Source organism: Gopherus evgoodei, chromosome 1 (assembly GCF_007399415.2).
Source record: "Gopherus evgoodei ecotype Sinaloan lineage chromosome 1, rGopEvg1_v1.p, whole genome shotgun sequence".
In the NCBI taxonomy this organism is placed as follows: domain Eukaryota; kingdom Metazoa; phylum Chordata; order Testudines; family Testudinidae; genus Gopherus; species Gopherus evgoodei.
The window spans coordinates 127285833-127357921 of NC_044322.1; the positions used below are offsets into that span (position 1 = coordinate 127285833).

At 42.4% G+C, this 72089-nt stretch overlaps 1 long non-coding RNA gene and 2 pseudogenes across 1 annotated transcript; 1 reads left to right on the forward strand and 2 right to left on the reverse strand.

Moving 5' to 3' along the window:
• Nucleotides 1-11287: 11287 nt before the first annotated feature.
• LOC115646269 lies at nucleotides 11288-24343 on the reverse strand. Its single transcript, XR_003998979.1, has 3 exons — nucleotides 24332-24343; nucleotides 23661-23671; nucleotides 11288-11379 (listed from the first exon to the last, which is right to left on the reverse strand). It is a non-coding gene; the product is annotated as an uncharacterized LOC115646269 (long non-coding RNA).
• A 5415-nt stretch (nucleotides 24344-29758) lies between these two features.
• LOC115643247 lies at nucleotides 29759-39959 on the reverse strand (annotated as a pseudogene).
• A 6137-nt stretch (nucleotides 39960-46096) lies between these two features.
• LOC115643337 lies at nucleotides 46097-53335 on the forward strand (annotated as a pseudogene).
• The last annotated feature ends 18754 nt before the right edge of the window (nucleotides 53336-72089 follow it).

Here is a 72089-nt window from a genome sequence, read left to right on the forward strand (position 1 = left end):
TCTACAGCTTTATTTTAAAGTTTCTGAATTGACTTATTTAAAAAAAAAACTAAACAACTTGCCAGGCCTTATTTGAAACTGGGATAAAATGACCATGTTAGATCACAGATCTTTCTTTCTTTCTTTCTTTCTTTCTTTCTTTCTTTCTTTCTTTCTTTCTTTCTTTCTTTCTTTCTTTCTTTAACTTAAAAATCCACCAGAGAACATATCTAAGAACAAGAAGTGAAATGGCCTGATGTAACTGCCATTATTATTTGATGTCTCAAGTGTACTACTTTTCAAATATGATAAATAATAAGAAGATCCAGTGTACTAATATGGCACCATCTATCCAAAAGGGTATTTCCATCAGAGGGAGTTTGCTTTTTTTAAGGACCACAGTATTTGGGTCTCGGTGTTTTAAGAACAATCAATAACTGTCTGTAAAACCTAAATTGGGAGCAATTTTATAAAGTAATCTTGTACAAAGGCTGCAACAAAAGCACAGAGTGGTACAGTATGAACCACTTTATGGGACAAAGCCTGGACAAAAAATAAGAGAGAAAATTACTAAATCCTCTTGTTATATTGACATTCCAATTCAGTTATTCTGTGGTCTTCCTTGGATACCAATGAAAGGAATCTGTAGAGTTCTAATCCGTTGGCCTCAACCTTCAATATTCCAGGTTAAAAAGAAAATTATCCTCATACCTTATATTATATTGGTGGTATTTCTCAAAATGGTAGATAAATTTTCATGCTTTCTTTCACTCATGAGTAAGCGTCATTTTCTTTCTCTTCATTTTTATACTTCTTTTCTTATTCCCTTCACCCTTAAACTAAAGGTATTAATATACTATCTTTATCTATATATTAGCAAAATAACCTAGGGAGTAACCAGGGATGCTAGACTCCAGCATCCCTGGTTACTCTCTACATTATTTTGCTAATTATAGTACAAAATGCTATTATCAAGGATCAGAAACAATGTTTTTTTATTGTCAGCCTTGATAGTCTTAATAATAAGCAGCACTGCCAAAAAGTGGCTGCAGGATGAGAAAGTTCAAGTACTGAGAGATAATAGGTGATGATATAAACAGCCCCTCAGCTTAACAAGAATTTTATCAGCCTATAACAGTCTTTTTCATGCACGATTTCTCTTGTAATCAAAGTGCCCTTAAGGAAACACAGCATTAATAAAAAAAGCGATAATAAGAGTAAGAAGGAGCAAAATGCAGAGGGGTAGGGCCTATGCAATCTTTGATTGATATATTATGTAAGATACCATTGTTTCAGATAATCACCATTTAACTTTTGTCTGGGCGATGGAGACTTTTTTTTTAGTTTCTCAGGAAGCATATCTGGAGCTTCTGGGATTACTCTATCAGAAAGCAGTAAAACTTTGAGTGCATTGTTCCAGTTAGTAAACAACAAAAAATTACCTCTCTTCCACCAGTTCTTTGAAACAGGGGCAAATTATAATTTACCCATATTTTACTGTCTCCTTGAAGAATAATCAGCGCTCTGCTAGCACTGTGTGACTACCCCTTTAAGGGGGTTACTGAAATTTAGACATGCATCAGTTTTAGAGTTTTCATCATGAGAGCTCTTCTTTCACAATATCTTAGTCCCTTCTCTGTTTCACCTATTAAATGATACCATTCTGTTTTACCCTGTAGGGAGTGAGATGCAACTGAACCTGCCATTACATTATGGTTCATTTTGATGACCTAAAAGTACAGAATTTCTTGAAGATCTTTGTTTAATTTGTGAAGCTTTTGTGTAAACATTTTGTCCTCTTTTCCAGGTCACATATGAAATATATACCTGCAAGCAGTAAGAACTCTGCTTCATATAACTGTTACAAGCTAAAAATGTGAATCACTCTCTTTTTCTGAATGCCAATAAACTTTTGATATTACATATTACTTTCAGCTCTGTTTACCCATGTACCCACAATCTAGTCACAGACATCTCTGTAACATGGGTCAGTTTTATCCTGACTCTCAAAAAATTCATCTAAGATGACATGTTTTGTGCAGTGAATGTGCTAATGCTCTATTCTAAGTAAGACATTAATATATGTTCTATTTTGTCTATTGCTATTACAGCATGGTTAGGCATGAACGTCTCAAAAGAATGGAGCATATCTACACTTCAAACCAGAGATGTAAATACCACCTAGGGATGTACCTACCTTAACACTGGTGGGGATATCATGCTAAAAATTGTGTTACTTTGGCAGTGTGAGTGGCAGGAAGTGTTAGCTGCTTTATGTGTAATCCCGTTCAACATGGTAGGTATGTGAAGTTAGGCAGCTATACTCCATTTTTAGTGTGATAGCTTGATCAGAGCTAAGCCTTGTATGTCTCCTTGGGCTATAATTAACACCTCCAGCTTGAAGTATAGACGTACCCTGGAAGCAACATCTTTCAATGCCCACTGTGCAAAGGTCACTAGAAGTTTCATTACTAGTGAATGTCACAATGGACCACTTCTATAGCCACATTTAGAGTTATACATTTGCACAAAACTCATTAATGTATCTGTCAGTCTCTTCTTGTAACAATTACTGGTTCATTTATCAAAATAGCCATCAGTTGTTTTTAATGCTGGGGATGTCAAGAGAGCCTCATGACAACTATAGGACCTTCAGTATGTTATGGAATTCATCCACTGGTCAGTATAGGCTTTGCTTTTGAATTTATCTCGAGGTTATTAGACCTACTTTGGGACAGTGTCTTTATTGCAAAAGACTGCCAGTGTGCACCAGCACTGAGGATCCCCCACTAACAGCTGAAATCACTGAGCCCTGTGTAAAGAGTGGAGGCCATGAAGACATGTTGGTGAGCAGGTAGCTGGTAGAATGGCGCGGCCAGCAGTGTGTCTGGCAGAGCGGTGTGGCAAGCAGCCAGCAGAGAAGCTGGTGGAGAGGGCCAGAGGAGATCCCTTTAGAGGCGTGGCAATCAGCCGTTGGGGCAATGAGCGAGTGCCCAAGAAGTGCATGATCTAAGGTGCCTCCTTAACACCAGCTTCCACACTCTTCGGATGAACCTCTGAACTCTGGGACTGCACGGGCCAAGGACAGCAATTGTGAGTAGGGTACAGAGAAGGGATGGGTACTTAAAAGGGACTTTTGGGTTGCTGGACTTAAGACCCTGAGGGGAAAAGGACACCGCCCAGCTTACTTGGGGGTGGGTATATTGCTCAGGGTTTGCGTTTATGGACTCTAGTTGCAGTGTTTTTCCAAATTAATGCTGAGTTACTTCCCTCCTTTTATTAAAAGTTTTTGCTATACTCAGACTTTGTGCTTACAAGAGGAGAAGTATTGCCTCTTAGAGGAGCCCAGGGAGTGGTGTGTAATTGTCCCAGGTCACTGGGTGGGATCTCAAGCCAGTTTTGTGTTGTATTGTTGAAAAGGAATCCCTAGATACTGAACAAAGCCCTTGCTGCTGCTGGCTCCACCTGGCAGAAGGGTTACATAGAGATTAAGTGACTTGTCCCAAGTCAGCCAGAAAATTACTGGCAGAGTAAGGTGTTGCAAACCACATCTCATGGTTCTCAAGTCAGTTCCTTAAACAAAAGATCATCCTTCCTTTTTAAGGACAGCACATAAAACTTTCCAAAACATATGTGTGTGTGTCTCTCTCTCTTCCTAGTAACTTTGAACACATGAGTTTGCACTTTGTGTAAATGGAATCTGTTGCAACATATGAGGCAGGTCATTTCCATTTCAAACTGAATTTAGGATAATCTAGATAGTTACCTGTGAGTACAACTGTGAAAATAATCGATTTTTTTTGGTTTGGTGACTGCAAAAAAAAAAAAAGGTTACCCTACACTGAATTTTTTCAGTTTTTCTCATTAAAACAAAAAAGTGAAAAACAAAATTGTTTTCGGTCAAATGAAACATTTTGTTCCAGCCAAAACAATTTTTTTTTCAGTTTTTAAATTTGTGTCATTCCATTTTTGAGTGGTTTTACTTTTTAAAAATAATTTATTAAACAATCCAACTAAATTTCAAAATAAAATTTTAAAAATAAAAAGTCAAAACAAATTGTTTACATTTTTTCTATTTGCCATCTGACTGAAAAATGTTGCCTAGCTCTAACTATGAGTTCTTCCAGGGGCTGACAATGCACTTTCTTCTGACTGCTCATGTGGGTTCTTCACATTGTTGAATATTTCAAACATGTCTTTGTTTTTTAGAAAAAGAGGCAGGTGCACCAAATGGAATGGGGGAAGCTGGATTCCATATTTAGTCTCTCGACACCATCTTTAAGTGGTAAATTAAAAAGTGAAAACTGTATTCACTGGCCTGCTATGCTATTTTTAATCAGGTTTCCAAAGGCACTCTGCTAAATTTTATTAGATAGTTACTTTTTACATTGCCAGCAGTGGATAGTGTATGAAATATTACAATAAAATGTGTTTCTTCAAGAAGCAATAATGAAATAAAATGCATCACTAGTTTTTATTGCATTGATTTTATTGTAGGAATAAAAGTTCCTTTAGGGAGATGGGCTAGCTGTTCATAAGCAACAGAGAAAACTTTTTTTTTGCAGGGAAGTAAATGCATTAAAACTGTGGGAGCCATTAGGTTTATATAATAAAATCTTGTAAACACAGATAGTTTTATGGCTGGACTTTTCAACAGCTGTTTTATATAGGACACTATGGATGTTCTTAGCTAGTAATACTATTCAAAAGGAACATATTCGGTATTTATTAACTCAACTTATATTTTTCAGTCTCCTGGTTTAGACAGCATTGAATAAAGTGTTCCAGTTTCAATCAATCAATTTCAATAAAAAATTATTTTCAATTGTTGGTAATTTGAAATAATTTTTGGAGGGGTCATTAACTTTCAAGCATTGGTATTATTTTACAGTTAGGATCTACAGGCAGAGAGCTCTGCTGAAGGAAGTGATGTGTGAAAAATACTTAAACAATGGAACGGAAATTCAGCTTAGCAAGGAAGAGGTTGCTAGTGACTTTACAGAACTGTTCAAGACAAGGGGATTGGTTTGGATTTACATCAGTGTAATGGAGCTGAAAATCTGATTCAATGAGTTTGTAAAGTGCACCTGGGGATAGAAACTGAGGACAGAGGAATTGCCCAGATATTATTATGGGCAGGATGTCTCCTACAGATTGTTTATTATGATTCTGATCAACAAGCAGTTTGATTTTCAAATCCCAGGATGGCAGTTCAAAGACCACCACAAACAAAATCCTACTTTTCAATTGCACAGATGGGATGAAGAGTTAATGAGACAATAAACATGGAACCCCACTGTGAAGTATTTAGAATCACTCTTCACAGAAGCACCACATTTTTGAGCCTGGACCAACTCTGATTCAAGTCAATAGAATAGGATTGAATCCTTTAAGCAGATAAGTATGTTTCTTCCCTAAAAGACCACTAAAGGAGAGAAATGTATTTATTATTTTTCAATTTATTATTCTAAAAGATATTCTGACTAACAGGCATCCATCCTGTGCTCCCTGCACCTTGGCATAAATTAAAACAAGCAATATCAAACCAGTATTGCATAGAAAAATAGGCTGCCTGTTCCACCGAAAATAAATAAACAACTCATCTGTCACTGCTTCAGTGATGATTAAAAACATCCTCACTCAAACTATCTCATGCCCAAATACCTAGGAGAATGCATAAGTTTAGCATGATGACCAAAAAGTTAACAAATCCAGGCCCTGGTAAATCAAGGGGGAAGCAAGTTCAAGCATTGGCGAATACACTTATAGGACTTCTCCCATTCACTGATCTCATCTGTGATCATATGGTACAAGGAGAGAGGCGATCTCCCAGGGAACTATCCAAACTTCAAAGAGGGCAGTAGTAAGGGCTCTGAGATAGAATGACAAAGACACCACCACATTTAACATTGGGAAATGCCAGAAGAGCTTTACAAATAATTCAAGGTCTTTTATAAATCTCTTTGTACTTCCTTCTTTTTTCCCTCTATTCCATGTAAGTCAAGGATTCTAATAATCAAAGAGTTTCTTTTTATATGTACTTTTTTAAAAAAATCAGGAGATTAAATGAAAACACTTTGAGCATCTTTCGCTGATAAAGGAGGTTGGAAATCAAACAGAGAAGAAAAAAGACCTGGGGCATTTCTCTGTAGGCTGTGGTAGCAGTAACTCCTCCTTCATGTGAGAGAGTCTGTGACTGCAGTTCCATTGGAATCTCAAAAACTGCTGCTCACAGACACAGGGAGGAAAGAAAGCAGGGAAGAGGAGGAGAGTAACTAACTAAGATGTGAGCAGGTTCTCATGCGCCCATGGTGTAGTATTTTACCATCATTAGGTAAGAGTTATTTAAAATGTGACACATTATTACTTTTCAAATCATGGCTTTATTGGATTTTGTTTCAAGTAGTAAAAACAAAATAAATCTCAAAATCTGCCTCCTCACCCAAACCGGTTCCTTTAAGACTCTAGTAATTTATTCTCATTGAGCAGTGTATTTGTTTTTTTAATGTGGTCTCATTTTAAAGCTTTCATTTTTTCCTTGGGATTAATACCATCAAATAGATATGTCATGCAGTAAGGCCTACCATAATACATTCACTCTATTTGGTGGTATTCCAAGCATTAAATTAATATTCTTGGAGTAGATTCATCAAGTCTCTAACCTGTAATTGGGATTCAGGCCATGCTGCCGATTAGACACTGAAAAGGAATCAGCCTATGGAGAAAGACAGCTTTTCATTTTGAATCCAATCAGGGAGAGCAAACACAATCCAAACAGGGTTTCTGTGCCAAATAGATATGGTTATTCTAAAGGCAAAGGCAAATAAGAACCTGGGATATTAATGAACATGAAAACAGTGTGTTTTAGCTATGAGAACTCCCTCTGGCAGCATTACTTTCTTCAGTATCAATCCTATTGACCAAAACTTTGGCAAAAGGAAACAAAACTTTTTTTTTCATTTATTATTCAAACTGATCCATTATGTGCCAAGTTAAGAGTGTGTGAGTTTCCTTATTACAGATGCCAAACATATATAAAGAAAAGGTGATACAGTGCTTGCTTAGTTTGCATGCATCAGAAAGATTACCACAGACACCTAAGAAGGTTAACATTTTGTATTTTTATGGGGCTGAGGGATATCTTTAGACTAGCAACCACTTTCACCCTTGTAGCTCAACATTTTCATTGTAGAGTACAGAATGCTGACATTTTGCATTTGCTGCAGAGAATTCAAGGAAAACTGAACTGGAACCAAGTGGGCCAAATTTGCTCTCAGTTAACACCCAGGTGATGCTATGGACTTCACTGGAAGCTGCTTGCTACTCAACACTTTAGAAAATCAGATCACCTTAGATATCTAAATATGGATTTAGCAGCCTTACTTTAGGCATTTCCTTTTGGAAGTATTGGCCAGAATGTCATAGTAAGTAGTGGACAATTCTCAGCTGTTGTTACAGTTCTTCCACAAATTATATCTTTTTGAAAAGCACCAACTGTACAGGCATTATTACGTTTTGCCAGAAAACATTAGTGGAGAATTTTAACATCAGCAGCCGATGAGGGCCAAATCTTCAGGCTAATGTCCAGCCCAAGTGGCTGACTTTTGCCTGCTAAGCCATGAAGTAATTCAGAAGCCTCTCCATGAAGCTTCTTGATTTTACTGGCTCTTTGTGCACCTTGCACACTCCAAACGTAAAACTTGTGTGGTTCCGCTGAACAGAGTGGGGGAAGTTTTTGAGAACGGGCATAGGCCCCCATATATGGAACTTTGCCATGGAAGCACCCCATTGTGAGTATGTATGGAAAACGTAGAGAAAGAGTTTGTGTGACATGGTCAGGGGAATGCATTACAGCACCGAACCTTTGGTCCTCTGCTCTGTTTCATAGATTCATAGCTTATAAAGCCAGAAGGGATCATTGTGACCCAGACTGACTTCTTGTAGAACAAAGACCATAGGATTTCCCTAAATTAATTCTTGCTTGAATTAGAGCATATATTTTAGGGGGAAAAATCTTGATTTTTAAAATTACTAGTAATGGAGAATTATTCAAGGCTCTTGGTAGGCTGCTCAAATGATTAATGGGCCAGGCTTCATGAAGTATTCTTTTAATGGTATTAATTCTAAGAAAAAATGCAAGCTTTAAAATTAGGGCACATTAATATAACCAAATACATAGCTTAATCCTATGTGAGAATAAATTGGTAGAGACTTAAAGGAACAAGATTTAATGGGAGTTTTGCAACTGACTTCAACAGGACCAGGATTTCACCCATACATTTAAGGGCCAGAAGGGACCATTATGATCAGCTCTCTGGCCTTTTGTATAACATAAGGCATAGAATTCCATCCACTTTAGTAGGAACAGGCTTACCGTTGACGTTATGACATAACTTTTTCAAGTATCACACTTTAGAACAAGGAGTAGCAACCTTTTCCACGTGGCCCATCAGGGAAATCCACTGGTGGGCTGGGACGGTTTGTTTACCTGCAGCATCTGCAGGTTCAGCCAATCACAGCTCCTACTGGCTGCGGTTCACCGTTCCAGGCCCATGGGAGCTGTGGGAAGCAGTATGGGCAGAGGGATGTGCTGGCCGCTGCTTCCTGCAGCCCCCATTGTCCTGCAACGGTGAACCACAGCCAGTGGGAGCTGTGATTGACTGAACCTGCGGATGCTGCAGGTAAACAAACTGTCTCGGCCCTCCAGCGGATTTCACTGATGGGCCACATGCCAAAGGTTGCTGATTCCTGCTTTAGAGACTGTGCATGTGGTATGGTTGCAAAGAATTATTACGTGACAGTTGGATGCTCCCATCAGTATGAAGGAAATATAAGGAACCATGATGTTTCAATATCAGCTCATTTCTAGAAGTATTTCTCAAATGTGAGTTACCCAGAATTGTAGTAATAATCCATGTACATCTCTCTGCAAGAGTGGAGGTAATAATTTATTGGTATAAAGAATAGAGATTACATCTGAAGTAATAACAGTCATTTATTTAAATAAGCTTTTTAGGATTAAATAGAATTCAGATGTGCCATGCAGTAAGTTTGCATGGTGTATATTGTTTTAAATCCACAATTAGTATGGAACTGCAGGCTTTAACATTCAAATATCAGCTTTGAACACTGTGCAACATATCAGATTTGCACCATATATCTGATTCCACAGGTCTAGGGAGAAGAATACATTGGGCTAGAATGTTCTGGGATAATACAATACAATGATCTGATCCTGCATTTCCCCCAATTCCCAAAACTATGATAAGAATCAAGAGGAATTTTGGGTTTCAAATAATGAAGGAATAGGCTGTCAATATATGCCATTTTACTTAAGGCTGATAGCTAAAGAGCCTAGGGTCAGGAAAGAAGGAAGCAAATGTAAGGCATGATCCAAAGTTGTGCCTTGGGGGAGTGGACAGTGCATCAGGAGAGAGAAGGGCAAAGGAATTGAGAATGGAGGAGAGAATGGAGTTGAGGGAATCAATAACAGAGTTGATAGTGGTGAGGGCTTGGGAAGATTAGAAGTCACAAAAAGGATGGGAAGTAAGATAAGGAGCCGCAGGAGAGTAGGTGTCAGGGAGAATGAGTGTCATGGGGGTGGCAATCCCTTACTATAGCTTTGGTAAGGTCGCACCTAGAATTATAGTTGGTTCATGTAAGGTCAGATAGACTCAAGATTTGCCATTACAATGGAATGAATGGACCTAGCCTATCTGTCGAAAAGACATGGTTAAAAAAGCAAAAGCCTTTTAGACCAATGAACTGTGACCTAGAGTTTAAAGAGAGCCTCTTAGCCATAATGAAAGGCCTGTAATGTCAAGAAGGAACATGATGTATTCCTGAACTTTTGAGTATTGAGCTTTCAGACGTGTTCCAAACTGTGCACAAAGTTGCTTATGAACGAAGATCATTTGGACTAAAAAGGCTATTGGAAAGCTCTGGAAAAGAGCTGCCATATATAGCCTGGGTAATATTCTGTGGCCTGAGAAAGAATGAAACCTCAAGTAACCCAAATGGGAGACATAGTATACACTATTTATTGATTTTGTTTTTGAGTCTGCTCTCTTATATTATCTTGTGACCTCCAGGGGACCAAAGACTCTGCCTGTTTGAGGAAGTAGCCACAATGTTAGCATTGAGAAGATAACAGTCATCACTTACCACATTTCCCAGTCATAAAAGGGAGCATCTTTTAAATATATTTTTTTCTGTGTTTGTCAGTAACACAGGTAAACTGTAACAGGTAAAACTGACTTTAGACAATTAGCAACTCTGTGAGCAAGTCTGGAATGTTTTGGTTACAACCCTATTAATGTTTCCATCATTTCAGATATGACCTAAGGATATGTCTACACTATGAAATTAGGTTGAATTTATAGAAGATGATTTTTTAGGAAGCAATTTTATACAGTCAATTGTGTTTCTTCTCTAAGGTCAAGTCGGCGGAGTGCATCCACAGTACAATGGCTAGTGTTGATTTCTGGAGCGTTGCACTGTGGGTAGCTATCCCACAGTTCCCGCAGTCTCCACTGCCCATTGGAATTTTGGGTTGAGCTCCCAATGCCTGATGGGGCAAAAACATTGTCGCAGGTGGTTTTGGGTACATGTCATCCGTTGCCCTCTGCACATCAGAGAAGCTTTGAAAACCATTTTCATGACTGGCCAGGCTATGGTATGAAAGTTCTGTTTGTTTCTCCTTAATGAAAACCTGCCCCCTAGGTTCACTTTACTTCCCTGTAAAACAACCGCCCTCCCCTCCCCACCTTCGATCACTGCTTGCAGAGGCAATAATGTCATTGTTGTTTAAAATTCATGCATTCTTTATTAATTCATCACACAAATAGAGGGATAACTGCCAAGGTAGCCTGGGAGGGGTAGGAGCGGAGGGAAGCACCCATTGAGGTGGGAGAGGAGGGGAGGAGGAAAGGATAAGGTCACACTGCATTTCACAACTTATTGAATGCCAGACTTCTGTTGCTTTGCAGTCCTCTAGGGTGGAGTAGTTGGGTGCCTGGAGCCCCCTTCCCTTTGTTCTTGGGCATCTGGGGGAGGAGGCTATGGAACACTCACCAGAGGTCCCTTCTCCACATTCAAGGTCCAGGAGCCCACCTTGGGAGGGTTGGGAGGCTACTGGCTCCAGGGTGATAAACGGTTCCTGGCAGTTGGGGAGAATGGTTTCTTTGCTTGCTTGCTGTGTGCTATCTTCAACTTCCTCTTCCTCATCATCATCCTTGTCCCCAAAATCCTCATCCTTCTTGCTTGAGACTCCCCCCTTGCAGGAGTCCATGAACGGGAGTGAGGTAGTGGTGAGGGCACCCCCTAGAATTGCATGCAGTTCATCACAGAAGAGGCATGTCTGGGGGTCTGACCCGGAGAGGCCATTTGCCTCTTTGGTTTCTTGGTAGACTTGCCTCAGCTCCTTAAGTTTCATACGGCACTGCTGCATGTCCCTGTTATAGCCTCTGTCCTTCATGCCCTTGGAGATTTTTTCAAATATTCTGGCATTTTGGCTTTTGGAATGTAGTTCAGATAGCATGGATTCATCTCCCCATACAGCGATCAGATGCAGTACCCCCTGTTCAGTCCATGCAGGAGCTCTTTTGCGATTCTGGGACTCCATAGCCATTTCTGTTGGTGAGATCTGCATGGTAACCTATGCCGATCAGCATCAGGAAATTAAATTCAAGAGTTCTTGGAGCTTTTCCAGTGCATCTGAGTTGAAAGTGCTGTCCAAAGGGTTCACAATGGAGCACTCTGGGATAGCTCCTGGAGGCCAATACCATCAAATTGTGTCCGCATTACCCCAAATTCGACCAGGCAATGTCAATTTCAGCACTAATCTCCTTGTCTGGGAGATGTACAGAAATCAATTTTAAGCGTCCTTTAAGTCAACAAAAATGGCTTTATCATGTGGACGGGTGCAGGGTTAAATCGACCTAAGACTGCTAAATTCGACCTAAACTCATAGTGGACCAGGGCTAAGAAAGAAAAGCTGCTGTTTTAACTTGAAATGTTCCCCATATGTGTAAAGCTAGAGGGCTAACTGGTGTAAATTGGTGTCGCTCCATTGCAAGTTAAAAAACCAATGTTCACTTTTCTTAATTAAGACACTGGAGCTATACCAGTTTATACCAAATGAAGATTTTAGGAATTGTTTGTAGTTATTGTGTGTAGTTATTAAGGAGCAAAAACCTTAGACCATGAGAAAGAACCCAGAATGTCAGCACTCACCATGAGTTGCATTAAGTGATAACTAATCCATAAACAATAGGTTGCCTAAATATTTCCATTTTTAAGGAACTTTTTTCCCCTCAAACTTTCAGTTTTGGTGCTGGAATTTTCAAGGTCTGGTGTCTGCTTCATGTTGACTTTTTTTTCTGGAACGTAGACAGCAGACTACATGAAAGGAGAAATGGTTCTGCTGCTCTTGGTAATGAAAGATGTGAAAAAAATACACTTTTGCTTTTAGACAAAAGTGTTGTGAGCTGCTCTAGTATCTCATCAGGAGAGGTTAGAAAGCTAGTTGGCAGAGGGATGCAGTGTCCTAGGCCACATATGTGTCTTTTGGTGTTCTAGTGAAAATCTGTTTTGAGTGAAGTGAGCTGGAAGAGTTTGAAAATTGTACTTTTTATGCTGAGTTTTTTTAGTTGGTTCGAGATTGATTATATATTAATTAGAAGCCCTTAATTTAACATTCTGTGGTTTGGCAGGGTCTTGCCTCAGGATCAGACCCAGAGTTGTGAGAATTATTATTAGGATTAGAACCCAGATGTGAATGGTAGAGACGCTCACACTTAGGACATGCCTTAAGGCTTTTTAATATCTTTATTAGCACAATTAGCAAAGTCACAAATACTCCAACCCAGGAAAGAAGGTAGAAATAATATAAAATTAATATCTAATCATTCATATACTCACACCATACCTTGTGGGAAAACCTGATGTGTTAGTCATCATCCTCATTATCATCCTCACCAGTGGCTGTCATCCTGACATCTCCTCTGGCGCACAGGGCGGAATACAGCTTTTAGAATGCATTATGCTGATACTCACTATGCCTAATGCATATTCCATAGAGATTTGAGCCCCTTTTCCTTATCTGCATTTCCTCACCCTGCTAATGTCACGGTGGCCACCTCCTTCATGTTACGAGGCCTTTTACCTCAAGCTTAATAGCATATACATCAATTAGTTATCCTGGCATTCTTGTGATGGAACATCTGCTGATGTCCCTAACTTAAAATGTCTAAAGCTGGTATAAACTGGTCACCACTGATCGTGTGGTGACCTGTCAGCAGTTTAGCAACACTTATTTACAACATCACTCCATCTTGTGATATAGAGTCATTTATGGGTTAGTTACAAATGTCAAGTAATTGGAACTTGGGCTTTAGTTAGTTTGGATAAGCTATTTTCTTAACAGTCTTGAGACCTGTAAGCTTTTGAATTATTGTTTTAAGCCATATCTATATCTTTCCTACCTATACCTATAGGCTACCTAGAACTCATGATGGAACTTATGAGAATAATGATCTTCCAGTGTTCTAATGGCACATTGCATGCATGCTTAAGTAATGTGTGTGGAATTTTGTAATATAGAACAAATGTTTAAAATCCCAACTAATTCAATTAGGCAGGTCTCTGTAGGAAAAGCACTGGTAAATCTGCAAGAGCCTCTGCAGACCATCAAAAGTCTATAGGAATTAGTTTAGCATGCATATCTTTACTGTTTGAAGATGGGATTTCCAAAGGTATCTAAGAGATTTAGCCACTAAGATCTCTTTGAAATTCAGTGGGATTTGTGGACCATAAACCTTGAAAACCTCATCCAATAGCATGTAAAATTTTAAATCCTTGAGCATTGCAACTAGAACAGATATCATCCAGTTGCCTGTAAGAACTTAGCAGATCTGCAGGACACTGGAAAATGGACTACACCACCTCTTCACAACTCCTGAAAACTTTGGGAACTTGAAAGAATTTGGAGAGTAGATGAGCCAGTTTTTCAACTTCCCCCAAATTTTAACAAAATGCAAAAAGTTGATTGAATGAGGCAGAGTTCCAGTGAGATTTGCCTTATTCCTTATGATTTTTTTAAAGGTTTAGGTTAAATGAAGCCTTGTCACATTCAGTGATCACTATGGTACACTGATGACAAGTCTTGGAGCAGTTCTGTAAAGTCTTTGCCTTTTTGAATGCACTTCTTATAGTGACAGAGAATCAAGTACAAGAAGAGCACTGGAAAACTGGAGAAAGTTCAGAGAAAAACAACAACAAAATTATGAGAGTCTGGAGAAATCAATATGTGAGTAAATATTCAAAGGGAACCTAATATGTTGAAATTTCCTAAATGATGCCAAAGTGAAAGGGATAGATGGTAACAACCTAATAATATTAGAAGAATGTAAACATTAAGATACGAGAATAATTATTTAAAGTTTGAAAAAAGGTAAGTAACTCAGAGAAATGGTATGCAATTACAGAAGGGCAAAGTGAAATTGGATATCAGAAATAACTTTTAAATTTCCTCCCAAGGAGAGTGGCAGAAAACCCATTATTTGGGACATATAAAACTAGACTTGATGAAGTCCTAGGAAATAGCTGGTAGTCTGCCCAGACTAAGGGGGATAGACTGGGTGGGACCTAACAGGTCTCTCCCATCTCCAGTTTCTAGGAATCGGTTATTCAATTGACCAGTTTCCTCTGTAGTTTAATTCCATTCCCATCTCATATGGGAAGAGGGAATTTAAATCTCCATATTAAAGGCACAACTGCAAACTATTCCAATGCAAAGGAAAGATAGGACGAAGAGTAAGATGCCAATATATCTCCATCTGAAGGTCTTTAATGACATGAAAATCAAAAAGGAATTCTATAAAAAGTGAAAGCATGGTCAAATTGATAAGGAGGACTACAAAAGAACAGAACAAGTATGTAGGGACAAAATCAGACAGGCTAAGACAAAATGAGTTACACCTGGCAAGGGACAAAGAAACCAGTAAGAAGAGGTTCTTTTAATACATTAGGAGCAAAAGAAAGATGAAGGAAAGTGTAGGTCCTCTACTTAGTGGGGAGGAAGAGCTAATAACTGATGACATCAAGAAAGCTGAGATGCTTAATGCCTATTTTGCTTCAATCTTCATTAAATAGTTTAACGATGACCAGATACACAACCTAATTAATGTTGACAACTAGGAGGAAGGAATGCAATAAAAATATGGAAAGAACTGGTTAAAGAATATTTAGATAAGTTAGATGTATTCAAGTCAGCAGAGTCTAATGAAATTCATCCTAGGGTACTTAAAGAACTAGCTGAAGCAATCCCGGATCAATTAGCAATTATCTTTGAGAACCTCCAGAAGATAGTAAAGGGCCCAGAAGACTGGAGAAGGGCAAACATATTACCTATCTTTAAAATGGGTACCAAGGAAGACCAGGGGAATTACAGACCACTTAGCATAACTTCAATACCTGGACAGATACTGGAGCAAATGATTATTATTAATAGGGTTATAAGGAATAGTCAGCATGGATTTGTCAAGAAAAATGATGCCAAATCAACTTAATTTCTTTCTTTGATAGCATTATTGACCTAGTGTCTGGGGGGGGGGGGAAGTAGTAGACATCATATTCCTTCATTTTAGTAAGGCTTTTGACACAGTTCTGCATGACATTCTCATAAGTAAACTAGGGAAATGTGGCACAGATGAATTTACTATAATGTGGGTGCACAACTGGTTGAAAGAATAGTTATCGATGGTTTACTGTCAAATTGGGAAGGCATATCTAGAGGGGTCCTGCAGGCATCAGTATTGGATGTATTCAATATTTTTGTTAATGACTTGGATAATGGAGTAAAGAGTTTGCTTATAAAATCTGCAGATAGCATCAAGCTAGAAGGGGTTGTGAGCATTTTAGAGGACATATTTAAAATTCAAAATGACCTTGACAAATTGGAGAATTGGTCTGAACTCAATGAGATGAAATTCAATAAAGACAAGTGCAAAGTCCTTCACTGAGGAAGGAAAAATTAAATGCACAACTACAAAATGGGGAGTAACTGTCTAGATAGTAATACTGCTAAAAAGGATCTGGGGATTATAGTGGACCACAAACTGAATATGACTTGTCAATGTGATGCAGCTGCAAAAGAAGGCTAAGATGATTCTGGGGGGTATTAACAGGAGTGTTGTATGAAAGACACAGGAGGTAACTGTCCTACTCCACTTGGCACCAGTGAGGTCCCAGCTGATGTACTGTGTTCAATTCTGGGCATAACAATTTAGGAAGGAAGTGGACAAATCCAAAGGAGAGCAACAAAAATGATAAAGGGTTTAGAATACCTAACCAATGTGGAAAGATTGAACTGGGCATGGTTAGTCTTGAGAAAAGACAATTAAGGGGAGACCTGATAAAAGTCTTCCAATATGTTAAGGGCTGTTGAAAGAGGATGATGATCAGTTGTTCTTCATGTCCACTGAAGGTAGGATTAGAAGTAATGGGCTTAATCTGCAGCAAGGGAGATTTAGATTAGATATTTGGAAAAACTTTCTAACTAAAAGCGTAGTTTTGGAATAGGCTTCCAAAGGAGGTTGTGGAGTCCCCATCACTCTTCTTCTTCTTCTTCTTCTTCTTCTTCTTCTTCTTCTTCTTCTTCTTCTTCTTCTTCTTCTTCTTCTTCTTCAGCCGTAGCTATCATTCACCATTTGGTCCACACCTACACAACCGTGAAGGCTTGATGGCCTGAGAGTCAAACATTGGAACAGACTTGATGAACCCATGTAATGGGGGTCTGCCTCTGGGCCACCTCCACCCCTCAATTGGTGGAATTTTATCCCAGATGTTACAAGCCACCCGTAGAATGACGTTCATTGGAACATCTTGTGCATCCTTGCACATGTCCGAAAAGCATAAGGCAATGGCCTGTGGACAATGGCCCCAGTAGTCTGTAGACCCGAACAACCATAAACATCTGCATTACACATGAAGTCATTCCACTTTATGCTCAATATATGACATTGACTTTTTGTGTGGAAAGTCTTCAGCTTTGTCCAGTCTGCGTGATGTAGTGTCCATGTTTCACAGCCATACAACAGTATGGGAAGGATATTGCTCAAAGAAATCCTGAACTTTGTTGTCATACTAAGACGATGTTGATTCCATATTCATTGTAAACAGCCTGTGGTGGATGCTGTGATCCCAGTCCAATGGAGAACCTCCATGTGAGAATTGGAGGAGCTGGTAAATATAGAACCCAGATAGAAAAAGCTGGAAACTGATTCAAAGTTTTCGTTGTTCAAAGAGATTGAAATCGGAGGCGGACCTTGTCCTAGATTTTGTAGTTTTGTCTTTGACTACAAAACATGGAAACCAATCTTTGCTGACTCCTCCTCCATGAGGCTGGAGTGCCTCATGAAACCTGTCGGAGCTCTGTACTAAATGAACTACATCATCAACATAGTCAAGGTCTGTGAGCGAGAGATCACCAATCTCAATGCCTGTGGACCGGACAGAACCCTGCTTTATGAAATCCATTGCCTGACAAAAGCATGCAGGGGCCAGAAAGCAGCCCTGCCTAACACCAGATATGAATTTAAAAGGAGCTGACATCTGGTTCCCAGACAAACACGAGCAGTGGTTCCATTATGCAGCTCTCTAATCAAGTCCAGAGGAGTGCTAGGGACTCCTACGCTCTTTAAGTCCTTCCATAATGCGACACAGTCTACTGAATCAAATGCAGCCTTAAGCTCATACGCTACATGCAGGGGCTTCCTGAACTCACGATGTATCTCCAACAACAAGCAAATGGCCACAATGACTTCTAATGTGGACCTGTTCCTCGTGAAGCCTGAATGTTGGGGACAACATTTCCGATTTAGCAAAGGCTTCTGTACACTCAGGATCATGAGATTATCATGTGGAGGGAGTGTGCATACTAGATGTTCCAGTTGACCAAATAAATGATCTTTAACTGAGTCAACAGACTCCTCTGTTGGCGCATAGACTACTAGGACAATGAGGTAACTGTGCCAATGTTTAAGATGTTTAAATAAGTAAATGAGGAGACATGGACGTTCATCACTGGAAGCTTTTAAAAACAAATTGGAGAAATATCTGTCAAGGATGGTTGAGGTTTACTTGGTACTGCCACACTGCAGGGGGCTGGACTTACTTAATAGCTTCTCAAGGTCTCTTCCACCCTTACATTTCTATGATTCCATGATTCTGTGAGTGATTCAATTCATAGCCTCTCTGCTTAGCTTGACAACAGAGTGACCCATAAAATTATTGGTCTTTTCTGCCCACTAGGAACTACACTGACACGTAGTGACTCTTTGCAGAGAAGTCACTAAATGGTATTGGGTAATGACTCGGGTTGGGAGAATCATTGAATAGGCTAGAAGTGAAAATCTTCATATTTTATTACCAAAACAAAGACCATATTAACATGATTTTTAATAACATTTTCTTTATTCAGCTTTATCATTGAGCCAAGACACCTGCTTTAAGAGACAAACTCGTGTCTGACCATAACAAGGAAAGGGCTTTAATAAGATCTTAAAACCATTACTGTTTACAGTGATCCATCGGAGCAACAGTTCACAAGCTTCACCAAGCAGCCTCCATAAACAAATATTTTGAAACACAGCCACTCTGATATGGGGAACAAAATTATTCTTCGGTTGAATACAATGAGCCAAATTAACCCCTGATTCCAGTGATGTTACCCTAGCTAGAAATTTGTTCCACTGAATTTAATTTCAATAGCTGGGTAAAAGGAGGAGAGAAATGGACAGGAAAAGGAAGGCAGAGAAAAGGATTTGTGCCCTTTAACTGATGTCTAGTGGTGTTAAAATGGTTTTAAGCCAAGTGATGCTGAGACTGAATTTAAACCAGCTCCTTGTGTGAACCAAGAATTTTCTCAAATGTAGCCTATTTGAATTCAATGGAATCCTGTGGAACATATTCCGATTCCATTGAAGTCAATCTTAAAACTATTACTGATTTCCAGGTGAGCATGAGTGAGGTAAACTGATGTTTAGGTATAGAGAGAGTTTTTCTGGAGGGGATATTTCAATGCTAGTTGCACTGTGAAGGGGTCAGGCACTAGCAAGTGTCTGAAAAGCAGCAATCTGTATCTCTGATGGTAGTAGGGGTTACAGATATTTCTTGGAGAAGGGGTAGAGTATATTTTTTGGTATCTTCAGTGTCACACATTTAAATATTCTGATAAACCCCTCTATACTGGGAACATGTTCCTGGCACTCAGTCCAGCTGGAATCACCTGGCTCCCAGTAGAAAATCCTGTTGCATAATTGATAACAATTTATACCACCCATCAAGTAGATTCTCCTCTGCCAACAAACCACACCAGCAAAGGCAAATGTTTCTGGTAATTCTGGAATTACAACTTCCTGACATACTTTGCCATCTTCGTTGAGGAAAAAACATTTTCTACTGGACAGAAAGGAGACTTCTGTAGTACCTCTTGGAGTCAGTGGTCTACCTTTTTCTTCACAGAACCCACCAATAACACAGATCCCATTATTCATAGAGATAGCAGATGTTTCATAGCACTTAAAATCCAGAGGCATCTGAGTCCACATATCTAAGGTAATGTCATAGATCAGAATGCCGCTATAAACTAGCTTAGGTACTACTGCCAAAGCTTCTCCACCTATTAGGTACAACTTATTCTTCAACACTGTGGAAGCAAAATATATCAGCCGAAATGGCAAGTTGGAGATGGGAGTCCATGCCTTCTGCACCAAGTCAAAGCTCTCAGCAGAAGTGAGTCCGTGTCTGTCATTTCGTCCCGCAAGAGCATACAGTTTCAGGTTACAGGCTAGAAAGCCATGTGAATCCCGGGGCATAGACATGGAGGGGAGCTGTATCCATTGGCCAGTAAAAGAATTGTATTCATAAAGAGTGTCTGAACAAGAGCCATCTCGGTGTTTCCCTCCAGAGAGGTAAAGCTTGTGCTCCACAGCTGTGCTGGCAGGATGTCTCAGGCATTTCAAACCTGGCAGCTTTTTCCACCTTCCTGTATAAGGATCAAAACAATCCATTCCAGAAAGCAAGTCAGAATCAATGTCAAACTCTGAATAGTCATTCTCCACATGTTGAATCCTGTACCTGTGCAGCTCCATGCACACAATACACTCATCATATATACCCTGCCTCAGTCCCCCACTCTCCCACAGCCTTTCTTCCCCAACCAGTTGTTTCCACCACATCTGAACATCCCCATAAAGTTCTGAGTCTGCCTGGATCTCTGCAAGTGCTTCACGGGTCAGGAAAGGAAGGCGTACATGCCTCATGAGCATAGAAAGCACTGGGAGGCGCTTGGTTGGTTTAAACCTCACCCAGCGTTGCACAGCCTGGTAGACAACCAGTTCAGAGGCCACTACAAGGTCGTCCGAGGAGATGATGCTGGTCAAAGTGCTGAGGTCCAGGCACATGAAATCATAGTCCTCAGAGATGGACCCAAAATTCAAGCCGATGTGGTGCATTGCTGCATGAAGCAGATCTTTGTGGTTGTGGGCATATGCCAGTGCATAAATCCCAAGGCAGTTCTCCATGGAAATATTCTTCACAAAGAATCTGGAAGAAATAACAAAGGGAATAAATGTCACTGAGGAGCTCCCAAGAAAGCTCAGTCTCCTGATTGTGTCAGAGAATTGGTTGTCCCTGTATAGAGCATGGTGATTAATTGATTATTTGGAACTATCAGTTCTGAAAATAATATTTAAAATTGCTTTAGGTTGAACCAAAACAAAAAATATGAAAATTTCACTGAATCAAAAAAAGTTGACAATTTTGGTTTGGTTGAACAAAATGTTTCATTCATCTCAGGTTAGATTCACAAAATGGTGGGAGAAGGAAGCAACTGCTGTCTAATTTTCGTCCTAGGGGTCAGGGCACGCACTCAAGCTATGTTCTTCCTCCTCTGGGAAGGATTTGATCCTGGACAGAAAATTTGATCATTGGTCTTCTCTGTCTCAGGAGGGTGCTATAGCCACTGGCCTGTGGATGCTTTGGGGCAGGGTTCACTCAGTCTCTCCTGTTGAAGCTGTTCCACCTTGTATACATAATTAAATAGCCCCTAGAGCAGTTGGGTTTCCCAACTAATTTAATTTTTTTGGCGAATAAGGTATTTATTGAATATATTTCACCCAGTTCTCTATGTATAACTCTGGGTTGCTAGCTGTCTTAATATCTGAGACTGCACAAATAATACTTTCTCTATCTGCAGTACCCCAGGGAACTCAAGAACAAATATTTATTCATCAAATCTCACAATCTCTCTGTGAAGTCCGCCAGTGTTAGTATGAGCATTCTTTAATACGATAAACTGACATACAGAGGGGGAAGTGACCTAATCAGGTTACAGAGGGTACCAGTAGCAGAGCTAGGAATAAAACCCAGGAGTCCCCCACCTAATAACTTCCCTTATTAGACCACATGCCCTCTCCCAAACCGCACAAGCTTCTATTGGACTGGACATAAACAGTTCCCCATCTTCTAGAACAAAATGTTTCACTTGGGATCATTTATAGGAGTGATTCTCCACCGCCCACCTGTCTCACACACATGGGTGGTGGGTATTGCAGGCCAGGGGAGGCTAAGCCTACGCAAACAGCCTCACATGGCCTCACCCACTCTCTGCTCTGAGGCCCCCTCCTGCTTGCCACTTCCCCTTTGACCTCTGCCCAGGCAGGCTGCTTCTCTTCTCGGAAGCGAGCTGTGGCTGGGACTTGGGGCAGATGGGGCCATCCAGTGCTGGAGGCACACCACCCAGTGCTCCGGGGCTGGGGGCGCTCAGGTGGGGAAGCCAAGGGCTAGGGAGTGGAGGCCGTCAGCTGCTGGGGGAGTGGGGGAATCTCCGGTGGAGGAGGGGGAGTGGAAGAGGTAGGGGAGCGGGGTGGCAGGGCCTCGGGCAGAAGGTATGGCGCCAGGGGCTAGCTGCCCATGCTTACACACTGTATAACATGGTCTCATGAGATTTTGGGGCAAGACAAAGTTCCTTGAAACTGTGACAAACCAGGCAGGGCACCCTTGACTATTTTATGTTAATGTCATGCTGATATCAAACTCTAGGAATGGACACCCTGTATTTAATCTATAAACTTTATACAACATGGGAAGGGGCAGGTCACACTTCCCCCACACATTTGCTGTTCTTTTCCACTGTGCTTCAAACCCATTCCTGGCTAGAACCCTTCCAGATTTCACAGCACATGCAGGCCCTGGTTTCTCTTCTGTTTAACTGAAAACTGGTCTAATTGTTTTGTACGTTCTACTCAGAACTGAATTTGACTCAACAACCTAAAAGTCAAATCCTATTTGATCCAATATTCTTATCACTGGGTCATTCAGTTCCCCTACAACAGAATTTTTCAAAATGTTTATGCAGGAATCAGGCCAGATGTGTTGATTTTTAAATGACATTTTATTGAAATGCTTGTGTTGCAGCTGTGAGACGTTTGTTTCTCCAATACATAAATAATGCACCCAATCTATACCCAAAGAGCACATACAGACCCTCACAAACAATCTTACATCACACCCACCCTAAGTACAAGGAGGAGACCAGTGAGGTCATTGTGAGTTACCTGCTAATGATCTCCTCTAGTGGGAGGATCTGGAGCCTACAGGATGCGATAAACAACTCTTCAGCAGTCTCTGCAGTAAGTGATATCTCCTCTAAATAGAGATAATTCAGCATGCTTTGGATGATGGAAGGGGCTATAGCCTTGAGCAAAACTTCCCCATCCTGGGACTCTTTGAAGGAGCTGGTGAACATGACCCGGAAGTATGGGCTGACTGAGGCCAACAGCACCCTGCACCAAGAGACGCAACTGTGCTAAGAGATTACATGTGGTATTTGCAACCAGTTCACTTCTGGAGACTCTGATCTCATCAAGTCTCTCCTAGTTAGGCAGGGGAGGGCTTGTTTAGTATTTGGGTGGGAGATCTCTGAGATAACTTAGGGTGCTCCAGGATATAGTGAAGGTTAACTCAATAGGAAGGTCTCTTAATCCAAAATCAGCATCGAAATTATTTTCTCCATATGGTGCTACTAGTAGTGGGAGTTGCTGTGCAGCAGGAGGCGCTATCCTTGGGATAGTACATAATACCAATGTTGTGATCACTTGTGGGGCACAGAAGCCAGAAAAAATCCTACTTAACTTAAAGATCTTGCAGGGCAGTTTAGGGGAAATCCAGATTTTTTAAATGTAAATAGGGAAAATTTTATCTAAAAATATAATCCCCCAATAAATATGGCACATGATGGTGCATTTTTATATTCTGTTTAGAGGAGAGCTGTACTTTCTGTGGAGATCCCAAGGGATATAGGTAGATAGGATACTGTAAGAGTAGGGGGGTTGCCTTTGGGAAATTTTCCTCTCCCCCACCAGAGTTTTACTATGTCTTTTGCACTTCTTGGCTGCATTTCATTTCTAGGTGAAATGTTCCCTGTAGGATCTTTTGTGATGAAAGGTGTCATTTATACAGATTAGATATTGTCCTATTACAGGAGTAGGCAACCTATGGCACGGGTGCGGAAGGCGGCACGTGAGCTGATTTTCAGTGGCACTCACACTGCCCAGGTCCTGGCCACTGGTCCGGGGGGCTCTGCATTTTAATTTAGTTTTAAATGAAGTTTCTTAAACATTTTAAAAACCTTGTTTACTTTACATACAACAATAGTTTAGTTATATATTATAGACTTATAGAAAGAGACCTTCTAAAATGTTTAAATGTACTTCTGGCATATGAAACCTTAAATCAGAGTGAATAAATGAAGACTTGGGACACCACTTCTGAAAGGTTGCCAACTCCTGTCCTATTATTAAGTTTTTTTCATGGTGCTATGAGTTCTGCATACTAGATTAGCTTGCTTCACGTCCCCAAGTAAATAACTTCTTCTATTTCAACAGTATGTAGTTTCTGGTTCTTACATCCAGAAGCTACTAGCATGGAGCAGAAACCCACCTGTGACAAGGAAACCTCCTTCCTTCAACCACCAGTGTAGCATCACAGAACTGCTGGTCAAGATACATCTGCTTTAAACCTGCAGGAGTGAGAAAGATAAAAACAAAACTTTGATCAGAAATATGCAGGTAGAAAGAAATGACATCTTCTACTAGGAATATTTAAAGACTAACACCTTATCTCAGGGCAAATGAACTGATGAGGAGCCAACAGTCATTCAGATCTAATAACCATTTGGTGGCCTCTGTTGGGAATTAGTTTGATGGGTTTCAGTCCAGTTGCAAGTCAACAGGGGTCAACATCACAAAAAACTGGAACTAGTCACCTGACCTCCCTTGCTGGCAGGTACAGCAGAGAGCCCAAACTCTCAAAGAGCCCTCCAGAACAGGGGTGAAATGCAATGGCAGCACACAATATGTGTGAATCGAATCTTGCAATGTTGTTGATGTTGTGCCGTAATTGCTGTGTGTGTAAACGACCTATAGAGCTGTCAGCTAGCATCTTTACCAGCATCGAATCTACATGCAAAAACAGAGAAATGGGAAAGATAGCTTCTATCCCAGTTCATTTTCTGGACACTGATGGCAGCCTCAGCCATTCAGTAGCCTCTGGATGTCACAGAATGTTACACTAAAGGGACCACTCCTAACTCGCATCGCTCATCAGAGCAGCAAACCTACCCTGACTCAGAAAGCTTCCCAGGGACTGAGGTGCATCTTGGGTGTCATCCTTTTCATTGTCCACATCCATTAGGGACTCCATTATTCCAACAACTGAAATGGATTTAGGAATCTACAAGATTGAAATACCCCCCTGGGATCCTCAGAATCACCAACCAGTCCTGCCAGGAGTTGACCTAGGAGAATAACCCTGATTCAATAACTCTGATTGTCACGCACAGAGTCAGCTCCTTAAACAGCCTTTCTGTGAAGACATAATGTCAGGGGCAGTAGCCTGTTCAAAGTAGAGAGGATGAGTGGTCCAGTGGTTAGGTCATTATGCAGGGACTTCGAAGGCCTTGGTTCAATGACTTTCTCCACCACAGACTTCCGGCAAAAATTCAGGGAAATTATTTAAATTGTTTGTGCCTCAGTTCCGCATCTGCAAACAAACAGGGAAATAACAAATAGGGATAATAGGGTTGTTATGAGTATAAATACATTAAAGAGTGTTTGGTGCTCTGATACTACAATAATGGGGAACATTTAAGTACCATAAATAGAATATCCTAATATATCTTCTGTTCTACCATCTTAGTCAGCTCTTCCAGCTCTATTGCCACTTCCCAAGGGCATAGTGAGGGACTGTTCCTTTGATCCAGCCTCAACTCATACTGCAACCACCTCCTTAATCAGGACAAATTCCTAACTATAGACTGTTGGTTAGTCCTTGGCTTGGTATAAATCAAAATCCTTATTGTGCTTTCAGTTATTCCTTACTCAGCAAATTCCTACTGAGACAGTGCAAAAGGGGACTGAGTCCAGACTGAGTCAGAATCTCAGTGTTTGGCACATCGGGACACGGCATGACAGAGAGACTATACCACCATGAGAGCTGGACAAATGCTGCAAAAAATTATCAGGAATATCTGTTTACATTCTTAAATTTTCTTTGGAGGTGTTTGTGTTTCTTGTGTTCGCTTCCCACAAACATTCAGTTGATTGATTTTGACTAGTCCAAAAGCTCCTGGGAATTTATAGCTCAAATTTCAAATTAAGCTCAAATTTTAAATCGGAAAAGCAGAGTCATGCCTACTGAAATAGAGAACAGTATCATTTCTCAACATTTGAATATCAAAGGATAGACCAAAGGAAATTTGAGGAAAAAATTAGAAAATTCACCAATCTGTGAACAGAAAGAGACAAAATGTACAGAATACTTTATCCATTACAAATTATTCATTCAATTCTAATCATAACATATAGCTGCCCTGTCAGCATTGTCTCCGTTGCTTCCTAGACTTCACCTCTCCACACATGAATCCAAGCCCCTCAGCCTCTCTGCTACAGTTCTGTTGTGTCTGTCTTTCCACCCCAGAAAACTAATGGCTGAATTCAAACAAATTAAAACAGAGCAGATGTAACAACCCAGCTGGAGCCTGGTCTCAACTGCCCCTCACAGAACCCAGAGCCGCACATTCCACTGGGTTGACTTTAAAGTGGCAGGAGCCTCACAGCAGAAACAGCACAAATTCCATTTCCCTCACCCTGCAGGATATGTTACCTTGCAGTGAAACCCTGGAACTGCTTGGCTATTGCAGAAACATCTAAGGTCTCAGGTAGCACAATTCTGTTTGGATGGCCTGATGCCTGTGGCTCTCTTATGCCATTCTTGAGTCCAATGGACCTTGTTTCAGGAAATAGCTGTGTTGAAACTTTGACAAGGATAAAACTCATTATTATTTGTGTTGTGGTAGTCCCCAAAAGTTCCAGCTCCATAATGTTAGGTACTTGCAGCTAGGTCCACAAAGTGACTTAAATGCCTAACTGCCACTTTAGGTGCCTAAATCCAACATTTAAGCACTACTGAGAGCCTCAAACCCTCACCGAGCTGCTGCCTAACACTGTAGATGCCTACATTCCCTAGTCACCTAAGTTTCCGCTAGTTAAGTTACTCAGATGGCTAAGTTTCTGCCAGTGCGCATACACAAAGCTGCCTAATTTTTGACACTGCTAAGCCATTTCTTTCCCTAGCACACACCTGCACTCCGGTGGGATTCTCAAACTAGGCATTCCCCCACATATCTTGTCAATGAAGTCAAAGAAGGAAAGAGAGAGAGAGATTGATTCTATAACTCGGTGTCTAGGGCTTTCACTTGGAATGCGGAAGAACCAAGGTCAAGTCCCTGCTCTAATTAATATTTAATTATTTATACAAAGTGGAACAGCTTAAACATTGTATCAGTTCAAGACAAGCTTGTAGCAAAGGCACAGACAAAATAGGGTTGCCATAGATGTGGCTTGCATCATGCAAAGCAGTAAGGAAGATATTGACAAAGTACCACAAAATGCACCACTTTTCACCAGGGCCAGTGCAAGAAAGTTTCGTGCCCTAGGCGAAACTTCCACCTTGCGCCATCCCCACCCAGCTAACCCAGCCCCCCCACCCGGGCAGCTCCCCCTCATCCTCCACAGGAGCTACCCCCCCTGCAGCTAACTCTGCCCACAGAGACACCCCACACCACAGAAGCTAACTCCACTCGGGGAGCCAGCCTTCACGGCAGCTAACCCCGTCTGGGGAGCCTGCCCCAGCTCACCTCGGCTCCGCCTCCTCCACTGAGCACGTTGGAGTTGCTCTAATTCTCCTCCCCTCCCAGGCTTGTGGCGTCGATTGGAGGAGAATTAGAGTGGGGGCTGTGTGCTCAGAGGAGGAGGCAGAGTGGAGGTGATCTTGGGTAGGGAGCGGTTCCCCGTGCGCCCTCCCCCTTACTGCGGGCAGCCCTCCCCACACCCAGGGCTGGTGCTACCATTTAGGCAACCTAGGCAATGGCCTTGGGCACCAGAATTTTTGGGGGGTGTTATTTTGCTGGGGGGGTGGCACGCGGGTCCGGTGGACCTACCGCAGTCATGCCGGTAGACGGTCCGCTGCTGGAAAGGCTCCGGTGGAGCTGCCACAGTCATTTTGGCGGATGGTGCGCTGGTCTAAAGGCTCCGGCGGTCATCACTGCGGCAGCTCCACTGGAGCATTTCCAGCAGCGGACCGTCCACCGGCATGACTGCGGTAGGTTCTCCAGGCTACGGGGGGGTGGAGAAATGGCCATCCGCCTAGGGTGTCAGAAACCCTGGCGCCACTCCTGCCTGCGCCCCCCCTGCCCTAGCTCACCTCCACTCCACCTCCTCGCCTGAGGGGACTTTTAGGTGCCCCCAACCACTAGGCGCCCTAGGTGGCGCCTAGTTTGCCTAAATGGTTGCACCAGCCCTGCTTTTCACCAACATGCCACACTGGCAATCAGAAAAATGTATGAAATTGGAGAATATCTCACGGGAGAGGAGTTTCACAAGGACACAGTGTGCATTTGGGCTACAATACAGAATAAGGACAAGGATAGTGATGAATAAAGCCTGGCACCTGGCACACAGGGTCACAAAGCCACTCACTCAGCTTTGGCCCAGCTACCTCCCATCATCATGACAGAGGGGAGGCCAGGCCAAACCTGAGAAGTGCTGTGACCCCTGTGACAGGTCACAGTGCCTAGAGCAGGGACCCCATCATGGTCCCCATGAGACAGGGCAGGCACATTCTTCACCCCCCTTCACCATAAGGCCTACCACACACCTCACCTGGGACCAAGACCCAACCTGCCTCAGAACCCCCCACCCTGAGCAGGGCCTGATTCCCCTGGGGGTGGGGGCAGGAACGGATAAAATAAAATAACAAGAAATGCCAAAAATCTAAATGAAAATGATAAAAAATAAAAAGATTTTCTTGGGGCTCTACTGTTGAAGCATATATAACTATTTTTTATGACTCCAGAAGAAATAGACATGAAATTGGAAATTCGCTCTGGGACTCAAGTAAACTTCATCCCTGAGACAGTATATAGGAAGAATTTATCACCCATTATGACACTAATATTACCTATGTCAGTGCAACTAGCAATATATGGAGGACATCCACTCCACATAGTGGGAATATGCAATGTTAAATGCAAGTACAAGGAAAAAATGTTAGAATCTTGATTTCTGTATAATAAATATGACAGCAAAACCAGAATTAGGACAGATAGTTTTAAAATCATTACGCCTGATAAAAATCCTAATGTCAGTGGAATCCATACAAGGACATCTCAAAGCTGAGGAAATTAAGAAAAGATTTCCTGATGTGTTTGAAGGCAAGGGATGTCTACCAGGATACAGCATAATTAATCTATCTACAAATGCAGTGCCAGTAGTGCATGCATCATGATGTCTGCCATTAACCATAAGGTCCAAAGTGAAGAAGGAACCGCTAGATATAATTGAAAAGGAGGAGGAACCATCAGACTGGGTTAGGTTGATGGTTGCAGTAGAAAAGAAAAAAACACTGGGGTGATCCAGGTTTGCTCAGACTTGCAAGATCTGACCAAAGCAATAATGCAGGAACACTACAGCCTAGAATCCTAAATGACATCACTCACAAACTGTTTGCAGGAAGTGTATTCAATGTATTAGATCTGGATATTGGCAGATCAGACTGGACAAGCAAATTAACCACTTTCAACACTTTGTGTGGAAGGTGGTGCTTCAAAAGTAAGCCCTTTGGCATGTCCTCTGCACCATATTCAGAAAAAAGGTGCCTGAAATATTCCAAAGACTGATAGGAGTTACAATCATAATCAATGACATTCCTGTATGTGGCAGCACCAGAGAGAAGAGACAACAGAGTTACAACCAACACAATCACAATCACATGATAACACTATGCAGTGATGAGCTGCGAAAATCTTAACAATCGGTTCCATATAAAAAGTTCTGATTTAAGGGATGTTTGTCCACGGTATGTATTTTTTGTACCTTTCTCCATAAGAAATGGCAACGCATTGAATCATTGGGAGTCATACTTAACAATAAAAAAAACATTTGTACATGTTTATTACAATAGAAAAAAAGTATTGCTTTATTACATGAATTTAAAATACATTTGAAAAGAAGAAAATATAAAGAGATGTATGAGTAAGCAAACAATAATAAAGAATGAAATGTCTGTTATTCTTGTATTTTAAAATATTACATGTGAACTACTTCAGTTATTAAAAAAAGTAATATATTGATGTTGAAGTATACAATGCAAGAACAAACAACATTTTAAAGAATATTTAAGTACATTTATTACTAATTAGGTAGTAATTTCCAAATGGCTTCTTGATCTTCTCCATAATCTTTGGTGTTGGATACACGAACTCTGGTATCTAATGCAGATCGATGACTTCTCATCCATGATTTAACATACGCTATTGGGTTCCTGGAACTTAGTGGTTTTCCCAACAAATTGATGGTCATAAAGCTTGAGATATGTTTAATTGTTAAATTCGTCCTTTTATTACTACAAATAATATTCATCAACGAAAAAGTTCTTTCTGCTTCTGCAGAACTAATTGCAATTGTGTTCATAATATGCTTTGCTTTCCTTATTGTTTCCAGATCAGGAAGATTTTTTGATTTAATGTTATTGTCTACATAGCCACAAAAATCATTTAAATTGACTACAAATTTTATGAATTTACTTAATTCATGCACTTTTTTTCTCCTGATTTCCAAGATAACCTGACTTCTTCAATATTCCATGAAGTGGGATCCATAACATTGAATAATTCAACTATTTTAGGTGTATTATGAGAATGACCTAAATTATCTTCTTTATATGTAATGTGCTTTTCGTTTGATAACCTTGCCTTCAGTTTTTCAATAATGCACTCTATTACTTTGTCTTGTGGCAGTGATTTAAACCTTACATTATCTTCAAATTCTATGCATTTAAAAGCATCACTTTCTATCATTTCATTAATTTTATTGACGTGTATACCAAAACTATCTTTTAATTGTATGAAAAAAACCAGTCGTTCATTTGATTAGTTTATCTGCCTTTGTTAAACTCAATTGTCTCGCTTGCAGTGCATTTGATAATAATGCAAGTTCATCCAAAATGTCAATCATTAATGCCAAGGCTTTTAAAAATTATTTGTTTTTCAATATTTTTGCCATGCCAGAAAATTCCTGATTTTTGGAAAAGTAAGTATAAAGAGCTGGATAAGCTCTCCAGACCACTTTGACAGCTCTAAGGCTACAAGAAGCCCATCATGGACCAAAACCATGGCCTATTTTGATGATTTCAATACACAGTTCTTCAGAAACTTGTTTAAGTTCAAACTGACTTTTATTTGACTGATGAAAAATTGCATAAATCTTGTCCAAAAAAATCTTGAAATGGCTTTGTCAAGGTTTTTTCCCCACTTTGAACTTTAGCGTCCAAAAAGTGGGGACCTGCATGATCACTTTTAAGCTTAATTATCAGCTTACATTTGGTACGCTAGTGTTTGGCACACTTCCTGTTCCCCCAAAACCTTCCCTGGGGAACCCAAGACCGAAACCCCTTGGATCTGAACACAAGGAGAAATTAGCCTTCCCTGTCCTCTTTTTCCCCCCAGACTTTCCCCTCCCTGGGTTACCCTCAGAGGCTTCACTGATCGAAACTCCTTGGATCTTAAAACAAAGAGGAATTAACCTTCCCCCACCTCCTTTTCCCCCCACCAATCCCTGGTGAGTTCAGTCTCAATCCCTTTGGGTCTTAAAACAAGGAAAAAATCAATCAGGTTCTTAAAAAAGAAAGCTTTTAATTAAAGAAAGAAAAGGTAAAAATTATCTCCGTAAAATCAGGATGGAAAATGTTTTACAGGGTATTCAGATTCATATAACCTAGAGGGACATCCCCTCACTTAGCCTGAGATTCAAAGTTACAGTAAACAGAGGTAAAAATCCTTCCAGCAAAAGACACATTTACAAGTTAAGAAAACAAACATAAGACTAATCCGCCTTTCCTGGCTATTACTTACTATTCTGAAACATGAGAGACTGATTCAGAAAGATTGGAGAAAACCTGGATGTACGTCTGGTCCCTCTTAGCCCCAGGAAAGAACAATGAACAAAACAAACAGCACAAACAAAGACTTCCCTCCACCAAGATTTGAAAGTATCTTGTCCCCCCATTGGTTCTCTGGTCAGGTGTCAGCCAGGTTCACTGAGCTTCTTAACCCTTTACAGGTAAAAGAGTCATTAACCTTTTACCATCTGTTTATGACAGGCTTATTTCATTTATAGCATAATCTAAAGTCAGTTGTAGCCGATGATTCAAACAATGCCAAATTATAATGTTTGGAAAATCTTCAATCAGTCTTGCAGCAACTCCAGATTTATGTCCAAGCATGGTGCTTGTGCCATCAGAACAAAATCCGATTAAATTTTTCTTTAAATATTCTGTGTCAAATCCTGTATCAGTTAAAGTATGTCTCAAAGCATTATAAATATTTTCTGCTTTTGCTGATTCTAATTCCACTAAATCGAGAAAAATTTTTGGTGAAGAATCTTGTAATTCACATTTTAGAAGAATTACAAACACAGTTTTACTTGAAATTGTAGAAGCTTCATCAATAATAATACAAATCTTTGAATAGTTTTTGATGATTTTACTAAAAATTTGTTTTCTTATTAATTCAGCAACAATTCTGATGGCCGAAAATCGAGAATGTAGGCAGTTCCCTAAATCAGTTTCATTCTTAATTTGTAGCTCTACTTCATCCTCCATATCTGACATTGGTCAGTTTCTTTTTACTAAGCTGTAAACGATGTTGAAAATTTTGCTGGTTATTGTAATTTTTTTTCAGTAACTTTATCAATCACTGTAGTGAGAGGTTCTTTTTTAGATTCATTTAAAATATTTATAACTCTCAAATGAGAGCTTGATTCGAAATGTTCCTTCACTTTTTTTCTTAACGAAGCTTGCTGAACTTTTTTTATCAGTTCCAGGTGCTTTAATAGTACACTTTTGCTGTTCCGAAGAAATGTGTAAAGATTTTCCTCCAAGGACCCCCAAATGTGACGACTTTGCACAGTGGGAACAGCCAAGTTTTTTGCCTTCAATTATCAAGCCATAATATTTCTTTAAAAAATATTGTGCCTGCTCGGAAGTCCAACAATTGGGTACTACATTTTCACAGTCATGTAAATCCTTTTCCACTATGGACACATTTTCAGATGATTCAACATTTAAGATATTTTATTCACCAAAATTATTGTCATCAGCTTTTTCAGTAATTAAATCATTATTTTCACTACTCGAACTACTGACTAATGATTTTGTCATTTTACTGGAAAACCAGTCACTAATGCTTTTCTGGCATTTCATTATGAAGAGTAAATAATATTGAATAGAAAACTTTAATCTTCGAATAACAGTCCAGTTAGTATTACACACCGAAATATCACACACAATTTACTAGAAGCAAACAGACCAACTATGACTGGTTGTGTTGAATTGCATAGAAAACAGTTGCACAAGTGCCTGAACAAGGCAAGTGCTACTTCAATTAATTAACACAAGAAACAAGATGTTGTCTCTCTTTCTCAACAAGACAAACTTTGGGAGCAATGACATTTGACTCACATGCGATATCAACATAACGAATGAGGCAAGTGCGACCCTTTAATATAATTAATAAACTACCCTGGGAGCAAACATTGTCAGGGCTAGCTTTAGGACGATTCCATCGATTCCCCCGAATTGCGCCCCGTGCACAGTGAGAATCCCTTCCTTGACTAGAGGCGCCTTTCTAATTTTTACTTATCCGGCGGTGCTCCAGGTCTTCGGTGGATTCTTTGGAGTCCGCTTGGGGCTCTGAGAACTCCAACTGGCAGCTTGTTTGCAGAAAGTGACCTAGACAGAATGTGTGTGCAGATACTTGGATGGCTGCAGCAACTGCCTGCAAACTCCACAGCTAGTTGCTGCCAGCCAGCCCCAGACGGCCACCGGGCACAGCACTGCCAAGTGCTACCCGGGCACAAGCTGCTCCATTTGGCTTACCAGGGGTAGGATGACCAGATGGCAAATGTGAAAAATCAGGACAGGAGGTGAGGAGCTTATATAAGAAAAAAAAACCCAAAATTGGGACATCTGGTCACCCTAACCCAGGACCACGGACCCTGCCCCACTAGCCACCGCTTTCCTTACCAAATGCTATTGCAGGAGAGATCTGAACCCACCCAGAGGCATAACTGGGGGCTGACTCTCCCCTGGAGGATAAAAGGAGCCCCACCACACACATCCTCTCCTGGGTCCATCCTTCCCTCCTGCTCTCATCACACAGGCTCCTCCAGGAGCTGCATTCGGAGGTTTATAAATTATAGCTCAGCAAACAAGCTGCTGGCTGCCAGGAGCCCTAGGCAGCCAACCCAAGGCACGACAACTACACAACCACTGCACAACAGCCCCGATCTACACCACACTCAACAAGCAATCCATTGGGCTGCAAGAATCCTGTGCAGGCCCAGCAGAGCATATAGCACCTCACTCCCAGCAACACAACCCAACACACTCCTCCTCCCATACACACCATAAGTGACCTGAACTGCACAACCCCAAGTATTATATATCCCTTCCCAGTGCACAACGCCCAGCCCTCACACCCACCACTGTGCAGAATCTCTCCCAGCCGCACAACTCCCCTGCTACACAGCCGCCCTGCAACAAGCAACTCTGTCTGGCACACACACTATACACATGTCCCCACTACAGCACTCCTCGAACTAAAAAATGCACAATGCTTTGAGCGGAGGATGGGGGAAGGTGGAGTCGGGGCCGGGGGGGGGGGGGGACACATCCTTCTCGTGGGGCAGGGGGCCCCTGCAGGGCCCAGGGCAAATTGCCCCACTTGCTCCCCAGGCAGCCTTAGAACTCGCAGCTCCCCCCACCCCCTTACCTTGCCAGCCCCTCAAAGCAGCAGGAGGACTTGGGAGCTCAGCTGAGCTGCCTAGCTGCTGGCGGCTGGCCACACTGCGGCTCTGCGGGGGGGAGGGGCCGGGGGCAGAAGGAGGACATCCTCGTGGGGTAGGGGGCCCCTGCAGGGCCCGGGGCAAATTGCCCCACTTGCTTCCAGGGTTGCCCTGGAGCTCGCAGCACCCCCTTATCTTGGCAGTGGCTCAAAGCAGCAGGACAAGCTGGAGCTCAGCTGAGCTGCTCAGCTGCTGGCGGCTGGCCATGCTGCAGCTCTGCGGGGGTGGAGGGGGACATCCTCGTGGGGCAGGGGGCTCCTGCAGGGCCCGGGGCAAATTGCCCCACTTGCCCCCCGGGCGGCCCTGGAGCTCGCAGCCTCCCCCTTTTGCCGGCCACTCAAAGCAGCAGGACAAGCTGGAGCTCAGCTGAGCTGCCTAGGGCGGCTGACCATTCTGTGGCCCTGCGGGTGGGGGGAGCAGGGAATCCTGGGAGCTCAGGTGGGGGACAGGGCGGTCCCGTGGGCCACATCCAGCCCACGGACCAGAGTTGTTCTCCTACCTGCCTGGCTCTTTAACTGCCGGTTCTCTACCAGCGTCTAATTCTAGCGAACCGGTGCGAAAGTCTGCAGCTCACCACTGACCCTATGGCTGTGCCTACAAATACAACTCATAGACTCTAGGACTGGAAGGGACCTCGAGAGGTCATCGAGTCCAGTCCCCTGCCCTCATGGCAGGACCAAATACTATCTAGAACAAGCAACACTCACTCCAGATAAGAGAGAAGATTTAAACCCAAAGAGTGTAAGGACTATAATACCTCCTAATACTGTTATTGAGCAGGAATATTTGTAATGGCATGTCTAAATTTCTTTTGTTTATGGGGGTGGTGTTTGTGTGTGGGGGGGAGTATTGTGTTCTCGCACAGTTAGATAGCTGATACACTGCCCCTTTAAGAAAGGCACAGAAAGTGACTGATAAACTGTGTGTGTGCGTGTACACTGAGCTATGCTGCTGAGAGCAGTATGTTTTGGCAAAGCCTTGTTAATAACAGCCTGGTTAGTTTACCTTGTCCTGTGCAGATCTTCATTCCTGGGAGCAGTCCAAGGGAAGGCAGTACAGCTTCACCAGGAGAGGCTGAGAGACACCTACCCAAGCACAGCCAATAGCCTGGTGATTGGTGCACTCACACTGGATGTGAGACACCTGTTTCAAAGCAGGCAGAGCAGAGTTTTGAAAACAGGTTTCCTTGATCATAGGTGAGTGACCTAATCAGGGTGGATCTCTCTCTCTCTAACTTTTTTGTGAGAAAGGGCTGACTTGGTGAAATCCCAGGAGAGGGTTCATGGCTGAGAATTTAGAGTGGAGAGGTGTGCTCAGAAGCCACCTACTGGATCCCATTCAATCTCTGGTCAGAGGAGGACTTGTAGCTCAGTCCTGTGGAAGACCCAACTTCAATTCCCCCTTCTGCCTGAACAGGGCAAGTTGTGAACAAGGGTCTCCCATCTCCCTTAGGAGCATGCTGTCACCACTGAGCTAGGGATCTCAATCTCTCCTGTTAAAGCTGTTCCACTGGGTATAACCAAAAAGTCATTGAAGTAGGGGTATTTGACCCTGGCTCTTCTAGTGAGTGCCATAACCACCAGACTACAAAATCATTCTCATGCTCAGTGTCTTTTTTGGCCCAATGACTCTTTAAGTATTTGTACATAGTGGAGCAGCTTCAACAGGAGAAATTGAGAGAGCGACACATCAGACTATTCCACAGTTTAGTAATATGTGCACTGCCCTGTAAGCTAGGTCTCCAGGCAAGGGTTCTAATCAGTATTAAGGCAGACAGCTCCAGCTGCTTTTGTATAGAGTGAGACCAGTGCCTAACTCATTCTCACAAGAAACACTTAGGTGCCTAAACTTCCTGACTCCAGGAGAGGGGCTTCTGGTTGTGGGTCACTTGCTGAGATAGGAGTCTCCCTGCAGCCTGGACTTAGGCACCTATCTCCAGGAGCGGGATTGCGCTTAGCATTTCAACATGGGCTAGCTTAGGCTGCTCCCTGCCTAGAGTACTGTCTTTTGTGGATTGCATTCTTAGGTGCTGCTATCTCCCCATGCATTGTATAGGGGGCCTAACTCAGGCTTTGCAGATTACCTTAATGTTCCAGTGATTTTTGTAGTGCCTAAGAGTTAGGTTTTGCAACACTGAGCATTGCAACATTTAAATCCCATTGTGGATCTAGGCCTTAGTATCTCTGTGGCTCAGTTTCTCATCTGCAAAAAGAAGATAATGGTACTTCCCTACCTCATAATCGTGTTATGAGGATAAATGCATGAAACACAGGAAGGTGCACAGATGCCACAGGACTATGGCATACAAGATACAGAGAGCTTTGACAGAGTAAGTGCATATAGTGCAGGATATGGAACTATATTAAAAAAATAATCCTGTAGCATCTCAAATTGTTAGATTATTTATCAGAAGGGAAATGAATGCTTGGAAGCCTGGTGTATTGGTTTGTTTTTCAGGGAATTGTGACAGTCTGCTGAAGACATGCTTTGCTAAATACCTTACTGCAGCTCCCTGACCTTTTCAATAGTCTGTATTTTCATTGCCTGGCCTGTTTATGTATTCCAGACATATTTGTTGGGCATTCACTGCTTTACTTGAGGTTTTTGATAATAGAAAATGCTTTGTTTCTCACAACAAATACTTTTATGTCCCTAAAAGTATGTTAGTTTAGGCTGAACCAGTCAATCAAAATTTAGCATTCTGGAAAGGTCAGATTTCTGCCATTATTCACAGAATATATTTAGCATTCATATTCTGGGATAAATTGTTTGAGTGACAAGGACAACAAACTATATAAAAAGGAGACAAATGAATTCAACGTAGCTTTTGATGTGAATACAGAGTAAAATGTGACTATTTTTGACATAGACTTATAGAAGTGTTATTGTGGAGACTGTGCAAGCATGGTCTTGGACAAATAAAGACTCCAGAGCTTAGTCTTAGTAGCTGGGCTGGGTACTGGGGAGATACATGAGGGGACAGGATGAGGAAACCTTAACTTTAGTAAATCTTGATTTTAGCAGCTTTTGATCCGGTCTCACATGACCTTCTCATAAACAAACTAGGGAAATGCAACCTAGATGCAGCTCCTATATGGTGGGTGAAAACTGATATAAAAACTGTTCCCAGAGCGTAGTTATCAGTGGTTCACAGTCATGCTGGAAGGGCATAATGAGTGGGGTCCCGCAGGAATCAATTCTGGGTCTGGTTCTATTCAATATCTTCATCAATGATTGAGATAATGGCATAGAGAGCACACTTATAAAGTTTGTGGATGATACCATGATGGGAGGGGGTACAAGTGCTTTTGAGGATACGATTAAAATTCAAAATGGACATGGTCTGAAGTAAATAGGCTGAAATTCAATAAGGACAAATACAAAGTACTCCATTTAGGAAAGAACAATTAGCTGCACACATACAAAATAGGAAATAACTGCCTAGGACAGAGTACTGCAGAAAGGGATCTAGGGGTCATAGTGGACCATGAGCTAAATATGAGTCAACAGTGTAACGCTTTTACCAAAAAAGCAGACATCATTCTGGGATATATTAGCAGGAGTGTTGTAAGAAGACATGATAAGTAGTTCTTCTGCACTACTCCAGGCTGAGTAGGCCTCAGCTGGAGCATTGTATCAAGTTCTGGGTGCCACATTTCAGAAAAGATGTGGAGAAATTGGAAAAGTCCAGAAAAGAGCAACAAAAATAATTAAAGATCTAGAAAACATGACCTATGAGGGAAGATTGAAAAAAATGGGTTTGTTTAGTCTGGAAAAGAGAAGATTGAGAGGGGACATGATAACAGTTTTCAAATACATAAAAGTTTATTACAACGAGGAGGGAGAAGAATTGTTCTTCTTAACCTCTGAAGATAGGATAAGAAGCAATGGGCTTAAATTGCAGCAAGGGAGGTTTAGATTGGACATTAGGAAAAATTTCCTAACTGTCAGGGTGGTTAAGCACTGGAATAAATTGCCTAGGGAGGTCGTGGAATCTCTATCATTGTAAATTTTTAAGAGCAGGTTGGACAATCACCTGTCTGAAATGGTCTAGATCAGTGCTGGGCAATCTGTGGCTAGGGTGACCAAATGTCCTGATTTTATAGGGACAGTCCCAATTTTTGGGTCTTTTTCTTATATATGCTCTTATATACTCCCCCACCCTTGTCCTGATTTTTCACATTTGCTGTCTGGTCACCCTACCTGTGGCCCAAGGTCCACATGTGGCTCATCCTGGTAAGCTGATTGTGGGGCTGCAAGATATTTTGCATCCGACAAAGTGGGTATTCACCCACGAAAGCTCATGCTCCAATACATCTGTTAGTCTACAAGGTGCCACAGAACTCTTTGCTGCTTTTAAAGATATTTTGTGGATGTTGACCATCTGCAGGCACAGCCCCCCGCAGCTCCCAGTGGCCGTGGTTTGCCGTTCCCAACCAATGGGAGCTGTGTGAAGCGACGGGCTACAGGGACGTTCTGGCCACTGCTTAATGAAGCTCCCACTGGCCAGGAATGGTCAATCATGGCCCCTAGGAACTACCTGCAGATGATCAATGTCCGCACAATGTCTTGCGGTCCACAATCAGCTTACCCTAATGGGCCACATGTAGCCCATGGGCCACAGGTTGCCCATCACTGGTCTAGATAATATCTAGTCTTTGCATGAGTGCAGGGGAGTGGACTAGATGTCCTCTTGATGTCCCTTCCAGTCCTATGATTCTATGATAAACCTACCCCAGTGCTGAATTAGTATTCCCTTGCCCTTCCCTCCAGTGGAGGAGGATGGAAGAATCCGCACAGAGGTAGATCCCCATCCTGCCCTGCTCTATCTTCCTGAGAGCTGCAGAATGCCTACTTTCTGGGCTCTCCATGATGCAGTGGGTTTGCATCTCTTGAATGGCTTCCTCATGCAGTGGTTCTGCTTCACAGGTCCCTCCACAACCGATTTATATTCTGTGAAGCCTTCCCTATGGGAAAGTTTTGCAGAAACTTAAATCCAAGCCCTTTTGTTGATCAATAATATAGTCCCTTGATAGTGAAACATGGAGCATCTGTAACCTTCTCAGGGAGCGCATTGTGTAAAATATTCAAGAAAAGTATGATGCAATATATACTCCTGTTAAAGACATATATCCAATGTAAACACTGTCTGATAAAATATGAGAGAGAATTTTGACCACTTCAAAATTTAAAATGGGCACTAAAAATCAGTGCATAGCTGGAGAAAATATGTATGAAGATAATTGACTGATATTAAGAGCATATAATTTTCTTAAGTATGCTTAAGACCAAATCAATAATGCGTATATAAAGGGAAATGTAATTATTTTGTATTTTCCATATACTCGCCCCATCAATATTCAGTATATCATCTTGTGACTGACCTCTTATTCTGTGTTTGGCACGGATAGGAAAATTCATGAATAATGATTGAATGTCATAAAGATCCATCACCATGTACTCATCATCCGCTTATCATTTACCTGTATGTCAAGTCCATGCCCTATGATTTGCAGGGCCACATTTTAAAAATGACATTCATATTGCTTCTAAGATTGTACCAGGTCTCCACATAGGTACTTCTGCAGCCACATGAGTGCATGTTCATTACTTGTATATCATAAGAAATAGTAAAGAAATTTAATTCTCAGTTTTTAAGAGTCAGCAGTTCAAAAGGTTAGTTAGCTTAGATTTCACATTCAGCCACACACTAAGAAAACGAGGATTTGCAGCAAAATTTGCCATGAGATGATATTTTATCCAGACAAATAACCTTTCTGGAGCCTTTTGTACTTTTACCAGAGAAGAGGGGTAGAAATTTGGTCTGCTTTCCACCTTCATGCTCCAACTTTAATTGCTTTTCTTCAAAAGATTCCTGCTTCTAAAGAACAGAGATTGGTGTTCTTCCTTTGATCTTGTTTTCCCTTCTGATTCCTGGTATATTCAGCTGCTTTATTCACCTGTTCACTCTCAATGGAGGTCTTTGTTTCAAACAACAGATTTGCCTTCTGATTTAGTGCTTAATTTAACTCATTTATCTTTTCTTCTTTTTTTGGCTATACATTCACAGTTCAGAGATTTTTTAAAAACTTTTATCAAGGTGTGGGAGTGGCATATAAAATATTCTATCACAATCTTAAAGTACCACACAAGCACAATATTAAGACACTCTTCAATATATGTTAGATTTAAAAAGAAGACGCACATGTTTGAGAAAAAAAGGATTGGAAGGAATTAGAAGTCAAATAACATTTTTGATCAGTGGATCTATTAAACTAGAATGAAAGTACTTTTGGCTGGCTAGGTTGAAATATTTTCTTGTATTGTATAGTCCCATGAATAAAACAAAATCAGGGGGGTTTATGTATGTATTGTTTTCTTACCCTTCTCTCTCAAGGTTACTACAAAAACTGAGGGCTTATCCACATGGAGAAAATGACTGACAGAACCTTAGTGGAATAGCTTATTCAGCTATAGCTATGCTAGTCAGCTTCCCCATGGAGACAAGATCTCAGGGTTGCAGTATTTATGTTCTTCTCAATAACGTTTTTCAAGCCCTGATAACAACTGCAGAAGGGCTAACATCACACGTAGTAATGGCCATCTTTTCTCTTTATCAGACAAACTTATACTCTCAGACAGGAATAATTTGTCCAAACTACTGATCATTGATCTGTTGAGTGGGACCTACTGTATTAACAGTAGTCAAGAAACTGCTGCACTGTGCTTATTTATTCCATACAAAAGTCTATATTGAAACAACTTTGATGCTGGAAAGTCAAGTGCTCAGAAGATCAGAAATGTTAAAACTGAGGTGACCTGTGAAACCTTAATTCAACCTCCTTGTGCATATGGATTTTGACACACTACCTAATTGTATGATCTCATGCTATTTGTTCCACAGAACCATAACTCATTAGTACTCAGGAAGAAGAAGATTCCTTCCCACACGCAATTATAATAGAGCTGAATGTGTAAATGGTGTTTTGGTTTGGTGGCTGAACTGAAAATTCGGAGGGGAGGGGGATTAGATTGGACTGACTGAAATTGATGTTTTTCCCACTAAAAGAAAACATTTTGTTTGGGTCAAATGAAATGTTTCATCATTTCAAAAATGTTATTTTGAAAGGAAATGTCCATTTGAAATGACACAGTTCATTTTGAAATAAAATATCCACACAAACTGTTTTGACTTTCTCTAATTTTTTCCCCATTTTTTATACATGTGAAATTTTTCAACATATTCAACCCAACTTTGTGTTTTAGTCACTCCAAAACTGCTTTTTTTGAGGTGGAGAGGGGGAAATTTACTGTTCATCCAGTAAATTTCATACAGCTCAAAGCTATAGTATTGCTCTGTGTGGGTGTTCTGAAACACTGTGAGGATCAGTGGAGTTTGGGAGCACGTGCAGTGCTGTGAGGAAGGAGCTGGAAGATACAGTTTAAAATTTCTGGCTCATTCAGATTCTATCATAGTATTTTCTGTAGTTTGTGTCCGCCAAAACTGGACTGATTTTCACAAATACATCAAAAGACACTTATCTGACCTTAGAACTATTCCGCCACCAAATGTTAACTTCCAGTTTCCCCCATTCCTGCCATAACCTTGGCAAATATTTTACATCTAAATTTTGGCCACATGTATCTGTTGCTAACACTCAACAGTTTGAAACTGGTGAAATATAATGTTTAACCTGATTTTCCTAAAACTTAAAATAATAAATAATTATAATAAACAAATAGATTAGATTTTTATCTGCATCACATAAAGACTAAAAAAATGTGAAAAGTCAATAACATCACTGACCAAATTCATGCCATATCAGCTTTGATTGACACCTGATGGGTTTTGTCTAGGTAGTGAGGTGACGTGGTTCCCCGCTGCCCTGGAGAGAGATGAGTCCCTCCAGACACCAGAGTGGGCAGAGCCAGGGAACTCTGAGCCCGCCCCACACAGGGTCAGGTGTGGCACTGGAAATAAAAAAGGCCAGACCCCAGAGCTCATTGAGAGAGCAGCCATTGGGGAGGCCAGACGCCTCTGGCTTAGCTCACGATTGGGAAACCCCAGCGGCCTGCGGTAAACCTAAGGACTGGCCCAACCTGCCCCACGCCAGCTACCTGGAGGAGTTGCTGAGCTTGTTCCTTGCCAGCTACCAGGAGGAGTTGCTGAGTCTGCTCCTCACCAGCTATCCCGAGGAACCCGTGGTGCTAGATGCCCCTGAGGACACCACCCTGACCCAGGTATCTCAAGAGGGGGAGTCTGGAAGTAGCCTGGGGGCAGCCGATCCTGGTCTGGCTGCAGCAGGGCCAGAACCCATGTCAGCGTGTTGCGGCCAGGATCCCCACTGACACAGCAGGGGGTCTTCTATTGCTGCTAGGGCCCTGGGCTGGGATGCAGTGAAGTGGGTGGTCCTGCGTCCCCCATGCCACCCCACTCACAGGTGGCAGTCTCCTTCTCTCCCAGGCCCTTTGGAACCTAGAGCCTGGGCTTGCTATTATATACTGTTATTGCTCAGCCCCTGCCTGAGGGCACGAGCGCCTGATTCACCATTGCCCCACCCTGACCTAGGGCCTGGGTTTACTGTGTTTATTTCTACCTTCACAAAGGCCTTGGAGGAAAACTCCCGTGGCCGGACTAGTTCCCCGCAAGACCTATTCCCAAATTTAGTGAGGCGGTGTGGTTCCCCACCACCCCAGAGGGAGACGAACCCTGGCTAACCTCTCTACACATGGTGGAAAATGTGGGCACAATCCCTCGACCACTGTGAGAAGGGATCTGTGGGGGGGATGTACTCCGGTAAGAGTCAGGAATATGGACAAATTTATCAACCTCCTGAACAAGAACCCAGCACCAGCAGCAGCAGCAACAGCAGCAGCAGCAGTAAGTGGCCCAGCTCCAGCAGCAGCAGCAGCTCATTCAGCAGCTGGGAGCACAGCAGCAGCAGCTGATTAGGGACCCAGGGATTCAGAACCAGGAAGAACAGCTGGGACACATGGCCGGGTCACCCCACACCACTGCACCAGTGAGGCTGACCAAGATGGGACTTGATGAGGACCCTGAAGCCTTTTTGGTAACTTTTGAAAGAGTGGTGATGGTTGTGGGGTGGGCTGCTGACCAATGGGCCACTCTCTTGTCCCCGTACTTGACTGGGACAGCCCAAACAGTGTACAGAGGGCTGTCTACAGAGGATTCAAGGGACTATAGCCAGGTAAAGACAGAGATCCTGGACGCCTTGGACGTCAGCCTGGAAACTTTCTGGCAGCGGTTCCAGAGCCAGACCTAACCCACAAGCACCAGACCCCGGTTGGTGGCCCAAGAGCTGAAGGAAGCGTGCAAGCGGTGGCTACAGCCAGAGTGGAGGACAGCAGATGAGGTCATGGAGCAAATTATTTTAGAACAGTTCGTATATATCCTCCCAGCACGAGGAAGGGCCTGGGTGCTTCACCATTGGCCAGCAATGCTAGCCGCCACAGTCGCATTGATGGAAGGCTTTCTCGTGGCCAAAGTGCTGGTTGGGCCAGTTACCAGAGTGCACCCCCCAGGGCCAGAGCGCCCTAACCCCAAAAAGAAAGGAGGCACTCAGACTGAAGTGCAGAGCCTCCCCTGCGGGCAAGAAGGTCACTCAGGGCTTTGGGCCAGACGCCCTGAACTCCTACCTTGACAAGGATCTGCACCTCCCCTCCCAGTGTTGAGTGTCCCGAGGACCAATCAGAGTCCCCCCAGGGGCCCAATGGGAGCCCCCACCTGGAGTCATTGACCAGAACTCAGGCCCTGTTTTGTACGTGGGAAATATGGACACTTGCAGTGTGACTGTACTGAGATGGACTGCAGCTTCGGCCACGTCTGTGTGGGAGAGACCCAGGCCCGGCTGCCACAGGTCCCCAAGATCACTGTTCTGGTCGTTGTCGGGGACCACCCCAACCCCTGGCCCTGATCAATTCAGGTTGTGGCCAGACGCTAATCCGTGGGGTCACCTGGGAACGATCTGGCTGCAATGCATCCAGAATGACGTGTGGCCATACCCCAGTGCCCAGGTCCTGCTAACGGTGGCCAGGGTCACAAGACAGATGGCTGTCGACCTGGCTCCTCGACAAGCCTACCCAGTGATTCTGGGATGTGACTGGCTGGCATTTGAGGAGATCCTCCACTCAATCCCTGTGCTGGAGGGAGATTGCCCCGAGGCCCAACCGGAGGAGGAGAAGGAGGAGACCCCGGACCCCAAGGGAGGGACCGAGGAACCCTGGACTGGCTATCAAACCCTGCCTTTTTCCACAATCAAAGAGCAGACCGTACCCTTAGTCGGGCCTATGGACAACTAGCTGCTGTCGACAGGACAGTGATTGACCGAATTGCGCAAATCAGTGGCCCTGTTTTGAGCTACACCAGGACCATCTTCACTGGGTGGAACGGGATCCCTGCACGGAAGAACCACGGACCCAGCTGCTGGTGCCTTGGTGCCATCGACGAGCAGAAATGAAGCTCGCACATGACATACCTCCTGCAGGGCACTTGGGCCATGAAAAGACCCTTGCCCAGATTTTGACGTGGTTCTTTTAACCCAGCATTCACCAGGAGGTGAGGAACTATTTTAGCTCCTGCCCTGAGTGCCAATTAGCAGCTCCCCAACGGGTACCCAAGGCCCCCTTGGTTCCCATGCCCATAGTGGAGATGCCATTTGAGTGGGTGGCCATGGACCTGGTGGGCCCATTCCCAAGAAGTGCCGCGGGATTCCAGTATGTGCTGGTCATCGTTGATTATGCCACCCATTTCCCCGAGGCCATGCCATTGTGGAGCACCACCGCCTGAACCATCTCCAGCAAACTAGTGAAGGTCTTTGCTGAAGTTGGCCTACCCCGGGAAATCCTATTGGACCAGGGCACCAACTTCACCTCCTGGCTGTTGCAGCAGCTATGCGAGCTCCTGGGAGTTAAACAGTTACGCACTTCCGTCTACCACCCACAGACTGATGGGACCAGCTACTCCCACCCTTACTGCTGGCAATCCGTGAGGTACTCCAGTCATCAACAACATTTTCCCTGTTTGAGCTACTATAGGACTGCCGCCCGTTGGGCCTATTAGACTTAATGTGGGAGACATGGGAGCAGTCTCTATCTCCAACCCAGGGTCTCATGAAGTATGTTCTCCAGCTCCAGGAGCACCTTGCTTAGACCAGAGCCCTAGCAAGTGAAAACTTAAAAGTCGTGCAGGAATTCTAGGCATGAACCTATAGCCAGGAAGCGCAGGCTCATGCCTTTGATCAGGTGATCAGGTCCTGCTCCTCCTACCATCGAGCAAATCGAAGTTGCTGGCCCATTGGCGGGGACCCTATGAGGTGGCCTGGAAGGTCGGGCCAGTCACCTATGAGGTATACCAGCCCGACCAGTGAAAGAAGACCTAGCAATATCATATGAATCTATTGAAACCATGACGGGAGAAACAGGGCCTATTAATTCATTCTCACCCGTCAGAACCAGAGTTGGGTCCCCGCGCGCCCCTGAGAGATGACCCCACAGGGCCACAGCTTGGTGACACGCTAACAGAGGAGCAGCAAAAGCAGGCCCAATATCTCCTGCAGGTTTTCAGGAGAACCTTTATGGTCCTATCCGGTTACACGATCCTGGTCCATCATGACATCCAGACCAAACTGGGGAAGATAATTCATGAGACGATCAGATCCCTGCTGCACCAAATGTGGCAGGAGGTCAAGGCAGAAGTACAGGCCACGCTAGCCCTAGGAGTCATCAAGCTGTCGCAGAGTGAGTGGCACAGTCCAATGGTCTTGGTACCCAAGCCCAATGGAACATGGTGCTTCTGTATAGACTTCCAGTGGGTCAACGCAATCTCAAGGTTCAATGCATATCCTATGCCCCATGTGGATGAACTGCTTGGTTGCCTAGGGGAGGCCCGTTTCATCACCACCCTCGACCTCAGTAAGGAGTACTGGCAGATTCCACTTGACCCCATCTCTAAGGAGAAGACAGCATTCACCACCCCAATGGGATTTTACTAATTTACATGGATGCCCTTCGGACTCCATAGGGCCCCGGTGACGTTCCAATGATTAATGGATCGCCTTCTATGGCCCCCATCAAGACTATGCAGTGGCATATTTGGATAACATTGTAGTCTACAGCCGTGGGTGGAATACCTGGAACACGTAGCCGAGGTCCTGAGATCCCTGCAAAAGGTGGGACTAACAGCCAATCCAAAAAAGTGTTGCATTGGATGGCAAGAGGCAGTGTATCTCAGATACAACATAGGGGAGGACGAGTGAAACCCCTTGTGGGGAAGTTTCAAGCACTGGCAGCCTGCCCACCACCTACCACGAAATGCCAAATGTGACAATTCCTGGGGTTCAGTCTGAGAGCCTGACTCACTGTTGCATCACCCTGACCTAGGGCCTGGGCTTGCTTCTCTTTGTACTGTTGTTGCTCAGCCCCTGCCTGAGGGCCTGAGCACCTGATTTACCATTGCCCTGCCCTGACCTAGGGCCTGGGCTTGCCATTATATATTGTTATTGCTCAGCCCCTGCCTTACTCACCAGTGCTCAGCCCTGACCTAGAGCCTGGGCTCACTGTGTTTATTTGAACCTTCACAAAGGCCACCGAGGAAGACTCCCGCGGCCAGACTAGTTCCCTGCCAGACCTATTCCCAAATTTAGTGAGGCAGTGTGGTTCCCTGCTGCCCGAGAGAGAGAGATGAGCCCTGGCTAACCTCTCTACAGTCCACATTAGACTTTTTTAGGAAATCTCCCAGTATCACAAGTGGACTCTAACCATCGTAGCAATGGAGTATCAGTATAGATAGGACACCTGCATCTTTACCGTATCATCAAACACTCCTCAGAAGAGGTTTAGATGATGCAGTTTTAGAAGAGATTTTGGAGGGATCAAAATCTTGTGTAGACACAGCCATGGGATACTTGATTCGTATTCTCCTTAGGGAATATTGGATTTAGTGTTGGTATAGAGTGTGTCACTGCACCCCATATTCTGCATTGTGATTTATTATGATATGATTATAGCATAATTATGATGTTTTTTATCCAAGATGGGTCATGTGAGATGTCATTAGAAAGGCTATGATTTGCTGAATATGATTATCCTATGTTTATGCATTTATCATTTTTGTATCTAAAGTTATGAATATTGACTATGTATCTGTATTTCAAATGTAGTTATACCTTGGTAATGTCCACTAAGCAAGATGTTTTTAGTCTAGATCAGGGGTCGGCAATCTTTCAGAAGCAGTGTGCCGAGTCTTAATTTATTCACTCTGATTTAAGGTTTCGCGTGCCAGTAATACATATTAACATTTTTAGAAGGTCTCTTTCTATAAGTCTATATTATATAACTAAACTATTGTATGTAAAGTAAACAAGGTTTTCAAAATGTTTAAGAAGCATCATTTAAAATTAAATTAAAATGCTGATCTTACGCTGCTGGCCTGCTCAGCTCACTGCCAGCCTGGGGTTCTGTTCACCTAGGCCGGCAGCAGGCTGAGCAGGGCCTGCGGTGGGACCCCAGACTGGGGGAGGCGGGAGGTTTCAGGGGTCAGGGCAGAGGGCTGGGGGAGGGAGTTCAGGGCAGAAGGCTGGGGTGGGAGCAGGGATCAGGGCAGAGGGCTGGTGTGTGTGTGGGGGGGTGTAGGGCAGAAGGCTGGGTGTGTGGGGGCGTCAAGGGTCAGGGCAGAGGGCTGGGTGTGTGGGGGGTTCAGGGCAGAGGGATGGGGCTATGGGGATGCAGAGAAGAATGCTGAGTGTGTGGGGGGGTCAGGGCAGAGGGCTGGGGGTGTGTTGGGGTGAGAGAGTTCAGGGCAGAAGGCTGGGGTGTGTGGGGGGTTCAGGGCAGAGGGATGGGGCTGTAGGGATGCAGGGCAGAAGGCTGTGTGTTGGAGTGGGAGGGTTCAGGGCAGAGGGCCTGGGGTGTGGGGGGTGCAGGGCAGAAGGCTGAGTGTGTGTGGGGGGTCAGGGCAAAGGGATGGGGCTGGGGGTTCAGGGCAGAGGGATGGGTGTATGAGAGGGTTCAGGGCAGAGGGATGGGGCTGTGGGGATGCAGAGAAGAATGCTGAGTGTGTGGGAGGGGTCAGGGCAGAGGGCTGGGGGTGTGTTGGGGTGAGAGAATTCAGGGCAGAAGGCTGGGATGTGTGGGAGGTGCAGGGCAGAAGGCTGACTGTGTCGGGGGGGTCAGGGCAGAGGGGCTGGAAGGGATATGACCTGTTCCACTCCCTTCCCCAAGGCTCCATCCCTACCTCTCTCTGCCTCCTCTACGGAGCTGTGTGCACGCTGCCGCTCTTCCCCCACCCACTTGCTAGGGCCAGCAGTTGATTGGTGCTAGGAAGAAGAGGGAGCGGGGCAGAAAAGCACCACGCTGGAAGAAGTGGGGGAGGGGGAAGCTTGGCTGCAGCAGAACCAAGCTTCTGCCTCCTGCCTCCGCAGGGGAGAGCGGTCGGCGGGGGGCTGAGTAGGGTTGGGGGCCGGGACTGCGGCAGGCAGCTGCGTGCTGCTCAAAATCGGCTTGCGTGCCGTGTTTGGCATGCATGCCGCAGGTTGCCGACCCCTGGTCTAGATAGGCAAGGGCCTATTCAGGGCAATGGACCATTAGGAAAAACAATAGGCCTTAGGAAAAGTTTATCCCCCACCTCAAGAGCTTTCCTGAGAACACTACAGACAGCCTGTAAGTAATGGCTGCTATGGCTCCACAAGGTCATGTGACCAGGCCACATGACTTTGTACTCCATCTTGGGATATCAATGTTTTTCCACAAACTGAGTTTGGAACAAAAGGGTTCCCGCCATATGCTAAAGCTATACAAGGCAGGGAGTGACAGCATCTGTTGTTCTTCACTGCCCACACAAGAAGACTCCTGGAAACACCTGAAGAACAAAGACTGAACTGGAGGAAGTGCTGGACCTAGGCTAAAGGGATTTCTAGTCTGTGTATGAAAGACCTGGGAATTCCAAGCTGTAAAGCAAGTGCAGCTTGCCCCTTAAGAATCTGCAGGGTTGTACTATCTCCCAGGGTGAGAAACTGCCAATTCATATCCAATCTATCTAGTATGTTAATATTAGTTTGTGTTTTTGTTTATTTACTAGGTAATCTGCTTTGATCTGTTTGCTATCACTTATAATCACTTAAAATCTATCTTTTGTAGTTAATAAATCTGTTTTATGTTTTAAATTAAACTGAGTGTACCTTTAAGAGAAATGTCTCAGGAAAAATCTCAGCTTGGTTTAACACAGGCTTCTTGTATTTTCTCTTCACATTGAGGGAGGGGCGAACTCTACGAGCTTATGCTGTGCAGTTCCCAGTGCAGCGCAAGAAGAAATAATATTGGGTTTATGCTCCGGAGGGGGTGTGTGCTTGGGGAGCTGAGAGTTACCTTGGTTGTAGCCTTTCTATTGTTGATTCATGCAGTGGCTGGGCAGAGAGCCTGCATGTAACTGCAGCTGGGTGTGTTCCTACCTGTGTAAATGCTAGTGGAGGTGTAGGAGTGGGTCTTCAGTTTGTCACAGCAGCACAGTGAGAGAGGAAGCCCACTATGGGTCAGAGGGCTCAGATGTACCCCAGTTCCAGGTGCAAGGTACCTGCTTTGCCCATCCTTCCCCTAAAGCTTAAGCATCTATAGGCAAATTCCAACCAGAATCTTGGAGCTATTGTAGCATCCCTGCTTCAATCAGCATAACTTGGCTGCTCCTTGGTTCTGCTAACCCCATTATCCCAACATGTTTATCATAAAGCCCAGTTGTGTACTCTTCATAGGAGTAACAGTAGCCATTGTGATCACTAGCTAGATACTAACCCCTGCCATATGATTATAGATGGGACATGTAGCAATACTTATTATTAAGGTTGCCCAACACATCCCGTTATAAGACTCTGTTTTCAGTTGCTTATAATGATGCCAAATTCTAACAATTTGGACTGCAATTTTTCATGCCAAGTGTCTTGCTCAAACTATTATTTATTTATTTTAATTTCAGTCATTTCTGAGAACAAGGCTAGAGAAAAATATATTTTGCTCATGTTAAAAATATATAATCTTTTCTTTAAACAGCTTTAGTGCCCCCATTCTTTGGAACTGGGACTTGAAATTTGATAACGTGACTTTTAGGTCAGGAATGTGCTTTTTGCCTTCCCCGTGAAAATCTGCATAACCGTGGCCACATTATAAGCCTTTGAATAATCACAGCTCACATAAGTAGAGATTTGTTCAATTTTAGCTGCTAAACTGTCCAAAGATTCCATCCTTACTGAGTATATTCCATTCCCTCACAGCTCCAGTGTGTGACCAGACTGTGCAAGTGTGAAGAATTGGGAATGTCTGTACAAATTATGAAATCTGATTGATTTTGTGAAATTGTATTAAGAAAAACTGCTGTGTCATGACTGCCTATGAATGTGTGGATCTACCATTGCTGGCAGGTCCTGTAGCCGGATACATACCAGACTGGGACAATGGCAAATAGTTAAGGTTAACAATAGTAATTACCCCTCACAAAGGTTATACTAAGCAGTAACTTGAGCCTTGGAAATCCAATCTAGTTTACCCCTTTGAAAGGAGGAAAGGTAGGCACAGTGGAAACTTACCAGGAGTAGAACAAAAGAGGCCAGGTGACCAGGAGAGGTTTAAATTAAAATAAAAAACACACAGAAACTGGGGCCACACAGGAATCAGAAATATGCTGCAGGAGACAGCAAGGTCATAGAAGCAGGATAAGGGGCTCCATGAGGGAGAGAGACTGGACAGTGTGAAACAATCTATCCTGCCGGAACCTAGATGGTTCCCCAAGGACTCACATGGGAAGGATGAGCTAGAAAATGATGGACACTGCTATTTCAGATGTTTATTTTGCATGATCTGTACTTTCCTGTGCTTTACATGATTAAATATAAAAGAGATAAAGGCATTGGACTGTATATATTATGTGTGTGCCAACTGCTTCATAACTATTGCATGCCCCTAAGAGAGTTAAACTGTAACTAGAAGCTTCAAAACTTTTCGGTGGAGTTTTGGGAGAGGGGTATGTTTAAGTAAGGGGGTATTTGGGGGGTCAGCGCTGGTCTTGGTGCCTATGGCAGGTGGGCTGAGTCGTCCCATTTGAGGAGACATAACAGACTGAGAGTCAGTACAGGTTGAGACGAAGCACTGGAACTGAGAGCAGAGGACCTCTCTCTTCAGAGGACATCTGTTAAAACTCCCTACACTGTTCAATAAGAACCCCCCCATCATTGTCTGTTGTAAACACCTTATACACCCCATCCCATCGCATTTCATTGTTAAATTCCCACCACTTCCTTTTTCCTTTAATAAAGAAATTAATTGGCACCCCACCTGTGTGGTAATTGCTCCCCAAGATCCCATATACCTGCAGGCAGGGACAGTATTCAGCACAAATGTTTTAATTATATACTGTAGATAAGATAGCTAATAAAGATAACCTTTAATAACTAAATGACTATATCTTTTTTGTATGCAGTTGGTAGAGCTCACAATAGAATCTTTCATCAATATTTCTGATATTTAATTGCAAGTTACTTTTCTCTATGGCAGCGTATCTGGGCTTCCATTTGCCCCTCATCCCAGCTGTGAAGGGCAGAGTAGTGTCTCATTCCATGAGATCGAGAAAGAAGCCAGCATCCCCAAAGCAGTTCCTGAACATTCTTAAACTCCTCTAAAACAGTGGGCAGACTGAAGCTCCTCAGCAAAGATACTGAGAAGGACAGTGAAGGTCAGGTGACACTGACTCCAAAACAGCCTGAAGACATGTGGCACACCTACAGTCTTCTGCAGGTAGGAGACAGCCTGCAGGCCTCCGCAGTCAGGAAGGTGCAGGCAGGCAACCTAGGCAGCTACTGCATTCACATCACTCACCATCTGTGTACAAACAATTGATTTTGACTCCCAGGCATGCCAGCTGCCAGTCAAGGGGACAAACATCAAGAAGAATTAATAGATCAATATGAAGGCCTTCCACACCATTGAGCCAGAACTCGACTGCAAGTTTACTTTGGCCAGGAAGCACTGGGACAATGTGGATCTAGAGAAGATAGAGCAAGCCTGTGACCCAACATGCACTGTTGATGTGGCAGCAGTAGTGATGCAGGAAGGCCTTGCTCACATCTGCCTGGTAACTCCCAGCATGAGGCTCCTGCGAGCCAAGATTGAAATGAACATTCACGGGAAGAGGAGGGGCAACTGCTCCCTATACAACAAGGCCTTGGAGGGGTTCTCTGAGAATGTCATTCAAGGGATCTAATGGCACATTAACTTTGCTGTGGTGAAGTGTGTGCTTATTGCCAGGCTGGGCTTTGTGAGAGAGCAGTTCTGTTACTACATGTTTTAATAGGCAAAGAAGATGTAAAACAAGCTTCTGCTGGACCACAGGCCCAAGTTCTTGCAGGTCTATTCATCTTCTGGACACAAATACACCCTGAAAGAAGTATTCTGTGATCCACCAGTTACTAGTTTCCTCTCTGATACTAGAGCAGCTGGTGAGGTTAAACCCTTGGAAGACTTTTATTAGATGTTTCAGCATGAACCAGATCAAGGCTTTTATGGGATCAAGCATGTGGAGAAGACCAATGAAGCAATGGCGATTGATACTAATTGATCAGTGACGAGCTTCTCTGGCACCAGGATGTCCCTACAAGAAGTAGATATGTATGGCTTGTGGAGAGTGTATGCGATAACACAGGGATTGTCACAATATTTTCCAATCTACATGTTTTCAGAGAACAACTGGGCCAGCTGTTGAGGTGGCTGCCATTTTGCAATTCCCAGTACCAGACCTTTCTGACCAGGAAGATGATTCTTATCTGGATGAGAACTAAGTATTAAATTCATGTCTAGAAGGGGAGATTAATAAAACCAGAGTCCCATTGGCTCCTGAAAGCCAGTTGTTTTATTTAGATGACAGTAACCAAAATAATAAAAATTTCCTGTAATATGTGTGCACCCCATACACTTCCTATTTCGTCAGCAAAACCATCTCTTTGCAATTGCTCATGTGCAGTTTTTCCTTCACAGAGATTGCCATGAACTCTTTGAATATTACTATAAATGGTTTAATGCAGAGATGACTTGAGGCTTCAGTTTAGAGTACTAGATTAGGTGCTTTATGTTTTACAGCCTGCTTACTGTACACAATTTAACATTCCTCAGTGCAGGAATATAGAGGATGCCTGAGTTAGTTGAATCTGGACATGATTTCACTTTGAAAAAATCTGGTTATGGAGAGAATATTTCAAATGATGGAGAAATTAAAGATTGATTTAGTGGAACAGGCAACCTTTTCTCTCTTATTGGAGGAATAATTGTATATCTACAGATATATATTCGGACCTTGATTTAGGGCTTTTGACCAAATGAGTGTGGTGGTTTTATTTTTTGTCCCTGCTTATTTACAAAGCAGCTACATAATGGCAAAGCAGTGGTCTCTGCTCAAGAGAAGCCTATGTCAATAAATGCAGGGGAAATACAAATACCAGCTTGCATAGAAAAGCTGGAACTTCTTGATTTTTTTCCTGTTTGGTTTATTTGGATGGTTTCTGGATTCCTGCCTTAATGTTGCTCTTTTAGATTATCCTGCTGGGTAACTAACCAAGTGGTGCTCAGCTGCCTCTGTTTGCCTGAAATGGTCAAGTGGAGGTAGCTCAGCAGTGCCCCACTGCTTGTGAACTCCTCAGTTGCTGGAGTTATAGCTTCTGATTCTCCCACCCCTTTTCTCTCTTTATTTCCCACTTCTTGCATCCTCATTTCCTTGTTGTTGTTTTCTGTGTTCTCGATTTGCTTCCCCAGTGGTCCTTTTTCTCTCTCTCCTCATAAACTGTTATTTACTTACACTCCTCTCTTTCCTCATCCTAGTAGGCACACTAACTGTAGTGGAGTAACAGTTTGCTATGATAGCAAGGAGCAGCTGGATTGAAGGAGAACCTGACCAGTCTTTTCCCATGCCCTCCTTCCCTGATGGTTTGTGTAGGAAGGCTAGGAGGTTAGCAAAGATATGCCTGCTTTCTTTCCTCTTGCAGTGATGATATGTGAAAGTGAAGTGGCACATCCCTGCTCTTGGACACAGTGCAAGGGTATGTGAAGAGTTGAGAGAATAAAATGTATGGTCCCTCCTCGTTGCCTGGTAGGGGGAAGGCCAAAAGATTTTTTCTCTCATGTACCCCACAGCTACAAGTAGCAGTGTGGAAATGGAGAGTTTGCATCGAATTTGTATCAGACTGTTCTAGGCTACTCATTCACTGCTCCTTCCCCTATTCCTACAAGCCACATGCTATTACTGCCATTTAAATCCCTGTGGCACAGCCTATGCACCAGCCAGGTGCTGAGGAACCAGATGAGTGAACAAATAATCTGGAAGGGCTGGTCACTAAGGCTGTTTTAATGGCACCAGTTGAGCAGAGTTCAGCAGCTTTTATTATTAGTTGTTTGCTAGGCTTTAGTCATATATGAAACAATCACTTCCTTAAAGACCTTGCAATCTGCAAAGCCACAACAGAGACAGAGAGAGAAAAGGGGTGTGTTGTATCCTATTCAAGCAAAGTGATCAGGGCCATGATAAACTCACAATCCGTTAGGCACTATGCAGCAACAGGCTTGAATTTCAGTCTCAAAGAAATGTGAAATTAACAAACGCACTGATGCTTTAATGTTGATTAGGCATTCACAAGGTTGGGTTGTCCGGGGAGAAGGCACAGCAGTTTTATTAACTGCATCAACACCTAGCTCACTATAAGACTGCTCAGGCTTGTGGAAACATCTGGTTCTCATTAGTCATGCTCAGAGGCATAACACAATATTAGCATAATCACTTCCATCTTAATACTGTATATTGCATTAGCATAGTCACTTCCTATTAATATCTTAAGTTGAAATTGATGTGATGCCTATCTTCACAGTTCCCAGAACTGTGTTGTATCCCCATTTTTTTTTTCAGTTTTAAGGGCTTTATGATAAACCTCTACTAGGAAATTGTTGAAGTTAAAAATAAGCATATGCTTTAGTGATTGATTGATTACATTGGGCATTATACATAAATCTCCATGGCTTACCTTTTTTTCCCCTTTATATAGACATATTTCAGAAGCCACCATCTTAAAAGGATCAGTTGATACATTGTATGTGCCATGCTTATTTAAAGCCAAACCAATGGAGCCAACCTGAACCCTATTTTAGTTATTTCAATAGCATAAATATTAAATTAGCTTTAAATATTGGTTCTGATTAATTGAAATATCTGGTCTGTTTATTTTCTTACTATCACTTGCCAGAAATAAAACTACGCTGTCAAAGATCAAATATGAAGTTTCAGCCAACCTCCAAAACCATAAAATCCTTCTGTATTTTGACAGGGCAGTTCTCTGTATTATGACAGATCCCGGGAAGCACATCAGGTTTGTAGATCTGCCTCTTGTTTATTACCAGACATTTGTAGCCAAAAGAGGTCAGTTCAATCACTTAAAAAGGCAGTAATGGCTGGTGTTTCTAGAAACATTATCAAAATTGTCACACAACAAAATCTTGGGATCTGGATACACATAGCATCCTTCTCTTTACTTGGATCTTTCATCGGGTATTGTGAACCACCTGTTCTTCAAAAAGTTACAGGGTTTTTCTGTGACATTCTCTAAAATTAGATTCAGTTTTATTTTCATTCTTTTAATTTATTTGAGAGATTGGGACTACATTCTGAAAATTAGGATAACAAAATGTGAAACCTTAGATGCCTATGGACATATATCCGAATATTTTTTTCTTAGCCAGGAGTTTCTTTAGCTCAGGAATGACTTTCAGACTCCTGCTTGCTTGATTAGTTTAAATCTCATGCATGTAGAAGGTAATACGAATTGGGTTTCTCCCCCCCCCGCCCCTTCCTTCTCTCACTATTTAGAACCCCTCACAGAGTCTATTGGTAGAGGGATATGAACTTCAGTGTTTGAGGGATGTGTGCAATCTGCCTTTTGACTAGAGGAAAACAAATTTTCCAGAAAAGAGGAGGAGGATCTGGAAATATATGTTGGATAAAATAAAATGCAAGAGGCAGATTTTGCACATTGTTGCATACATACTTGTGAGCTTCCAAAGTATATATCTCTAACCTATTTTGAATTTGCTTAAAGTATTCTAAAGTTACATTAAAATTACCAGGAGATTAACTACAGGAGTGTAAGCGCAATTATAACACATTTTAATGAGTTTTAGCGTAAATATACCCAATTGTCCATTCAGATTTTACAGTAATGTTTTCTAAATATGTCAGGGAAGAGATTCACAACCTAGTACTTATTTTAAAGAGAGAAAAGGGATATGACTAGAATTGTTTGAAAAGCCATACAGAAACAATATAAATTAAACATTATTTCTCAAGGGAATGATTAATAGAACAAATAAGTTACTCTGTACTCCTCAATGCAGCAAAATATATTTAGCCTGTGTCTAACTTGAAGCACACTGAGTCAATGGAACTACATGGGTGGTTCACTTTGGGCACATGTTTCAGTACTTTGCTGGATCAGGACCTAAATGATGTTACAAAATACTTCCTATGTACAACAAAACAGGAAAATAATATTTGCCATTCCACTACATGTACAGGCCCTGATTTTGCAAATACGTGTGTATCACTTTACTCATGTAAGTAGTTCCATTGAACTCAGTGGGGCTTATGTGAGTAAAGTTAAGCATGTGCATAAATATTTAAAGGATCCATCAGCCCATGCTGCTTCCGACAGCCTCCATTGGCCTGGAGCAGCAAATCGGGACCAGTGGGAGCCGCGATCGGCAGAACCTGCGGACACAGCAGGTAAACAAACCAGCCTGGCCTGCCAGGGGGCTTACCCTGGCGGGCTGCGTGCCAACGGTTGTCAATTCCTGATCTAAATCTTTCTTCCCCCAGCTCCTCTCTTTACTTATTTCTGCTTCTCTTCTCTATCCAATTCATAACCCCTAGCTTCCTAAGCCACAGCAATTCTTCTCTTCATAGAATTATAGAACTGGAAGGGACCTCGAGAGGTCATCTAATCCAGTCCCCTGCACATGTAGCAGGACTAGGTATTATCTAGACCATTCCTGATAGGTGTTTGTCTAACATGCTTTTAAAAATCTCCAAAGATGGATATTCTACAACCTCCCTAGGCAATTTATTCCAGTGCTTAACCACCCTGACAGTTAGAAAGTTTTTCCTAATGTCCATACTAAACTTCCCTTGCTTCAATTTAAGAGCATTGCTTCTTTTCCTATCCTCAGAGGTTAAGAAAAATAATTTTTCTTCCTCCTCCTTGAAACAACCTTTTATATATTTGAAAACTGTATCATGTCCCCTCTAAGTCTTCTCTTTTCCAGATTAAAAAAACCCAGTATTTTTCAGTCTTCCCTCATAAGTCATGTTTTCTAGATCTTTAATCATTTTTGTTGCTCTTCCCTGACTCTCTCCAATTTGTCCACATCCTTTCTGAAATGTGGCACCCAGAACTGGACACAATACTCCAGTTGAGGCCTAATGAGTGCGGAGTAGAGTGGAAGAATTATTTCTCGTGTCTTGCTTACAACATTTCTGCTAATACATCCCAGAAGGATATTTGCCTTTTTTGCAACATTATTATACTGTTGACTCATATTTAGCTTGTGGTCCACTATGACCCCCAGATTCCTTTCCGCAGTATTCCTCCCTAAGCAGTCATTTCCCATTTTGTATGTGTGCAACTGATTGTTCCTTCCTAAATGGAGTACTTTGCATTGTTATTGAATTTCATCCTATTTACTTCAGACCATTTCTCCAGTTTGTCCAGATCATTTTGAACATTAATCCTATCCTCCAAATCACTTGCAATCTCTCCCAGCTTGGTATCGTCTGCAAACTTTATAAGTGTACTCTCTATGCCATTATCTAAACCATTGATGAAGATATTGAACAGAACTGGACCCAAAACTGATCCCTGTGGGACTCCACTTGTGCCCTTCCAGTATAACTGTGAACCACTGATAACTACTTTCTGGGAACAGTTTTCCAACCAGTTTTGAATCCACCTTATAGTAGCTCTATCTAGGTTGCATTTCCCTAGTTTGTTTATCTTTATGTTAGGTACATTTCACCAAAGAAACCTTTTAGCCAGGCTCCTTCTTCTACATTCTATCCCTTAGACCTTGACTTATTTTTTCAGAGATAAAACTGAAAACGTCCATCTGAATCTCTCCTCCTCCTTCCTTCCTTTTCCTACCCTAACTGAAATCAAAGATCTCCCTTCTATCTGTCTGTCTGCCCCTTCCCCTCCCCTGTCTCTCCAAAACTTGCTCTTTTGTATTCATTTCTTTTCTCATTCTCAACTTTCCTGTAATGCTTGGGGAAATGCACTTCTGCTGCCACATCTTTTACTTATCAGGCATTATGTAAAGCCATATTACAGTTGCTAATGTAGTACTGCAGGCAGTCTGTGCAATATTGCAGACTTGTCTTTCACTCCTAATAGCAGGTGGCGATTCTGCAGTTTCTGTAGTTACTTGATAAGCTTAGGCCAGGTCTACATTAGTAGCACCTCACTAATGTAGCTATGCCAATATTCTGTACTGGCAAAGTGCTCTTAGTATGGATACAGTGGACACCAGCAGCCCCTGGAAGCTATCCTGACAAAAATACAGTTTTGCTGGGATATCTGCATCTACACTAGGCGCTCCAGTCAACACAGCTAAAGTGGCTAGAGATCACACCTTTTCAACCCCTGACTGACATAGGTATGCTGGCAAAACTCTGTAGTTCTGGCCTTATCAAGTCATAGTATGGACATATGAAGGGAAAAACCTTTAGATCCTGTAGGCTACTGTTCAGGCAAGGAGAGAGAGATCAGAATAGAAAAAGAACTTTACCAAGTATGTGTTTCTTCTTTGATTGTAGGGATGCTTATCTCTGTAATAATAAAGGACAGCTATAAGTAAAAGTGTTATAATGCTAACATCGAGTGGAACCTGTTACGGTCTAATTCTATTATACTTCTATTCTCTTAAAAAGTGATTCTGGTTCTCTGATAATTAATCCTCAGAAGTTTTTCTCCTTTTGTTTCAAATCACTGCATGTTTCAAATCAGGACTGAGATGATCTTGGCAAAGGGATTCATTTTACTGCAGCATCAATTATTATTTATCTTGCATTTCAAATTGTACAAAAACACTCCCTCCGACCATGCTTTAACCACAAACCAAAGTAAAGTCTTAACACTGGAATAATTCTAATGGTGTTCTGAGCAAGGACTGCAAAAATGAACGATTTGGCCAGAGCTGGCTCTAGGTTTTTTGCTGCCCCAAGCAAAACAAAATTTGGCCGCTCCATCCCCTTTTTTTTGGCTTTTACACATTTGCACTTTGCAATTTTTTTTGTTTTGTTTTCAACTGTTTAAAATTTTAAAAAAATGAAAACAGAGAATTTGTAGTTAGTGAAATTAAACAATTTCCAAGTAGTGTACTCATTTACTCATTGGGTCGGCCAAGGAGTGAGCTGGGCTGTGTCTGCCTGGGCAGAGCCAGGGCTGCCTCTGCTCAAGAGGCCTTGGCATAGGCAGGATGTCAGCACCAACCCCAAGGCTCATGTGGTCCATGCGGGTCAGACCAAGTCACGCTGCTGGCAGGCTACCCAGCCTGGCAGTCACTGCCGAGTACCCAGAGGGGCCTGAAGCAGCGTGGGAGACACTGAACAGCTCTGCCTCCTGTCTTTCCTTCCCAGCAGCTCGCCCGGGGGCTTGGCACTGCCCTCTAGACCTGGGCATCGCAGCCCCTTGCCAGCAGGAGCAAGCAGCAAGAAGGGGGGGAGGCGACTGCCCGGTTCCTCCAGCCAGGACACAATCACATCTGCTCCTCCAGCACCAATCCCAGTCTGAAATGGCTGTAGCAGCCCTACCCATGGTCCCACGAATTGCTATGCAGCACAGGGAGGGGAGGAGGTTCTGAGAGCAGGGCTGCGGCCCAGCTTCCACACTGGCCTAGGGCACCCATGGCTGGAGGGGAAGCAGCGCCCGCAGGAAGCCTGGTTTGGGGCAGCCTCAGCAACACCCCAGAGTCTCAGGCGGTCACCCTGCGGCATGGCCGGGGACAGAGGCAGCCGGGCGGGGGGCACTGCCTGTAGCTCTCACGCGGCGCGAGCTGAGGCGGCTGCGGGGTTCAGCTGTCGGGGCCTGGGGCAGAGCAGCCAGCAGCTGGTGATCGCAAGGCAGTGTGCCCGGACCTCCTGCTCCCCAGGACCCCTGCAAGCCAGCCGCGAGCTCGGCCTGTGGAGTGGCACGAATTCGGCTCAGCCCGAGCTACTGCTCCCCTCCTCAGGCAGGAGGCAGCGCAGGGGGAAGGAGGAGGAGGAGGTGGAGGCGGGGACAAGGCGAGGAGGAGCCTGCAGCCAGCGCTGGAAGAGCGGCCCGCTTGGCTGCCATGTTCTGTCGCCACCCCCTGCACTCCACGACCGGAGCAGGGCCACACTACTGGTTCCTGCGTGAGGGGGGCTGGCCACTGCCCATGGGGGAGTGGCAGGGACATGCTCCCCCTGCCCTGCCACACAGCCCTGGCGGCACCCGGTCAGAGAACAACAAGGTGGTCAGGATCCAGCCCAGGACACTGCCTCAGGTCGGAGCTGGAGCCCCAGCATTATGCCGCCCCTGGTAATTTGCCGCCCCACACACCTGCTTGTTTTGCTGGTGACTAGAGCCGCCTCTGGATTTGGCTCATCCAAATGCCATCAGCTCATGTTTTATTTTCTTTGAGATTATCCCATATGCAGAAAAAAAATCCATAGAGAGGACAGAAACTCCAGCATTTTCTACATATGGAGTTTTTACTGCATTGTTCTAATATAAGGAAAGCAAACTTTCCTCCTCATTCCTGTAGAAATGACATGGAGTTTGGTTTCCAATACATGTGGTCTCTTGAGAGTCATAGTGGCTTTGATTATCTGTACAGGGGGCATTTACCTGTGCTCTGCTTTTCAGGCCTCTGGACTTCCATGACATATGTCTGTCTTTTTATCTATTCTGACCCTATCACAAGACCTGTTTTCATGGTGTTGTAGCCAGTGCGGCTGCTAAGCCCACTAGGATGGTGTTACCCAATGTGATTGGAGAACCAGCATAAATTAGTAATTAGATCAGCGTTAATCTGCATTGGGATTCTCTTCAGGGTTGAAGGGAAACACCATGAGAAGGAGTCATTGTGGCTCACTCCTTGTCTACTCGTAGACCACAATTCCCTCAGAGCTTCTGTAGGGCTGTGGTTAGGGAGGAAAAGCTGCACACTGCATGCCTATTATTTAGTGTGATTAGTAGAGATGGTTGAATTTTTCACTGAAAATAAATGAGCTTCTGAATTTAGATAATTTTTCTGTTTGTTTGCAAACCAATCTGTGGCTGTGAATGCAGCCATTATTGATAAGTATTAGCCCGATAGTTTGGATGATTGATTTTCAGCCTTTAGGTTGTTTGCAGACAGTTCATTTTGACAGTTCATTATTCGTTCTTTGACATTTGTGAGTGGTCAACTAAGTCACTTGATATTTTTTCTGCTCTCTGATTGGATGCCTGAATTAGCCATTCCTCAAATATTTGTGACTAAACTTTCTGGTGGAAATGTGTGCAACCAGTGACTAAAAAGGGCATGGATATAGATGTGTATAATGAGTACAAAATGGGCACTGACAGCTGTTTAGGATCTGAATGAATCTGTTAATTAGTTACACAGAGTTGAATGGGAGTAATACAGGGTTTTGGCCCTTTTCAAGTTTGTTGTGTTTGATTTAATCCCAGTTTCATCTCGGTGATATTCCTGCGGTTTGATTGAGGAGACTACACTGACGTGAGGAAGGTAAAACTGACTGACCTCAGTGAGGCTTATCAAGAATGGGAGAATAACTCTCTCCTGAACAGCTTTGCTTTCAAGTAAGGAGCTTCCAGGATTTCATTTGCAAGTAATTGAATTGAGAGGCTTTCTAATTAAAATTTTCTTTTGTGGTGGTGAGGAGAGGAAGAGATACTCACAGGAATTATTCCAGCCTTTGTTGATTGTTTCCAGTTTGGGGTTTTGTTTGTTTGTTTGATTTTGGTCTGTTTTCTGATAGCAAAAAGTGTGCAATTCTGTAGAGAATTAAGTTGCACCAAAAAAGTAGAACTATTTGGGTTTAATTAATCATGACATGCTTTGTTTCCTATACTGCATTCTGGAATTTGATTCCATGGCCAAAGGCTTGAGGAGTGGGTTAAGAAACAGAATGTGTGGTCATTGCCTCATGAGCTATCTTTGATCAAATGGTCATTGCCTCATGAGCTATCTTTGATCAAGTTTTGTATACTGTTCCCTAAAGGCCAATGTCTACTGTGCTATGTCCACTGCCATCTGATTACTTTGAAAATCATTAGATTTGGGGTATCGAGTACAAATAAAACCCTAATATTTTACCCATTATCACAGATGTTTCTCAGTTTGTGGGATACAGAGATAGACTGGATGCCATCTAACGGGAAAGTATGTGATATCCGTAAATAAAGATTTAACAATACCTGGGGGTGCCACACTTTAATTAAGACTTGAGGGCAGAAAATGTTAATCCAGTCTGGCAGACTCCACTACTAGGGAACGCGTGTTTCAGATCCTACAAAGCCTAGTCAATCATATAAAAAACCTAGACAAGATAAGATGGGAGGCAGCTAGAACTGGATGGCTGAGATGTAGAGGTACTACCAAAATGTGACACAAATAGAAGATCTCTAAAGATGCCAGCATTTTAATTTTTTACTTATCTCTACTGCAAGTAATGCTTGGACTTACTAGGCTAGTCTTGTAGAAATTCATAGGGGTCCAGTGTTGAAAATAAGGTACTCATCCCAAGTAGCATCTTAATACCTGAATAAGGGAGTACCAATTTGAACAAAGGTATTAGAAATTGTCCCCTAGTCTTTAAAAGTGGAAAATGGGTTTCAATTTGAATTCTGTTCCCTATGGAGTCCATCACCTTCACAGTGCAGGATCATTCTCTACAAAGACATGTTTCACAATGTTAAGAAACAATTGTATTTTATGTATATATTTAAAAAACAAGAAAAGAGCCATTGCAACTGGTTGTTTTAATCTATTAACTTTTCCCAACAGTTTAGAACGCAACTTTCTCCCTAAAATGAGAAAAAAAGTTTAAAAATTTAAACATGAATTTGGTAGAGTGCCAATTTGGGAATTATTTCTGCTTCATTGTTACTGTTCACTGAATTAGAGCGATAATGCCATAAAATAATATATTTCAAGATTTAAATAGGTGAGATATTGAATGATGACAAATGTACAATATACCTAAAAATATATTAAATCCTCATTCTGATTTTTTAATGATATTTTGTAAGGCTGTTAAGAACTCTGAAAAGATAGGTTGACTTCTTTTCCAACCTACAAAATAGGCATACGTAACCAGATTTCCAAGAATGAAAGTGGGAAGTGGGAGCCGCGATCAGTTGGACCTGCGGATGAGGCAGGTAAACACACCGGCCCGGCCCGCCAGGGGCTTTCCCTACACAAGCGGTGACCCCTGTTTGAGAAACACTGCTCTAGTTATTACATATCTTTAGCTATTCTATCCACAATGTGTTTATATTAATGACCATGAGCATTGCAGTGATTGCCAATGCTTTCCTGCGTGCTGCAGGACAGAACTTTGAAAATGGCACTGAAGCAAAAAGAATTATGGGGTGTGTGGAGGGACGTGCTCTCACCCTGGTGGAGAGAAGACTAACCAGCTTCTCTGGGCCTGTTCAACACTAACAAGGTGCGCGTGCAAGGCTTGTTCTGCTTGGGGTGGAGGAGCTTAAAAGGGAAAAGCTGCCATATGAAGGAGACTGCCCTGTCTCAGGTAGTAGAGGTAGGCCTGCTGAGAGTGAGACAGAGGAAGGCCTCACCATTTCCAAAGCTGCATGACCCAGCCTCAAAGCAGTATGCTGCAAGAGAAGGGGTTGGATGTAGACCTCATTTTAGACTAAGCCCACAGGTCTGACCCCAGAGAACTGCCTGATATTCAGGTCACCCTTGCCTCTTTTTGTTTTCCCACAGAATCTCTTCTCTCATAAGGGAAAGAAGAGGGGGAGGACTTTGTTTGCTCAAAGAATGTTCCTGGGGCATCTGCTGGGCAGGGAGAAGGATGTTATAAAGGACTGGAAGAGGGGTCTGGAGGGGCCTTGAGGGAGCCCATGATTCCCTACAGGGGGCATGGGCTCCCTCAAGGCCCCTCCAGACCCCCCTTCCAGTCCTTTATAACATCCTTCTCCGTGCCCCCTGTAGGGAATCATGGGAATTGTTCTGTCTGACCCCCAATCTGAGAATTACATTGCCTTTTAGTCTAAATCCCAGAATGCAGATCATGAAAAATTACAGAAGGTATGAAGCCCAGCGGTGGAACAATGCACTATGGGATGTCTGCTCAGAATGCTGAGTGCTCAACAGAAACCAGCGCTGTTTAGTATGGCCACAAAGATATGAAGCAACATTAACTTGATCACAAGATAACAATGCAGTGTGTATGAACTGATCATGCAACAGTTGTTGCAGATCACTTAACATGGATATCCCATACCTCCACCAAGTTAAAAGTGTGGACATGCCCTAAGAGCAGTGTTTCTCAACCGTTTTGATATCAGGGACCGGCTTGCTAGCTTCCTGAACTGTGTCAGCAGATCGCAGGGACTACCAGTCACTGAGAAAATACTGCCTTATAGAACTTAATGCTTAGCTCAGGGATTGGCAACCTTCAGCACGTGGCCTGCCAGGGTAAGCCTCCTGGCAGGCTGGGCCGGTTTGTTTACCTGCTGCTTCCTCAGGTTCGGCCGATCGCCGCTCCCACTGGCCGCTGTTTGCTGTCCCAGGTCAATGGGGGCTGCAGGAAACGGGCACAGGCCGAGGGATGTGCTGGCCACGATTTCCTGCTGCTCCCATTGGCCTGAAGCGGTGAACCAAGGCCAGTGGGAGCCACGATCAGCTGAACCTGCAGTCGCCGCAGGTAGACAAACTGGCCCGACCCACCAGGGGGCTTACCCTGGTGGGCCACATGCCAAAGGTTGCTGATCCCTAGCTTAGCTTTTTAAACTGCAGGTGTGAGGGGAGAATTTTCTCTCTTTCTCCCAAAGGGAGCATTTCAGAGAAACTGCAATTTGAAACTTGTAGAATTTACATTTTCATTTGAAATAACTTGTGGTATGGAGCATGCACAGTAGAAATTTTGCTCCCTGAAAAACGCTTGGTTGTTCTGACTGATTTCCACCCCCCGCCCCTCTGCTCCAGTGATTAGGTACTTCATGCTTTCTTACTTAAGACAGATATTTTAAGTCATCTGTATCCTTTATAATTTATTGGAACTGGGTTTGAGCTTCGCTTCTTTTGTTTTGTAATTTGTCAAAAAATGTATTTCTGTGTATGTCTTAATGGTTTGATCTTGGTTTAGAGGGAGAATAAGACTGGAATTTAGTTCTTTTGTTTTTGTTTTCAGAACCAGTTAGCCTACTGCTAACCTATTCAACTAGCTGGATGAAATTCAAGGCAAACAGTAAACTTTTAAAAGTACAGGAAAGCATGACAATATAAGTAAATCTGAATGGTGGAAACTGAAAAGGTTAATAGGATCAAAATTTGACTTGCTTTTTCCTTTTATTTTTCTCATTTTTCTGTCTGTTTGCTAGTTCCATTAATATTTATATTTTTCCTCCAGGAGAATGCTTCAGTACTATATTTCTTCCTTTTTATGAAAATGAATGCTAACAAGTTCAGCAGTTACTGGTAAAATCAACCTTACAGTAACAAGCCAGTGCCTGCATTGAATAAAAGGAGGACAATTCATTATGACATGGATTTTACTTTATGCTACTCCGTGTGTGCGTGTGCAGACAGTGAGTAAAAACAAAATAATGAATTATAATGTTTGTTTCTATAGACATAAGAACCTAGGTTTTAGGGAACCGAATGGCTCAGGGAATTAGTAATGAAATATAGACTCTTTCACTTCATAGTCAATACAGTAAAAGCTGCCGATCTGATGGCTCTTTAGTGGCTTAGGTGAAGAGATTTCAGTGGTCACAGTACAGCTAGTGGACTGATATCCATTGCACATAGATTGTGAATGCAGTCAGCACTAATTAGCATACATACTGACTGTCTCGGTAGATCAAAGACTTAATAAGCATGAGGACTGAACTACTGTATCTTACCACTAGATGTATCCATGTAGTTCAATCTCTGCCAGTGTTGGGAAATTTGCAATATTGCTGTCTCAGCTGGATCTCTTCTATGAATTGACTCATTCTGACTTTGACTCAGTACAGCCAGTTCAGCTACTTGATCATCAGCTGTAGGTGGCTGTTGACCTAGTGTCTGCTTTAGTGTCTGCACTATACTGTGACAGGGAAAGGGGGACTAGAAAAGAAAGTGCATAGTGTGGCAGAGAGAAATGGAGAAAGAGAAGGAACGTGAATTGAAAACATTATGAAACAAAGAAGATGGAAAAGGAGGGGGGAAAGAAAACCAGTCCTACAAAATGGAAAAAAAACCCAGAAAATAGAAATGAAGTAGCAGTAGGAGGAGAGTGTATGTGGTGGTTTTCATATGGCAAACATCACATTGTTTCCATTTTTTATCCTTGTGACTTTATTGTGCTGGTGTGGGATTGTGCATCATTGTCAGAGAGATAGTGGAAGCAGAATAGTCTGAAATTTGGGACATGAAATTGTTGAGATACACTGGCTGTACTGACCTTCCACCAATGATAAAAAATAAAATAAATGTGATAAACATTTTATTTTTTTAAAATTAAAATATTATCACTACTGAGAGAGTACTTTATGAAAGTAGCACCATTAAAACTAAGTTTTAGCACAAATTCTAGTTTTAAGTAAATAATGATTTAAGATAAAATTAACTACTATGTTAATTATGTACCTCTAGGCCCATAACATTATTTTAACATAATGGTTGTGTGTGGATAAATTTAGCAAGATCTTCTTTTGTCAACTGCCCAGTCACAAGGTAATGTTCATAGCTATTCAAGACAGAGCTGATTGGAACAGCTGCATACTTTATCTCAATTAGGCTACAGCAATATTTTTTCTCATGTTTATAATTAGTGATGTGTAAAATTCAAAAGGCTCAGAGATTTGTTTCAGGCCAAGTAAGTATCCAAAAGCCCAGATGTTAACCTAAAGCTTGTATTTATCCAAAGCCATGTGGTCTGCTTTTTTAAAAATAAAATAAAATCCACTACTACTTAGTTTGGCAAGTACATCAAGCACAGCCTCTCCCAAGATACTCCATACCTCTGCCTCTGATTCCAGTTGTGGCCAAAAAGTGCAGAGGGAAAGTAAAAATGTCAAATCCAGAGCAAACCAAAAGTATTCGAAACATCAAAGTTCCAATTTCATTCAGTTTGAGTAGTTGCTTGTTTTATCAGAAGTTGTTTTACCTGTCTTTGTTTCTGCTAATTGGTATCCTCCATATATCTTGAAGTCTATATGGACATTAAGATTTTAAATAACCTTCCACCAGCTAGTCTCTTTTTCACTCTACCTTATTGGCTTTAGACAGCACTCTTGTAAATTGTTTAGAATGGACAATGAAACAGGCTTATCCCAAAACAAAGGCTAAATGATGGATCCCATCAGTGGGTCAAGGAGTTAATAAGAGTGTTTGTGCTAATGAATCTAATCATATTGTATCCACTATAAACATGTAGCTTTATCATCTCATATAAACATGTAATCGTGCTCTATTCTTTTGAGTGTCAAGTCAGAAAAAAATGTATACTTCTCAGCCTGTGCAGTACCATTTGGACAAGATCAAGGACATCATTAGGAATGTCCACATGTCTGAAAATCCACTGGGGCTTTTGCAAATTCCTATGCTTTATGCGTCACTTGTTTTCTCTTTGCATAAGAGCAGTGTTTAGCTCGCTGAAGAAAATATGATATAGAGTATCTTATTCTGAAACATCCAAAATTACACCTGAACAGTGTTCTGTTCATTTGCTTCATTCCTCATATGACCTTTTGACTCTTTTAACTCGTTGAGCTATATCTTGACTCAATGGAAGTCAATTGCAAAACTCTGATTGACACCAATAGAGTCAGAATTTCACCCATGAAACTGCGTAGCTCGGAAAACAACCTCTCCCACACTGAACATCACCAACAGATTAAGATTATTATTAAGAAACAAGAAATACACATGCATTTATTCAGTGAGAGAGACAAAACAGCCAAGAGACACGTTTGATGTCAGTGCTCTAGCACCAATCCCTTTACCCATTTTTCTTCAGCTTGGTCTCACCTACAGGAACATCCACCACACTATCTATCCAGTTGCTTAGTAACTGGAGCTGGTTGGGAATTTTTCAATTTTTTTAATGCCAATTTTTCAAAACTGAAACTGTTTGCAAAACGGGGCTGGATTTCATGAATTTTCTAATTCAAAAAAAGTTGAGAAAAACATTTTGTTCTGATATTTTTTAAATGAAAAAAATCCAGTTCAGAATGCCATTTTGGTTTGAAATTTAAGGTAATTAGACTGAAAAAAGGTCAAAATCGACCTTTGAAATATTTTAAAATGATCAAAACAAAACATTTCAATTTACTCCCTAAGCGAAAAAAAGAAAAAAAAAACAGACAGTTTTTCAGTTTGTAAATGTTACTGATGTCTTGACCTTTTATCATGATTCGAGACGGGCAAAAATTTTGAACTGTCAGAAATATTCTAGGGATGAAAAAACTGTTTGTTGTGCATCACCATTGGTGATGCATCTGGGCCTAACTACAGATAAATACACGAGATTTCTAGGTAATCATTCTGTTCTCTCTAGGCAGTTATTTAAGCACAATAGTTTAATATAATCTCTTTTAATTAAAATTAATGCCAAATTTTGTTAGTTTTCCATTTAATATAGGTTTTTATTTCCTTTTTGTAGCAGTGCATGATACAGCGAAAGAAAAAAAGTTTTATTTACATCAGTTTTTTAGATGCTCTATCATTTGTGATACATCGATCATTGCAAAAATTTTATATTTTGATGTTTTTTCAGTAGCTATTCCATTACTGTAATAACTGGTGTTTTTTAGACTATGAGTAGTAGCCATACATAGTTTTTTATGGGAGTTCAAATAACACGTGACTAAGTAATGGTGATTGTGCTGTCTAAGACCTTATATTTATTGTACTACTTGAACAATGTGAATAAATACTGTCACCAGTGATTGAATGTTATTTGATAGAACTAAGTAGAATGAGAGGCATAGCGGGATTGTTCACATACTAGAAAGGTCAAGAATTCTTTGTGAATGGGAGAGGTCAAGGGGGACTCATACAATTAGATTTTGCGAAATCACCACAATGTATTTTATTATCTTAAGTTATAATAAGATATCCCCCAAAACAAACTGTCACAATGTCAGCAAATTGGGAGTGATGGTGAGGAGTCAACAGTTGCCTTAGTAATGACCTGTCTACCTGTCTGAATGTTGACGCTCAAATCCAGAAAAGTCTAGCTGTCCTTTGCCACCACCCAATAATTCTCACCTGATCAAGGGAAAAGATCTTGCTGTCAAGAAAAATTGCCACACATGATGGTATCCTTGAGTTTAGCTGGAATACCACAACAAACTAGTCCTTAATCCAAGAAAGCATGACTGGGCTGAAAACATTGACACCTATGTCTATGAAGATCTCACTGTCCAGATTCTAGAGGGCAGAGCAATAATAGGAAATGTCCTCATAATTCAGGACCTCCAGAGAAATGGGTGAAAGTCCTTGTTGTCTTGTTAATGTCCTCCATTTCTGATCCATCACCATTGGTCTGCAAGCACATTTCCAAACTCATTGTGATAGCAGCCATTGTGATGGTCAACCAACATTTATGGGTGATGTCCTAGCACCTTTTAGAAACCTCAGGATTAACCAATAGAAGCCTACCTACTAAAACAGCACTGTTAGTGGCTGTTAGATGTCACAAGGCCACCTTTGGATGTGTCTCTGTCAGCAAGTAATGATTGGATGAGTAGTGCCCATAGATTCAACATGACACACACAGAGGATTACACACATTAAACCTAGCAGTGCAAAGCTCTCCAGGAAGCCCATCAAGACAGATATTGCAACATTGTACCATTATCATTTGGAAGCACTGTATTAAACTTATGAATGGCTTATGTAATATTATGTTCTACTTCATGAGGTTGGGTTACAATAGCTCCCCCAAGAACAAAAAACAGTGGGGAGTGATGAAGTGTAGTTGGTGAAGCTGTAAACAACTCCAGAGAGGTACTAGCCCCTGAGGTGATTTGCATAAGATTGAGTTTTCCAAATTCCATGAAACAAAGAAAGGTGGTTTCAGTATACAAATTTGAGCTTGAACTGACACAGGGTATACATTTAAATGGGCAGGACTTTCCACCCAAGGGGTGGGAGGCAGCCCAGGCCACAAACCTTGTGGAAAGATGGGAATGGATCTTGGCCTACCAGGGTCCCATAAGGAAGATGGGCAATTCCTGATATGTTTATTAGTAAGCCTGTAGGAACTTTTATGTAAATATGTATTTATTTGCTCTCTCTCATACTTTTACCTTAAGAATAAATGTGCTTGCTTAGAAAAAGCTGTTTGGATTACTGGTAAATTACCAATTAAAATTGGTGTTAGGCATACTGGTTTTCTGAGGCTATCACAGTGTACTGAAGAGAGCTAGACAGCCTTAAACCCCCCAGACACAAGAGAGTAGGACACAGGACCTACACAGAGACAGGACACCTGAGACCTGACTGGGCACTCCTGGAGTGGAACATGGGGGATGAATCCCTCTGAAACTGTGACACCTATCTTGGTGAAAGGTCATTGTCATGTAATTTCCACACTCAGTATGTTTCTATAATCTAAGCTGTTATGGCCATTGTGCTTTTTGTGGACCTCTGGTGATTCCCATATCATAGTTTTAATTATTATGTGTGTACATAAGTAATAATATTTTAATAAACAGTTATCTGAAGCTTGGCTCCACTCTGAGCCATGCCTGCAAAGTGACACTCTATAGATGCCAACCTTATAGGAGATTTGTCTATCAGGGATGGTCTAGACAGTATTTGGTCCTGCCATGAGGGCAGGGGACTGGACTCGATGACCTCTCGAGGTCCCTTCCAGTCCTAGAGTCTATGAGTCTATGAGTCTATTTACTCCTAGTTTTTCATCAAACAATACAACAATGGTTCACAGAATGCAATGTAACTGCATGAATATTAAAAAAACATGTTTTACTAAAAAAGCGTAAGAGACGCTTTGACTCTTTAGCATACCCATGATTATTTTGCATTTTGGTGTACCTCAAGTATGGCTAAAAACACTGGTGTGGCTAAAAAAAAAATGTACCTCTCAGTTGACAAATATTTTCTCTGTTATCCTGCACTTTATAGAGTTTGCTGGAAAAGAAACAACCAATTAAAAAGGAAAATACCATTTTCCATTTATATTACTTGTAACCAATATCACTGGACTTAAAAACTATTTGGTGGTGCATAGTTACTGTAGGTAAAATTGAAATTTGCGGCTACCTCCAGGAAGAA